Source organism: Myotis nattereri (assembly GCF_964212035.1).
Source record: "Myotis nattereri genome assembly, chromosome: 9".
Lineage (NCBI taxonomy): Eukaryota > Metazoa > Chordata > Mammalia > Chiroptera > Vespertilionidae > Myotis > Myotis nattereri.
Window position 1 is genome coordinate 183,020 of NC_138084.1, and position 66,852 is coordinate 249,871.

Sequence of the window (66,852 nt, forward strand, 5' to 3'; positions counted from 1 at the left end):
CCCCGGTGTGCAGTCGAGATGGAGGCCGTGGAGGAGGCCCCCACACACACCAGGCGCCCCCGCCCCTCGGTCTCCGCTCCCTGATCCCGGCGGGAGGGAGGCTCCCTTAGGTCTGACAAGGCTGCTGGGAGCCTGCCCTGTCCTCACGCCCCACGAGCCTGGCTGGGAGTGGGGGGCCCGGGGGGACAAGGATGCCCCAGCCAGCTCAGTGTGCTTCTGTTAAGACACAGAGTTACACGGCGTCTCCATGTGACCCCAACCCGACTCCCACGAATGTCCCCCAAACAACAGAGAGCAGAGGTTCCAATAGGTCGCTGCTCACCCACATGCACAGCAGCCAAAAGCTGGGAGCAGCCGCGTGTCCACAGGCAAATGGCAACACAGACGTGGCCCCTGCACACGGAGCCTCACTGGGCACCAAGAGGAAGGACATTCTGACACCTGAGCCCAGGGAAGGCCCGGGGACACTCAGCCCAGGGACAGGTGGGTGGAGGACAGGAGCCTGCCTGAGGGTTAGCCACCTGAGCGGCCCTTTCTCCGTGGCCAGGGGCAGGGATGCGGCCGAGGCTGTGAGGGCCTGGCAGGGCCAGGGTGGCCTGGAGGAAGGGCAGGGGACAGCGGCAGCCCAGCCACCAGGCCCTGGGGTGACCGCTCACAGCAGCGAGTGGAAGGGGTGCGAGGGGGCGGGGGACCCATCTCAGAGGGAACAGGGCTCAGGCATTCGGGTCGGCACCCCCGTGGGCAGAGGGGCTGCCTTTGTCCTGAGAACTTTGGGGAGCAGGTGGGGCCTCCCGGGGCCAGAGGATGGACCTGCAGGTCTCACCCCCTGGGAGGGAGCTGCCGGCCCAACCAAGGCCAGAGGGCCGGGCGCTGACCTGCTGCTCAGAGGGGCCTGGGAGCCGACGGGCACGTGGCCTGGGGGCCAGCAGCCTCTGCCCGGACGCTCCCTGGGTGCTGAGGCCCTTCACCAACACCGCTCACAGGGGTCAGGAGGGCTGAGGGTCGGACAAGCCCTGGGGCGTGTGGGGATGTGGCTCCAACAGCGAGTGGGGGCCATGGCCAGAGTCAGAGGACAGGGACCCCAGGATTCATGCTTGTCCACACGGCTCTGGGGACTGAGGACGAGGAGGGACCCGGGCCAGTGGGAGAGCGGGGCCACGGCCCCCCGAACAGCCCCCAGTCCCCACGGCTGGAGCCACGGCCCCACAGCTCCTCCAGGGCCGTCACCGACCCCCACCAGCCCCTGCCCACCCGGGCCCACATGCTCGGTCCCCGTCCAGGGGGCCCTCAGTGCACGGACAGTCCTAGATCCTGGGCCCCTCTCGGGCTCTGCTCCCAGAAACCTCCAGGGGTTCCGGCATCCCCTCCCACAGGCCGGTTTGGGGCAGAGAAGGGCCCTGCCTCCAGCTGAGGTGCTGTCTCGGGCTGAAGGCACCTCTGCCTCCCTCCCAGGGCCCCTCACATCCCCCAGGCACTGCCCACCCAGCTCTGGCTGACCCTGGGGGCCAAGCCTGGGGCCGAGGGGTCCCAGAGGGGGTCGTGGGGAGATGGCGTGACTCGTGGGGAGCCCCCCTCGTCCCGGGGCCCCTGGTGAGCCCTGCAGAGCATTCCTGCCACATGAAGGGGAAGGGGGGTGGGGGGCGGCCTTGGTGTCCGGTAAACACGCTGATTTCTCAACGTAAACCAGATTCCGGCCCAGGACCCAGATACACATCTGCGTCAGCGCCCCCGCCCGGGGGCCCGGGCCTGGTATCGCCGCCTCTGGGGCCTGTCAGAGTGGCCGCTGACACGTTTCCCAGCCAGGCAGGACTGGTCTCGCATTCCTGCCCCAAATCCCCCTGATCTCTGCGATGTCAGGTCTTCTCAGAAACACAAATATTTGGTAACTAAACGACCAAGTGGAAAAGCATAGGATGTTTTCGCAACTGGAAAACGCCAACTAAGGAAGGGAATTCTGCGCTTCGCCCACCTTGGGCTGAGCTGGGAGCTTATCTCTCTGGGAAGAATCTGCTGAGGCCAGGGCCTGGGGCGGGGCGGGCGGGGCGTCCTGAGCCGCCTCTGGGAGCTTGGGAGCTTGGCCTGGGATGGGGGGGGGGGGGGCAGCAGCTAGGGCCTAGAGAGGAGCCCAGCGACCCCGACTCTGGGACCCCAGGTTTGGAGATGGCGGCCCCGAGGTTGTGAGCAGCTGTGGCAGCACCAAGGACAGAGGCCTTGGCTCAATGTCAGTGATGAGCTGAGCCTCCTGCCAGAGGCTGTGTCCCCCCACTCCCTGCTCCCCACTCCCCTGTCCCTCTACTGTGTGTGGGGAGGGAGCAGCTCCCCGGACAGTCAGCCTGGCTTGCCCCCTTTCTGGTCGGGGGCTCCCTGTCGCACCAGCTCAGAATCCGGGCCTGTGGGGGCCTGGCCTGGAGTCTGCGGGGTGGGGAGGTGTCACGGCCTGGGTTGCTAACATGGGTGCCCCTCTGCTCCCAGGGCAGCCCGACCCCTCCTGTGCTAGAGAGGAGTCTGTAGGGAAGAGCCAATCTGCTGGGGGACCTGACCCAGGGTTGGGCCCCAGATGGAGTCCCAGGTGCCCCTTCTCTGCAGCCACGAGCTGAGAATGACTGTACATTTTACCGCTGAACAGAAATCGGAGAATAATACTTTGTGCCACATGAACACCACGGGACGTTCACATTCCAGTGACGGCTTTCCTGGGGTGCAGTCACCCCTCCGTTCACGACGGCAGAGCAGAGCCCTCGCCACAGCGCCGGGGGCGGGAGCATGGCCAGGCCCTGCGCCCACCGTGCACAGCAGCCTCAGGTCCCCACCGCAGGGTCAGCCTCTGGGGTCTCCCCACGCAGCCTCCTCGGCCTCATCCGGGAGCCGAGGGAACAGGGTGGGGAGCCTCCTTTCTGCCAAGGCCACCCGGATGCTCTCAGCATTACTGGGGGGCCACACACAGTTACCCCTTGAGCACCAGCCTGCGCCACTGGGTCACAGGTAACTCACTCCTCCTCGCGCTATGACAGGGCCAGCCAGACCCGAAGACTTCGGTCCGCGGGCCGGACGGCCCCCACCCCTGGCTTAGAAAGCGTCCCCTGCATCCGAGGGGTGATGCCTCTCCAGATCCTGGGTTCCCAGGAACCTGGCCAATCCCCACGTGCATTTCGGAACATTAGCTTCCGGTGGTTCGGGTGCAGGACCCATGGCAGAGGTGGTCCCATCCCTGAGGGGGTCCCAGTCAACCGGGCAGAACACAGAGGGACGCCAGCTGGTGCCCTGGGTACTGGGTACGGCCCAGCCATGGCCTCGGTGCAAGGAGGGCCCACAGCCCCCCAAGGAACCAGAGCACAGGCCCACAGGGGACCCCCCGGCCTGGCTGCCGTGGGAACACACGTCTGGATTGGAAACCCGGGTGCATGTGCTCACTCTGAAGGAGAATGAACCCCACAGTTTGGTTCCCTGGCCTAGGGCACCAGGAGAGCCACAGAGAGTGGGCTCTGCGAGGGCCGAGGGGGGCAGGGGACTGCTTGGTGGGCAGTGAGGAGGCCCCCCTTCGGAAGGGCTGAGCGAGCCTGGTCCTGCCGTGGGAGAGTGATTTCCTAGGCGTCTCCAGGGCAGGGGCTGAAATGGCCTTGTTTACCGTTTGCTGGGAGCCAGAGGCCCTGCTGACTTTCCTGATAAGGCACGTCCTCCTCTCGCCCCGTACATTCCAGGGGGCGGGGGCGAGGGGCCCAGCAGATACCGCCTGGAGCCTGGAGCCGCTGGGATCAGCACTTCCTGCCCTCCTCGGGGCTGTGACCTTGTGCCTGGTGCTCAAGCCCCCGCTGGGGCCCTCACGCTGTCCATTTGGGGAGCAGGAGTGAGGGAGGGGAGAGCAGAAGGGTCCCCCATTACCTGTGTGTGACAGGCAGCCCCCAGACATCTCTGCAAGGCCCGTGTGCCCCCTGCCCCCTGCCACCCGACTCACAATTGAGGAGACTGACGCTCAGAGGGACTGGGAAGCGGGCCAAGGCGACCTGTACTGAGGGCCACGCCGGGGCCCGCACCCCAAAAAGTCTCCGTGGCCTCAGACAGTGTGTACAGACATCAGCCAGAAGTGTGAGCCACAGGACTTCCTTCCCAGCTAAAGTCACTTTCTCCCAGACGCAGGAGAAGAGCCGGGTCCGGGGACCGCGTGGGGGAGCCCCTGCCCAGGCCTCGCTGGCACCGGCCCCTGACGTCAGCAGGCCCGGCACCCCTCGACGGCGCTGGGTTCCTCGGTGCTTTCTGCGGGGGCTGCCTCTCCACATGGGTGCTGTCGGGCGTCACAGTCCCTGGGGGCTGGAGGCCACTTCCCTGTGGGTCCGGTTCCCTGGGACCCTGGGCCTCCAGTCCTGTCAGCGGTTCTCGTGACACAGACCAGCCAGTGTGCGTGTGCGGGTGCCTGTGTGTAAAGGTTCCCCTAAGGATGGGCTCGGGAGATGATGGGGGTGAGCCCAAAATCTGCTGGAGGCCCCAAGAGCAACTGGTGCCCCTGACGTCGGGAGCTGTCTGCGGGACTCCCTCCCCTCAGGGGGCTCAGTCCTTGCTCTGCTCGGGCCTCAACTGATTAGATGAGCCCACCCAGCTCGCAGAAGACCATCTGCTTCACACCCAGTGCAGAAAGGTAAATGTTAGAGGCCCAGCCCCACACCCCCTGAGTGGACACATACAGTTAACCCCCACAGACAACAGAATTCATCTTGCTGTACTCAAACTAGGATTTCCACCCCGGCTGGCATGGCTCCATTGGGTGCAGTGTTGTCTGTCCCGGGCACTGAAGGGTCTTGGGTTCAATTCCCAGTCAGGGCACATGCCCAGGTTGTGGGTTCGATCCCCTATCAGGGTGTGCAGGAGGCAGCTGCTCAATGTTGTTTTTCTCTCTCTATTTCCCTCTCTCTTCTTCTCTCTCTCAAAAAATAGCCCAGGGACACACAGCTCAGGACACAGCTCAGGACACACAGCTCAGGACACACAGCCTGGGACACAGCTCAGGACACACAGCTCAGGACACAGCCTGGGACACACAGCCCAGGACACACAGCTCAGGACACACAGCCTGGGACACACAGCTCAGGACACACAGCTCAGGACACACAGCCTGGGACACACAGCCTGGGACACACAGCCCTGGGACACACAGCTCAGGACACAGCTCAGGACACACAGCTCAGGACACACAGCCTGGGACACACAGCCTGGGACACACAGCCCAGGACACACAGCCTGGGACACAGCTCAGGACACACAACTCAGGACACAGCTCAGGACACACAGCCTGGGACACACAGCTCAGGACACACAGCCTGGGACACACAGCCCAGGACACACAGCCTGGGACACAGCTCAGGACACACAGCCTGGGACACACAGCCCAGGACACACAGCCTGGGACACAGCTCAGGACACACAGCCTGGGACACACAGCCTGGGACACACAGCCTGGGACACACAGCCTGGGACACACAGCCCTGGGACACACAGCCTGGGACACACAGCCTGGGACACAGCTCAGGACACACAGCCTGGGACACACAGCCCAGGACACACAGCCTGGGACACAGCTCAGGACACACAGCCTGGGACACACAGCCTGGGACACACAGCCTGGGACACAGCTCAGGACACACAGCCTGGGACACACAGCCTGGGACACACAGCCTGGGACACACAGCCAGGGGGACAGAGAGCTCACAGGGGTTTGGGGCTGAGTCTAACATTCACTTCTCTGGACTCTGAGTGAAGCAGAGGGTCCTCCGTGAGGGGAGTGGGCCTCATCGAATCAGGTGAAGGCCTGGGGAGCGTGGGCGGCCGGCCTGTCCTTTGTGATCATTAACGTGCACCGGACGGGAAGTGTCTGTGGACGGAGGGGTGTGAGCCGCACTCTGCGCTGCCCTCGTGCTGGGATGGGTGCTCTGTGGTCCCCACAAAATGTGCACCCATGGCGTAAGCCTCCTGAGGTGCAGTTGGGTACAGTTGCCTGCACACGTGTGAGGGGCATCGCTCCATCCCCTTGGACCAGGACCCACCCCGACACCGTCACCCCCCAAGGGAGCACCCCTCGCCCCGTATGCCTCCCACCGGGCTCGCCCTGCGTGCTGCCCCTCCGCGCCCACACGGCCCGCTCTCGGTCGCGGTGCTTTTCAGGGAAGAGCCTCATGGCACAGGTGCCTTCGGGGTCTGGCCTTGTCCCTCAGCACGATGGTTTGGGGACACCCCGTGTCCTTGCTGCGTCCATGGCCTCCTCCTCTGCTGCTGAGCGGGACCCCCTACAGGGAGAGTGTGGGCCATGGGGGCCCTCAGCTCACATCCCCCAGCTCACAGGCCCCACACCGGGCTCTCCCTGCCCCCCCTCCCCCGGGCGCTCGGCTATGCGGCCGGCACCTGTGGAGCGTCCGCTACATGCCAGGCACCGACCGGCCAGAGGGACTCCGGGAAGCCAAGCGGCCTCCGGGCTCAGGTGATCCTGGCACGTCAGCCGGGAGCTGCAGGCTCGCGTGCATCTCGGTGCCAATCCTGAAGGTCACAGCCCAGAGCTGCTGAGAGAAGAGGGGAACCTGAAAAGCTAGCAATGCCGGCCCTCCTGCCAGGCGGCCTGGGGAGCTGGACTTAACCACCTTGTGGGGGGCCAGGGCGACGGCACCGGGTGTGAGTTCACACGGCCGTGGGTGAGGGTGGGGGACGAAAAAAACGTGCGATGAGAAATGTTTTTTAATATATTTTTATTGGTTAAGAGAGGAAGGGACAGGGAGAGAGAGAAGCATCCATGATGAGAGGGAGTCATGGACTGGCTGCCTCCTGCACGCCCCACACTGGGGATCGAGCCCACAACTCGGGCGTGTGCCCTGACCGGGAATGGAGCCCCGACCTCCTGGTTCATAGGTTGACGCTCAGCCACTGAGCCACGCTGCCAGGCGTGATGGGAAATGCTGAGGAGGAAGGTGTAAGCCCACCAGCACCATGACAGCTCCGTGACACAGCGCCCGCGGCCCAGGGTCTGTGCGGGCCGGCACCTCGTGTGGGAACATCCGACCCCTGCAGCAAACCCCTTGGAGAAAATGACTATCAATGAAAGAACGTTTGGTCCACCGGTTCTCAACCTTCCTAATGCCACGACCCTTTAACACAGCTCCTCATGTTGTGGGGACCCCCAACCATAACATTATTTTCGCTGCTACTTCATCACTGTCATGTTGCTACTGTTATGAATCGTCATGTAAATGTCTGATATGCAGGATGTATTTTCTTGGTTACAAATTGAACACAATTAAAGCAAAGTGATGAATCACAAAAACAATATGTCATTATATCTGTGTTTTCCGATGGTCCTAGGCGACCCCTGTGAAAGGGTCGTTTGACCCCCAAAGGGGTCGCGACTCACAGGTTGAGAACCGCTGGTTTAGTAGCAGGAAGAAAGGTCTTAAGACAAGATTTACTGACCAGAGAACAATGCGTGCCCGGTGGGAAGACGTGGTGTTGCCAAGGGAGCCTGCCCACGTCATCGCCCCCGCCTGCAATAGGGGCTGTTTTACCCTCGAGCTCTCTCTGAACGTCGCATCTAAGGGCATACAGGCAGAGCAGCTATTAAAGTTTTTAAAAGCAAGATATGCAGGCAGAGGCCCAGATTTCCCAGCCGATAGCAGAGCGGTGACTCAGCCTGCGGACAGGACTGAGATTAGAGCGGGGACAATGAGGGCCCCGGCACGTCCACCGCCCGGCGGCCACAGGACCTGGGACAGGACAGATGGGCAGGCTGCGGTCAACAGGAAAAGGAGAGACGACACGGCCACCCCTGCCTAACTCAGCCGCGAAAATAAAGAGCGAGAGAAAGCCAAACAGGAAAATAAAATGTAGCGTTTCTGAGGGGACACGCAGGGGATGCTGGTGCTACCTGGGGGGTAGGGTGCGATGGCCACGCCCGCACCGCAGAACTAACACCCGAATGTCTCCGAGTCTCTTTCCCAGTGAAACACCCCAGGGAAAGTCACGGAGGAAATGAAGGAAGGCAGCTTCAGAGAGAACATTTCTAACGAATACAGCACTAAAGGGCCATGTTCAAGCCGCCGCCCCAATCAACAAGCAGAAGGCCAGCCACAGTCGAAAGCCGGCCACACAGGCAGGGGGGTGGGGGGCGGGGGACTCGGAGGGGCTGGGGGCGAGGAAACAGCTCGGGACCCCGTTGTCTAACTGCGTTAATGTAGTTGGTTGTGCTGCTTGCTTCCCGTTTCCACGTCCCCTTCCCTAACCTGATTATGTGGCTTAACACAGTCCCACCAGAGCACCAGACACTGACGCTAAAGCGATCGGAGGCAAAAGCACTGATGTGAGTCCATTTAGAGACACAAAGAGCAGGAGTCACGTGCGAGGAACCAGACCCTTCAGTCCTCAGGCTTCCTGTGAGGCTCTGGTGGCCGGGGTGGGGGCCCTGGGGAGGGACAGAGGGGACCCCACAGGGACCCCACAGGAGGCTCCTTACAGCAGAGTCGCTAGAGGGGCTGCAGCAGTTACTGTTCTGGGGGCCCCTTGACTGAACCTCACACCACTTTATGCAAAAATCAACTCAAACAGGATCATAAGATTTAAACAAGATATAAAACTTTCAAAAGGACACACAGGACAAAACCTTCAGGGCGTCTTAGATGTAACATGAAATACAGGATCCACACAATTTAAAAAAATGAATCAATAAGATTTCAGCCGAATGACGACCTTTGGCCTCGAAGAGGCCCCTGGGGAGAGATGAGGCGGCAAACCCAGCCTGGGAGACAGGTTGCTTGTAGGCAATTCAACAGACTGTCAAAGCTCAGCAGCAAAGAGACCAACGAAAGGGCCACAGACACAAGGGGTCCTGTCCCAGAAGAGGGGGTGCAGGTAGCCAGGCAGCACGGAGCGTCCGACAGGGTCGACCGCCAGGGAAACCAGGGTGGCCACAGGGAGACGCCCGGGAGCCCGCCCTGTGGGACCCGGGAGGGTCACGGCACAGCTGCTGGGCATGGAAAACGTCCGTCCGACCTGGAAAACGGTTTGACAGTTTCTTAAAAGCCTCCCGCCACTTCCCAGATGGCCCGCGGAGCACCCCGAGGCCGAGCCCTCTGACGTGAACACTGATGTTCACACAGGAAAATGGCTCTGTTTGCAGCAGAGAAAAAACCAAAAACAGCTCAAACATCTTTCCCCAGGACACCAGCCATGGGCAAACTATGGCCCGCGGGCCGGATCCGGCCCATTTGAAATGAATAAAACTAAAAAAAAAAAGGCCGTACCCTTTTATGTAATGATGTTTACTTTGAGTTTATATTAGTTCACACAAACACTCCATCCATGCTTTTGTTCCGGCCTCCGGTCCAGTTTAAGAACCCATTGTGGCCCTCGAGTCAAAAAGTTTGCCCACCCCTGGCCTGGACCGACGCTGGTCCATAGACGCGCTGGGGTCTCCTTCCCAAGAAAGAAGCCCACACGGACAGGCGAGACATGGGCCCTGGAGAGCTGCTGGGAAGCCCCTGAGCTACTTTCACAGCTTCCTGTGACCTACACCCATTTCACATAAAGAGCTTGTTCTCATAGAGCGCCACGAGCTCCCCACAAAGCTGTCCTGTGTGGGAAAGACGGAGAAAGAAACCTGCGCGTCCCTGTGGCAGGCAGAGCCCAGGAAACATCCCCCGGGGGCGAGACCCAGGGATGGGGAAGGGGACGGGGACAGGGACGGGGACGTTACAAGCAGCCAGGGTCCCTCTGTGCTCCATCTGGTCACAGACATAAAGAAGGAAAAAAAAAATGAGAAGGAAGGGGAGCAATTGACACGGACCCAGAAATACACCCACATTTTCCATGAACACATGTCTGGACAAGCAGCGGGTCCACATGGCCGAGCTCCACGCAGGAGAGGGACAGGGGAGTGGGGAGCAGGGAGTGGGGGGACACAGCCTCTGGCAGGAGGCTCAGCTCATCACTGACATTGAGCCAAGGCCTCTGTCCTTGGTGCTGCCACAGCTGCTCACAACCTCGGGGCCGCCATCTCCAAACCTGGGGTCCCAGAGTCAGGGTCGCTGGGCTCCTCTCTAGGCCCTAGCTGCTGCCCCCCCCCCATCCCAGGCCAAGCTCCCAAGCTCCCAGAGGCGGCTCAGGACGCCCCGCCCGCCCCGCCCCAGGCCCTGGCCTCAGCAGATTCTTCCCAGAGAGATAAGCTCCCAGCTCAGCCCAAGGTGGGCGAAGCGCAGAATTCCCTTCCTTAGTTGGCGTTTTCCAGTTGCGAAAACATCCTATGCTTTTCCACTTGGTCGTTTAGTTACCAAATATTTGTGTTTCTGAGAAGACCTGACATCGCAGAGATCAGGGGGATTTGGGGCAGGAATGCGAGACCAGTCCTGCCTGGCTGGGAAACGTGTCAGCGGCCACTCTGACAGGCCCCAGAGGCGGCGATACCAGGCCCGGGCCCCCGGGCGGGGGCGCTGACGCAGATGTGTATCTGGGTCCTGGGCCGGAATCTGGTTTACGTTGAGAAATCAGCGTGTTTACCGGACACCAAGGCCGCCCCCCACCCCCCTTCCCCTTCATGTGGCAGGAATGCTCTGCAGGGCTCACCAGGGGCCCCGGGACGAGGGGGGCTCCCCACGAGTCACGCCATCTCCCCACGACCCCCTCTGGGACCCCTCGGCCCCAGGCTTGGCCCCCAGGGTCAGCCAGAGCTGGGTGGGCAGTGCCTGGGGGATGTGAGGGGCCCTGGGAGGGAGGCAGAGGTGCCTTCAGCCCGAGACAGCACCTCAGCTGGAGGCAGGGCCCTTCTCTGCCCCAAACCGGCCTGTGGGAGGGGATGCCGGAACCCCTGGAGGTTTCTGGGAGCAGAGCCCGAGAGGGGCCCAGGATCTAGGACTGTCCGTGCACTGAGGGCCCCCTGGACGGGGACCGAGCGTGCGGGCCCGGGTGGGCAGGGGCTGGTGGGGGTCGGTGACGGCCCTGGAGGAGCTGTGGGGCCGTGGCTCCAGCCGTGGGGACTGGGGGCTGTTCGGGGGGCCGTGGCCCCGCTCTCCCACTGGCCCGGGTCCCTCCTCGTCCTCAGTCCCCAGAGCCGTGTGGACAAGCATGAATCCTGGGGTCCCTGTCCTCTGACTCTGGCCATGGCCCCCACTCGCTGTTGGAGCCACATCCCCACACGCCCCAGGGCTTGTCCGACCCTCAGCCCTCCTGACCCCTGTGAGCGGTGTTGGTGAAGGGCCTCAGCACCCAGGGAGCGTCCGGGCAGAGGCTGCTGGCCCCCAGGCCACGTGCCCGTCGGCTCCCAGGCCCCTCTGAGCAGCAGGTCAGCGCCCGGCCCTCTGGCCTTGGTTGGGCCGGCAGCTCCCTCCCAGGGGGTGAGACCTGCAGGTCCATCCTCTGGCCCCGGGAGGCCCCACCTGCTCCCCAAAGTTCTCAGGACAAAGGCAGCCCCTCCGCCCACGGGGGTGCCGACCCGAATGCCTGAGCCCTGTTCCCTCTGAGATGGGTCCCCTGCCCCCTCGCACCCCTTCCACTCGCTGCTGTGAGCGGTCACCCCAGGGCCTGGTGGCTGGGCTGCCGCTGTCCCCTGCCCTTCCTCCAGGCCACCCTGGCCCTGCCAGGCCCTCACAGCCTCGGCCGCATCCCTGCCCCTGGCCACGGAGAAAGGGCCGCTCAGGTGGCTAACCCTCAGGCAGGCTCCTGTCCTCCACCCACCTGTCCCTGGGCTGAGTGTCCCCGGGCCTTCCCTGGGCTCAGGTGTCAGAATGTCCTTCCTCTTGGTGCCCAGTGAGGCTCCGTGTGCAGGGGCCACGTCTGTGTTGCCATTTGCCTGTGGACACGCGGCTGCTCCCAGCTTTTGGCTGCTGTGCATGTGGGTGAGCAGCGACCTATTGGAACCTCTGCTCTCTGTTGTTTGGGGGACATTCGTGGGAGTCGGGTTGGGGTCACATGGAGACGCCGTGTAACTCTGTGTCTTAACAGAAGCACACTGAGCTGGCTGGGGCATCCTTGTCCCCCCGGGCCCCCCACTCCCAGCCAGGCTCGTGGGGCGTGAGGACAGGGCAGGCTCCCAGCAGCCTTGTCAGACCTAAGGGAGCCTCCCTCCCGCCGGGATCAGGGAGCGGAGACCGAGGGGCGGGGGCGCCTGGTGTGTGTGGGGGCCTCCTCCACGGCCCTCCATCTCGACTGCACACCGGGGATGAGCAGCACGGCTCTGCTGGGTGTGAGCCGTCGCTGCTGGTGGTCTGTGATACACTCGCTTTTCAGAAACAGCTAGTGGGCTTTGAGACATTAGAACACTTTTTGTGGTAAAAAATCCCCATGCACTGAAGTGGACACGGCCCCAGGGCCGGGTCCCCCGCCTCCCTCCTCCTGGGCCTCCTGCGTGGGCTCCAGGCCTGACGTCTCCTGGCAAAGCTGCGGCGATGCCAGCTGCGCAGGACGAGCGTGCGTCTCCAGGATATTCCTGCCCTCCAGGATGGGGAGGTGGGCTGATCCTCGATGCAGTGACTCTGGGGGTTTGGAAACACCTGCCCCTGTTTCTCCCAATGACAAAGGGCCACGTGCTCAGAGTCACCCACACGCAGTGTGTCCGTGTCCGAGTGAGACGGGGAGGTTAACCTCCTGGACGCACTGCCAAGCACCCCTGATGGAGCTCCGTCAGCTGCAGATGGGGCTCCATCAGGGGTGCTGGGCTGCGTCATGGCCCATTTCCAGAACCTTCCATGGTGCTCCTACTCATCATGGGGGCTGGCCCGGGACAGTGTTGATGAGGAGACAGGGATTAGGGGTTTACCTCTCAGATGACGAGCAGATAAAGGTGATGAACGACCTCCTTCCAGCATCCGGGACAAAAGCAGCTCCTTGGGCGGGTCCCTGGGACCCGGCCTGGCCCCACTGCACACACCGGCTTCCTTCCTCCTGTTCTTCCCTGTATCTCCCGTCCTGGCTCTGCATACAGTCGGCACCACATAAATGCTTGTTGCAAGGAGGGGATGAGCAGCAGAGGGACGCAGGTGGACAGGACACCGTTGGTGTTGGAGGCCAGGGATCAGGTGTCCGCCCTGCACGCCGGCACCTCTCCTGCCCCGGCCGAGCCCACGGGCAGTGTCACTGCTGGGGTTCATGTCCCCAGTGGCCCCTCAGCCACTGCCCCAAGTGTGCACATATGCCCCGGCGGGGGGAAGCGTGAGAAGGGGGCTCCTGGAGAGAGGGGACAGCATTCCAACGCCACAGGCCCTCAGCCAGTTCTACTCCCGGGCTGGGCACCCCAAGGCAGGGGCCTGCCGGCCAGCAGCCAGAGCTAGTCTCATCGTGAGCTGAGTGGGGGGTTGCTAGTGACTGGTGACCGCGCCCCACATTCATGTGTTGAAGCCCTAACCACCAGGATGGTGGCCTTTGGAGGGGCGTCTTTAGGAGCTAATTACGTCTGGATGAGATCATGAGGGGGAGCCCAGGGTGGCCCTGTCGCCCACCCGGGGGTCATGAGCTAGTGCGTCTGCCCCAGAGGAGGGGCAGGGTGGGAGCCGTGCTCAGTGAGGGCGACAAGGTATAGCCATGGCCTGGCCGGGTGGCTCAATGGTTGAGCATCAACCTATGAACCTGGAGGTCACGGTTTGATTCCCGGTCAGGGCACAGACCTGGGTTACGGGCTCCATCCCATGTGGGGGTGCAAGGAGGCAGCCAATCAATGATTCTCTCTCATCATTGACGTTTCATTTCTTTTAAAAAATGTTTTTATTGATTTTGAGAGAGAGAGAGGAAGGGGAGAGCAATAGAAACATCCAGGAGAGAGACATCCATTAGCTGCCTCCTGCACACACACCCCTGCCCTCTGGTGGCTGGTCCTCCGCTGGGTGCGCACGCGGCCACCAGGTGGCGCCCTCTCCGTCCTGCCGACTCCCTGTGGCACCTGTGAGCCCAGGTGTGTCTTCCCACTTGATTTTCTCGTTAGTGGGATGGCCCCTGTGACTCCTGGGAGCCTAGAGTCGAGAGAAGGAGGCACAGACATCATGTGACTTGGGGACGGTCATGGGGAGGACCAGTCTCCCTAGGACACAGGCGAGCCCTGAGGGATGGAGACAGGGCTTGAGCCTGGGACCTGGAAGGACACAGGTGCTGGCAGGGGGACAGGGACGGGGCACCTAGCCGGCCAAGGCGGGCACCTTCCTCGCGGCCTGTGGCCCAGTGCCAGGACCCAGGCCCTGAGCGCGGAGGGGACGGGGAGGGCGGCTCAGGCCAGGGGGAGGGCAGGGGAGTGAGACGGAGCTGGTGGCATCTGACCCGAGGGCAGGTCCCTGGTCTCATCAGGCACGCACCCTGGAAGGCTGAGCAGAAGGCAAATGCGCAGAGGGGTGGAGGGCTGGGAAGGTCCCCTCAATGCCCTGGCCCCAGCTGCCCTGAGCCCAGAGGCCCCGTGGGGCCCCCTGATGCCCTCACTGTGGGCCAGCCTGGACATGGTCCCTCGGGGGGCCCAGGGCTGGTTCCAGGCTGCCGGGTGTCCCTGCCTCTGAGCCCTGGGACAGCTGGTGGTGTCCTCAGACTGTCCACGAGCAGAACCCTCACAGACACCAGGGGGCGCCCACGGCCTTCCCAGCAGCGTCCTGCCTGCTCACCAGGTTCCTGTCCTGCACAGAGCGCCTGCTTCCAGGAGGGGTCGCGGGGAGGGTGAGCCGTGCTCTCACGGGGCCTGCGAAGCGAGTTAACATTCCTCCCCGTCACCTTTATTTTTTTAAAAAATATTTTTATTGATTTCAGAGAGTCAGGAAGAGGGAGAGGGAGAGAGAGAGAAACATCAGTAATGAGAGAGAATCATGAATCAGCGGCCCCCTGCACCCCCCACCCTGGAGATCGAGCCTCAGCCGGGCCTGTGCCCTGACCGGCATCGAACCCTGACCTGGTTCACAGGTCGACGCTGAACCGCTGAGCCCCGCACCCGGGCTCTTTAACCAGCCTCCCCCGCGCCCCGTCCCCAGCTCGGGCCACGGCTCTCCTAGGCTCAGGTCCAGCTTGACTTGTTTGTTTGTTGGATCCCCACGTAGGTGATGCCGCCCAGGCTGTCTTCATCGTCTGACGATGTCACTCGCCGTTCCTGTCCGCAGGCACCGCACCCCCTCACCCGTCGACGGCCTGGTGCTCCCTGCGCGGCCCTTACCGGTGGTGCCGCATCGACGTGGGGAGATGAGTCTCTTCGAGATGCAGATTTCACTCCCGTGGGTGGATCTAGACGCAGAAGTGGGGCTGGTGGGTGAGGAGGCCGCTCTCTGCTGCACTGACGACAGGTTCAAGTTCACGTCCAGGGACGTGTCCTGGCCCAGCACGGGCAAGGGGACGACTGGCTGCAATCCTGATGCCAGTGGCTGGTTTTGCCTGTCGACTTGGTGGGGCCACGCGGCCGACACTTGGTCAGACATTCCCCTGGCGTTTCTGTGCGGGTGTTTCTGGGTGAGATGCGACATCGACCAGGACTCTGAGAGACGCAGGTGGTCGTCTGGGTGTGGGGGGGCCTCGCCCACCAGCTGAAGGCTGAGCTCCCTGGGGGCGAGGGAGTCCCCGCAGTCGGCCTCCAGATGCAAACTGCAACTCTTTCCCGCCCCGGCCAGCCTCCCCATCGGATGGCCGAGTCAGTTCCTCAAAATAAGCCCCTTTCTCTCTGCTCACATCCTGTTGGCTCTGCGGCTCTCTCTGCAGAGTCGGATGAGCACCCTGACCCATGGCCATGGGACATGCCCGCCGTGGCCCACACCCGGCGGTGCCAGGCCCCTAGGACACCGAGGCCTCCGCTGGCCAGTTCTGGGGAAGAAGCTCCACACTGACCCGAGGAGGTCCGCACGTGGCCGGGGACCCACGCAGGGACGGGCCGAGCCGGGCCTTGCTGTGCCCATTGCTGTGCCCATTGATGTGCCCGTTGCTGTGCCCGTTGCTGCCAGGGCTGCCAGGAGGCCCCAGATGCGAAACAAGCAACAGCCCACACGAAAGGCCAGCAACTCCAACTTGAGAGATGGGACGGGAGAGGGGGCGGGTCTCTCTGGCCCCAGGAGTCCCGTGTCCCCCTCACCCCAGGCCTCCTTCCTCCTTGCCCAGCCCCTGGGGGGGTCAGGGGTGAAGCCCCGGGGAGAGGCTCCTGCTGACGTCACCTGATTGATGTGGCATTTCCGGAGCTGAGCTGAGTTCTCCAAGGGGGTGGGGGACTTGCTGCCGGTCGCTGATTCCAGCCAGAGTCCCAGGTCTGTGCAGCCTGCCCCCATCACTTCAGTCAGCGCTGCCCTCTCAGCCCACGATGTCACAGAAGGCAAAGGTTTGCATAACTACGGCATTATCGTAAAAAATGTCGATATCAGCATACCGTGAATAATAGGGAGGTGCCTTACTAATAACTTCTGGCTCCAATACCCACAGCAAAGTCACCTGAAATGGCTCAGCCGGCCGGCCCCAGCCAGTTTGGCTCAGTGGATAGAGCGTCGGCCTGTGGACTGGTCCCGGGTTCGATTGCAGGCAGTGCAGGCTCCTCCCCGGCCAGGCCCTGGTCAGAGTGCGTCTAGGAGGCAACTCATTGACGTGTTTCTCTCACATGGATGTTTCTCTCTGTCTCTCCCCCTCTCTTCCACTCTCTCTAAAAATCAATGGAAAAATATCCTCCGGTGAGGATTAAAAAAAAAAAGTAGGATAATCGAGAAATTCTTGAAGGTCAGTGTGAGAGTCGAGTGGATCCTGGGACCTCGTGAAAAGCCACTATAATCCAGACCACGTGGTACTGGCTCAGGGACAGACAGACCCAACCGGGAGCTAGAAACAGCCCTGCAGGGGCAGGGATGCTGGAGAGGTGACAGCGATGGCCTCGCAACGCAACCAAGGACGGCTTTTCAAAAACCAGAGGAAGAGACGAAACTTACCCCTGTCTTTTTAAAAAAATCAGTTTTACAGGGAGGAAGGGGGAGGGATAGGGAGTTAGAAACATCAATGAGAGAGAAGCATTGATCAGCTGCCTCCTGCACGGCCCCTGCTGGGGATTGAGCTGGCAACCCAGGCATGTGCCCTTGACCAGAATTGAACCCGGGACCCTTCAGTCCGAGGGCCAGCACTTTATCCACTGAGCCACACCGATGGGCCTTACCCCTGCCTTTCTGCACACACACACGGGCGAGGTGGCTAAACACGAAAAGCAAAACGATAGAGATTGTGCGGGACAATCAAGGACACTGCGTGTCTGTTCCCTGGGTTGAGCCTGTTCACCAGGTGACCGTGGACAGCGTGGGCGACTGGACGGGAGGACGATCCTGAGGGGGGGCTTGCCGCTGTTGGGGGGCTTCAGCCAGTAGCCCTCGTGGTGGGGGCAGAGCATAAGGGTCCCTCCAGCCCCGTCCAGCGAGGTCCTCGTCTCGTCCCTCCCGTCTGTCACCGGCTCCGGTAGCTTTAGGGTGTTTACCCACTGGACCAGTTCAGCGTTGTCCCCTCCCGTCACCACGGGGCCGGAGGCGCGGACAGGGGACAGCAAGGCGACCGGTCACTCATTCACGAGAAGTTATCGACCGGTTGACAGGGCCGGGCCCTGAGCAAAATCAAGTGAGGATGGGGCGGGGGGCCTGCAGGAGTGCAGCTCCCCCTTGGGTGGGGGGTGAAGGCCCTCCTGCACCCCGTGTGGAGGCTGGTGCCGGGGTCTGGCATGTGCCTGCTGCCAGGAGGGACAGATACGTATGAACTCAGGCGGACTCGCTGGCTGGGAGGCGAACGCGCGCGCCTCTGCGAGAGCCCGAAAGCCCCCGCTGCTGGGCACGTCTCGGGAGCGGCCCGAGCCCTTCATCCGAGGGCATTCCCTCCGGGCACCTGTCAGGGCAGCTGCCAGCTGCTGGCCTCTAAGGGGAAGGAAGATGAGCAAACGCCCTAAATCCTCACGACCCACAACCCGTGTCCCTGGCGCCTGCTCCCCTTGAACCTCCAGGCTGGTCCTGACCCTCCAGACGGCGCCCGCCACCCCCAAAGCTGCAGCAGAGTCTCCCTGCAGGTTCCTGGGCCATGGGTGGGCCCCGCCTTAGGGCGCATGAGGCCTTCCCTCTCCACACCCGGCTGCATGAACCCCCTCGGGTTTCCACTTGGCCGTGGCCCCTCACTGCCAGGGCTCAGGGGCACCTGGGTCCCTTGTCTGCGCCCCGGCTCCTCCTGGGCTGAATCCCGTGCCTTCCTAGAGCCCCAGGAGGCCCCCGCCCCCCGCCACCCCACACCCCGGGCAGAGGGCCGAGCTCATCTCCATGGAGCAGCTCAGCCTGGGGAGCAGGGGGAGCAGACCTGACCCCGGACCAGCGACCTTCAACTGTTACCTCATTTCCCCTCGGCTGACCTTCACGGCAGCTCAGAAAGCAAAGGCCTCGTCCCTCCTTCACAGGTGAGCAAACAGGCCCCCAGGTGGATGGGATCGGCCAGGTGCCAGCCCCTCACCTGCCGGTGTTCTCTGCTCTCACTGTTAGCCCGTGGGCAGCGTGTTCCTGCTGCACCCCTTCCTCCCTCTCCAGGGGGGCGGCCTGGTCCTCCCGGGGCACCTCACCAAAGGCCCCTGGCCGCCATCTGTTTTGTTTGTTTAGAGGAATGGAGAGGGAGATGAGAGAGAAGCATTGATGGGCTGCCCCCTGCACACCCCCCACTGGGGATCGAGCCTGCAACCCAGGCCTGTGCCCTGACCGGGAATCGAACCTCGACCTCCTGGTTCATAGGTCAACACCCCACCACTGAGCAACACCGGCCGCGCTGCTCCCCTGTCTTGCAGAGCAGACAGACCTCCAGGGTTAGGGAGCAAACTTCCCTGGCAGAGTCCGCGGGGATGCGCCCCTGGGACTGGCCCACCAGGCAGCCTCTGAATGCCACCCCCCAAGCCTCAGCTCGTACCCCACCCACCCGCGAGGCAGGGACAGAGGCTGAGCCGGCTGGCGCTGGGCAGGAGTTTTATTGAAAATTCACAGACACGGGAGCGCTGAGCAGGGTCGCGGGGTCACAGCTTGGAGACTGGGTCAGGAGGGTGGAGGGAGCCCCCAGATGCCAGCAGCCCCCACACGGGGAAGCTCCCTCAGAGCCCTTCTTGTTGGGTGTCAGGTCGGAGAGACCCGGGTGGGGGTGCAGCCACTGGAAGCCAGGGTGCGGCAGCCCAGGAGGATCAGGGGCCGGAAGCAGGTGGAGGGCCAGGAGGCGAGGGGCCTGCACGAGCTCGCTGCCACCGGCTGTGGGAACCTCTGCCAGCCGGGCTGCCCGCTCACAGCTCCGGGGCCCAGGGCGGACGGCCCGCTCTGCCGCCACCAGGGCATCCTCCGTCCTGAAAGTGAGCCCTTCCCGCTCCCTCGTCCGCAGGCCGCGGCTTCAGTAGTCGGTGAGCGGGTACCGCAGGAAGATGAAGACCAGGATGATGCAGGAGGCGGCCAGGGCGGAGCTGGTGATGTTGAACAGCCGGGCGGTCTTGGCGTCCTCCACCGCACCGTTCAGGTCGTTGAGCAGCTTCTTGTCCCGGACCTGCGGCCAGAGGAGAGGTGAGCCAGGGTGCGCCTGGGTGGCTGGGCGGGTGGAGAGCAGCGGCCAGGGCAGCGGGGGCCCACTCCGCCCCCTTCCTGCAGCCGGCCTGTGGTCCCGCTGGACGAGTCCTTGCCGTGGGCACTACATTACCAGGGCCTCTCGAGAGGGAGGCGAGGAAAGGGGACACGGTGCAGGGTCCCCCTCGGCGAGGCGTCAGGGAAAGCACACGGGAATGCGTTGTACTTTTTTAGTCTGAAAATGTTTATATAAAACACCTGGTTAGTAATACTGTTCTGTACTCGAAAGTGGCCGAGGGAGGCGATCTGGCGTGCTCTCACCACACACACACACACACACACACACACACACGAGTATTACGTGTGCGGGGAGAAAACAGGGTACATGATGCATGAAATAGAAAGTTGGGCAAATGGGATAAAGGAAGAAAAACTGTGAAGAAGAGAGGGCAGATAAGTGTATTTTCATCAATATGTGGGTTAATAAGCCGACACGCAGTTAAGTGAGCGAGGAAGGAGGAAGCGGAAGGGAGGTGGCTAGAGAGACTCGAAGCTGGGAGAGGGATGGACGTGTGGATGAAGGCGACGGACACGAGTCCTGATGCATGAAGGGATGGGCACATCACACCAGCAGGAGACGGGGCAGAGGCGGTGGAGGTAAGAATGGAGGAGGAGGATGGTGGGCGAAGTAACAGAGAGCGGCAATAAGAGCAATGGCGACGGGCATGGAACTGGGTTAATGGTGTGACCTGGCCTTAGCTCAGTGAATCCTCCCAATAACACTTTGAGGGGGTACGTCCCCCTTTTCACCAGGAGCAGGATTCGCGCGGAGAGATGGAAGGCCCAGGGTTCAACCCCTGCTGTAAACTAGAGGCGCCCGAACAGCGGGGTGCATGGCTGTGCAGTCTATTCAGAAAGTGGGGGAGGTGGACAGAGGAGGGAGAGCAGGGAGAGGAAGAGTAGAGAGGGCAGTCGGATGGATGGGTCCCTGGCCAGAGACATGGGAAGGAGGAAGGAGAGATGCAGGCATAACAAGATTGTGAGGCTGGGGAGATGGAGGGGTGTGTGGGTGGTGGGCTGGGCAGGGATGCAAGACGGGGATGCGACGGACGGTGCTCTGGGATGAACTGAATAAACAAAGGGTCCGGAGGGAGGGTGGGAGGAAAGTGGGTGGATGGATTGAGAGATCGGTATAAAGTTTCATAACAAAAAATGGGTGAGTGTGTGGGCAGGTAGGTGATGGACAAATGGCATCAATGGCTGCAGTGAGCACAGATGAATAGATGAAAGGATGGATGGACAGAAGGATGGGTGGATAGATAGACGAACGGATGGAGGATGGATGGATTGGTAAATTGATGAATTCAGCATGTGGAGTGAAAGGAGAGGAGGAAAAGAAAAAGGCAAGAGAATACACAAACGAGATGAATGGGTACATGACCAGTTGGATACATGGGTGGATGAGAAGGGAGGGAAAACAGACAAAAATGATAGGGGATGGATGGGTGGGGTCAAAGGGTGCAGATGAGTGAAGATGCATGGAAAGGTGAGCGCGATGAGCGGGCACTGGAAAGTGAGGTGCAGCTAGAAGAGCAGCGGAGAGAAGGGATGTAGACGGCTCGAAGGATGAACAGATGTACTGACGTGTGGATGGGGGATGGGATGGGTCTGGTAAGTAAAGGGGAAGAAGTTACCGTGAAAGTGAGGTTAGATGAATAGTTAAGTGAACTGATGTATAAGGAGGGGATGGGATGGAGTGGGAAAGGAAGGAGACGCTTAATGAACATGTAAAAACATATGGATGGATGGATGGATGGATGGATGGATGGATGGAAGGATAGATGGATAATGGATGGGTGGGTGGATGGATGGATGAATGGATGAATGGATGAATGAATGATGGGGGATGGATGATGGGTGGATGAATAAATGAATGGATGGATGGGTGGATGAATGACAAATGGCTGATGGAGGGTGGCTGGATGGAGGATGATGGATGGATGGATGAATGGATAGATGGATAATGGATGGGTGGGTGGATGGATGGATGAATGGATGAATGGATGGATGAATGATGGGGGATGGATGATGGGTGGATGGATGGATGAATGGATGGATGGTGGGTGACAGATGATGGAGGGTGGGTGTGTATGGATGGTGCTGGTGTTCTGAAGGAGGGAATGAGCAAATATGTACATACAAAAGCTGACACAGCATCCTCTCCCCATCTGTCCTTTCTGGCTTTCCTGTCATTGAGAAGTCGCACAGCCTCCTGGGCCCACTGAGCTGCTGTCATGTCCTGGTTACATTGGCTCCTCTCCTGTCACCATCCCTGTGCTGGGTCCAGCCGCATACCCTGTCGCATGGACCCCTGCCCCAGGACCCTACCTCCTCTCTGCCTCTGGGCTTCTCCCACTGCCTTCCTCCTCACTGACAGCTCTGCTCACACCGCGCCCTTCTGCGTTTCACAGGTGATGAACGGCAAACCCTCACCGGTGGTCCCCATCCTTCACTGGGCGCCTCCTGCCTGCCTTTCCTGGACCATCTTCCTCCGCTCCCCACAGAGCACAAGGGCCTGGCTGTTCTCTGACTGCCTCACCCTCGTGTCTTTCTGTTTTCTCCTTCGGGAACACCTGTCCCCTCATCTGTCCTTCAAGGCTAGAAGCATCCCGCACCAGCCCCAACCTCACCCTCATCTTCTTTCTCTGAAACACGGGGCTGCTCATTTCATCCTGTCCTGTCTATGCACCCTTAACCCAGCACCCCTGGACCCTTGGGTGGGGCACTGATGGCAGCAAGAAGGGACGGATCTGGTGGGTGGACAGCCATGGCTGGGATGGGGTGTCTGTGGGGGAGGGGCTCGGCCAGAGGGAGTCAGTGGAGTATTTGCAGAAGAGAGACCTGGTCTTACCTAAGCCCTCGGGCTGGGGGGAGCAGCATGTTGCAAACCAAGGTGTCACAGGACGGCAGGGCTGGGGCGCTTGGCGAGGCCAGGGGAGGGTGAGCATGAATCTCAGGGGGCTTTCAATGCCAAGCCAGGGGGTACTGAGGGGGGCAGTGGTCATGATGGGCAGCTTGTGCAGACGGCATGGACAGAGAACTGATGCCTGGCTGCCTCCCCCGGACACTGGGCTGAGCAAAATCAGGCTGCACCCTCGTGGCAGAACCGGCCTGCAGTGAGCCGAGCTGCCTGGTGATGGGGGAGGGCCGGACGGGTGGCGTGAAGGTGGATAAACAGATGTGTGAGGCAGGGACACCCACAGGACGCCAGCCTCTGCCCGGCCCACGTGGGCTGACGTGAGCCTTGTGATGTTTCTATTTGGTTGTGAACGGTCAAGGGATGGGCTCGGGGAAGCAAGGGGGCGTCTCAAGAGCTCGCTGCTCTGAGGGACCCAGCTGGGCACGCAGCCAAGGCCTCCGGACCCCAAGCCTGTGGGTGCCCTTGGAGGGGCCATGACCGGGGGCACATGCTGTGGGTGCAGCAGGCGGGGAGGTGCAGCTGGTGGACAGATGGATGCACTCGCCAGAGTGAGAGCCCGAGCCGCCAGCTCTGTCCTGCCCGCCCGTGCGGAGGCAGCTCACCTCGTGTGCCCTCCCAGGGGAGCCCCGAGCCTCCCCCTCGCTGCCCACAAGGAAGAAAAGGAAGAACGCAGGGGAGCAGCCCCGGGTGGAGGCGTCGAGCTCCTCCTGCCCCTCAGAAGCACCAGCTCCGACCCGCCCCCCACCCTGCAAAGCCCGCACCACGCAAGTCCTGACCTACCTACAGCCGCGGCAGATGGGCCTGCCCCATGCCAGCCGGCCGCCCACGGCCAGGCCCAGGAAGGAAGGGACGCTTCCGAACAGGAGCCCCTGCTGCTGGCCCATGCCACAGGCTGTGGGCACCAGAGGAGGCCGAGCAGGGGTTGGCCTGGGGGTCTCCACCCGCAGCTCCCAGGGACCCTTCCCTTTGCTGCCTCTGCATCACACACACACACACACACACACACACACACACACACACACACCTCATGCACTCAGTGTACATATGCATGCACACACAGACGAGCACACACCTATACGCATGCCCACACTCAGGCACACACATGCACACTTCCAAGTAGATGCACACGCATGCACTCACATGGTCATGCATGTATAAGTATACAAGGCACACTCACACCTACACCACTCATGCACACATGCTCATACACATGCAATTCCACTCACACATGCATGCACACTCACACCTGCATGTATGCCCACACTCATGCTCACACTCAATGTGCTCACACACACTCACACACACATGCACACGCACACCTGCATGCATGCACGCACTTTGTGCACACATGCACGCTCACGCACATTCACTCACATAACATGGTTCCATGTGGTGGAGCCCAGGACCAGGTACACAGGCCAGAATTTGAGGGATGAATGGCGGTCAGCGATGCTGATGCTGAGGATGAGTCAGGAGGAGGGAAAGCCAGGTGGTCAGATGTGCGGTGCCAGGGCGGGTGGGCTGACAGAGGCACAGCGACAGAACAGTCCACGTCCTTCCACCCCCCCAGCCTCTCTGGCCCAGCCCCTCCCCTCCCTGCAGCCCCCATGGGCCCCTCCCCACCCCCTCTGTCCCCACCTTGCTGGTCAGCTGCAACCAATGGAATGAACCGACCTTGAGCATCATATCTGGGAAAAGGGTGATCCGGCGAGACACAGGGCAAGCCCTTCCTGAGCCACGGGGAGATGGGGGCCGCCTCCTGGAGCAGGGCTGCAGCGGCCCTGGGCTCTCTGTCCTTATACACACGTGTACCGCTCTCTGCACCCCAGGTGTGAGCGGTCACAGTTCCCTCCTGGGATCTGTCTCCCCCTTGCCCGTGGGGGGGGCCTGTCTGCTCCTGGCCAGCTCCTCTCAGAGCAGCGAGGGGCTCCGGGGGCCATGCCCTGGGCAGGCTGTGGGCTCAGAATGGATGGGACAGGACGTGCTCACGGCTCTCCCCCTGGCTCCCGGACACTGGACAGACTGTCTAGAACAGCCGTGGGCAAACTACAGCCCGCAGAGCCGAAAGAGCGGAGGGTTCTCTTGCTCTCCCCTCTGCTCCTTCACCAGCAGCCGTGCTAACATGTATTAGTTCACACAAACACTCCATCCATGCTTTTGTTCCGGCCTCCGGTCCAGCTTAAGAACCCATTGTGGCCCTCGAGTCAAAAAGTTTGCCCACCCCTGGTCTAGAACCATGTGTAGAAGGGGGAGGGGGAGGGCCGTGACTGGTGACCAGTCTGTGTGGCCGCCCTCCGCGTGTCTGCCCTGTGTCAGATTCCCCAGTGAGGGGCTTGGCAAGGTCTCCAGCCACCCTGACATCTCCTCCTCCTGCCAGGGGGGAAGGACTCCAAGGCCCCTCCACATACCCATCCGTCCAGGGCAACTGTCCAGGGCTAATGCCCCCACCCCCACCCACAGGACAGGCCCTGGGCCCTGAGTCCGCCCCCTAAGCTGGCAGCACAGAGACCCTGGCCCTGTGGACCCAGAGCCCAATCAAGACCCCCGGGAGCTTCCCAGCTCAGCATGGGGGGGCGGGGGCCCAGAGCTCCCCACACCCTCCTCGCTGGCCTCCCCGTCCTAGTCCTCAGCCCCCTTGGCTGCACCTGCTGCACCCACGGCTTCTCTGAGGGGGGGCAGAGTGGTGCAGCCAGGGCTCTCCCCCCCTGCCGGCCCCCCGCCCCCACTCACCTTGAGGGAGTAGGCCAGGGCGATGAAGCCCAGGCAGCAGAAGTTGAGGTAGACGAAGTTGAAGATGGACCACAGGTAGTAGTCGTTCACCTCGCTGGTGTCGGGGTAGATCTCGATGACCGTCGTGGGGTTGGTCATGGTCTTCTTCTCCGCCAGGTGCTTGCAGACCTGGGGCGCACCGGCCCCCCGCACGCTGTCGGCCTGGCCGCTCTTGGGCTCCATGGGGAACAGCGTGGGCGCCATGGGGGGAGAGGCCGAGGGCTCAGGGGCCGGGGCTGCGGGCGCCTGCAGGGCGGGGGGCTTGGACACACAGGCGAAGCAGCCCTTGGGGGACCCTGCCGGGGGCCTGGGGATCCAGAAGGCCCCGTCCAGGGGCACGCGGGCTTCCTGGGCGCCGTCCGTGGTGCTGGCCAGGGCTCCCAGCGGGGCTGGGCACGGCGGGGGCCCTGGGCCTGGAGGGAGGGAAGAGGAATTGGAACTGGGTGCACCCTGGCTGCCCACAGCGTCTCCCCTGCAGCCCCAAAGGACATGGACGTCCCTGGGGAGGCGGCCAGCTGCCCGCCCGCCGGCCACCTGCCTCCCCCGTCACACCAAAGCCCTTCAAGCAGCCTTGGCACGGACATTGGGGGCTTTTCATCGCTTTGCCATCTGCGCACAAACACTCACCCACTGACAGGCCAGCACCCACCCCCGCCCCCACAAGGCCCGGCTGACTGGCGTCGCAATACACAGAGGCCAGCACCCAGGCCCGGCCCCCAGGGCGGTGGACCCACAGTGACGGCCTCTGCCGAGCTGGCAGCCAGCGGAGCTGCCTGGGCACCTGCAGCGGAGACGCTGACACATCCTGGCGCCCCAGACCCGGCCCACCCTGTGCGCTCGCTCGGAGATGCGTCAGGCAGACAGCTCCACACCATGACGCGCAGCGTGGACACGCAGCGACACAGGCTGGGACACGTCGCGGAGGGCGAACAGGCGCTGCGGGGGCTCCCACCTGGCGCCACGACGCCCCCGCCCCCCACCCCGGCCCCAGCGGCGCCCGGGACCCCAAGCCGCGCACTCGCACTCGCGGGCGCCACCCACCCTGGACAGACGCGCAATGTCACCGCGAAAGGCGCGCTTCGCCAAAGAGGCGCCGCGCCCTGGCCACCCTGGGGGTCTCCCGCGAGGCCCCGCGACCCAAGCCGGGTCCCAGCGCCGCAGCCAGGACCGAGGTTCTCACTCACGGGCAGCTCCTGCGCTGGCGGCCTGACCCCTGCGCTCGGTCCGCGCGTCCTTCTTCAGTCCCGCGGCCGCTGTCTGTCTGGCCGCTCCGCGTCCCAGTGTCCCGACCTCGGTGCGGGGAGCGCGCGGAGCAGGGGGGGGCGGGGAGCGCGCGGGGCTGGCGGGGCTGGCGCGGATCCCCGGGGCCTGCGCTCCCTCCGCAGCGCCAGCCGGGCAGGCGGCGCGGCTGCAGCCCAAGCTCCACTCACGGCGGTCGCTGGGGCACAGCCACCTCCGCCTCCTCCCGCGCAGGGTGGGGGCAGCGGGGCGCGGACGGAAGCAGGGGGTGCGAGACTAGCCAGGGATGGCCCCCCCACAGCGCCCCCTGTCTGCCCTTACCCCAGCCCGCCCCCTGCCCCTCCCTCTGGCTGAGCCCCTGACCCCTCCCGGCGGTCTCTCCAAAGAGCCCCTTTCCTCCTCTGCACACCCCTGTGCCCAGACTACCCCTGGCAGGCCCATGTCCTCCTGGAATCTGACCCTCGCAAGCCCCCAATTGCAGTCCCTCTGGGGGCAGGATGGACACCCAGTGCTCAGCCTGGCAGGATTCTGTCCTAACCAGAGGCGACCCTCACCGCGCCAGCCCCCTGAGCCCACCAAGCCTCTCCTCTCCCCAAGTCTGACCCCGCACTCCGCCGGCGGAGCCTCTGAACCCACCTTCGCTGATCCAGTTCCCTCACAAACTCGGGTCTCAGAGCCCATGTCCTCTCACCAGTTGGGCTGTCTGCCCATGGGGCCAGATGTCCTTCTCCAAGACCTACTGGCACTTTCTCCTTGGAGCTCAGGCCACTCACCAGCCCTCCCCTCGCCAGGAGCCCAGCCTGTCCCCCTGGGTCCCCTCCCCCTGGGTCCCATCCCACCTGGTCCCATCCCACCTGGTCCCGTCCCACCTGGTCCCGTCCCACCTGGTCCCCTCCCCCTGGGTCCCCTCCCCCTGGGTCCTGTCCCACCTGGTCCCGTCCCACCTGGTCCCCGTCCCACCTGGTCCCATCCCACCTGGTCCACTCCCCCTGGGTCCCCTCCCCCTGGGTCCTGTCCCACCTGGTCCCGTCCCACCTGGTCCCGTCCCACCTGGTCCCATCCCACCTGGTCTCATTCCACTTGCATCCCCTCCCCCTGGGTCCCATCCCACCTGGTCCCATCCCATCTGGGTCCCATCCCACCTGGTCCCCTCCCACTGGGTCCCATCCCACTGGGTCCCATCCCACCTGGTCCCGTCCCACCTGGTCTCATTCCACTTGCATCCCATCCCACTGGGTCCTGCCCACCTGGTCCCATCCCCTGCAGGTGCTGTCCCCACAGGCCACGAGCCCTAAGCAGTGCCCCGGGCACAGCCTGTCTCCATCCACCCACCGCCTCACTGTCTCTCTCACTTGTTCCAGCTGCCCCCCTCCTGCCACAGCACCAGCGAGCCCCTCCATCGTGGGGAAACCCCCAACCACAAAGGTGCCTCTGAGCTGGGTCCTCTTCCCATCCCCTGGCCCCACCCGCCCTGAAGCATGGCGGCCCGTCTGCCTCTCATCCCCTCAAGCCCTGTCACCCAGAGGCTGGCCTGTGCTCGGAGCGTCTCCCCCATGAAACCCCGTCCCCACGACCCTCTCAACCCGCCTCCCCTTCCCCACGACCCTCTCTCCCCTGAGCCTGGGTCCTTCTCAGGGAGCCCTTCTCTGCCTGCCTCTGCCCGGTCCTCTGAACCCCTTCTCTTCAGAACTCCATGCACTCCCCAGCCTGGCACTGGTCCACCCTTCTCCAAGCTCCTCCCCTGTCCTCCTCCTCCCCCTGCCCCCCAGCCCTGGCACAGCCTCCTCTCGGCTTGTCAGGAACCTGGGGCACAAAGTCAGCCGTAAACGCTGGTGACGTGTGTGTGGGAGAGCTTTCCGCACTGCCCCATGCTGGCCTCGCCCTAGGAGCCCAGGCCCAGGGCCCGGGCATGAGGGCACTTGGGTCTGTGAGGACCAGGGTTCAGGTGTCCCTCACCCAACACCCACTGCCCCTTCCAGAGGCCTGGTGTGGGCATCCAGGCCTCTCTCTGGGGCTGAGCCTTCCCCGAAGGTGTCCTCCCAGCCTGAGTGTGGCCTGGGCTTCCCTGGCACCTGCGCGAGGCTCTCCCAGCAAGGCACTGCCCCGCTGCCACAGGCTCGCCGGCCCTCTCTGGGCAGGGCTGCAGGGGTGACCAGCGGGGCCTGGTCTGCACACAGCCCACCTGGTCCCAGGCAGCAGGCAAGGGGCACTGGTCCGCAGGGGTCTGCTCCAGGTCCCATCAGGTCAGACCCGTCCTGCAGACCACCGTGAGGCTGCCTCACCGAGGCCCCCACTGGCCTCCACCTGGGGGGACCTCAAGGCAGGGGTGTGGGCTGGAAAGGCCACCCACCTCCCCTGCCCATGGGCCCGCTGGGCTGGGGCAGCGCAGGTCCGCCGTGAGGAGCTGTTACTACCCACCTTCTGGAGACTCGAGGCTAAGGGTGGGGTCGGGAGGCAGGCGTTGGGCCCAGGGTGGCTGCAGGGCCAGGCTCTGGGCAGGAGCATGAATGACCGCGGGGCCTGGACCAGGGCTGGGGCTGGGCCCGCCGTGCTGGTCCCCAAGTTCCAGAGCAGGACAGGGGTACCCTCCGGAGGCTGGAGACGCCAGCTGGGAGGGTCACGTGCACGGCGAGTCCAAGCCGTGGGCCTGCGACCTTGCCAGCCGGGGCGTGACCTGAGCCAGCAGAGGCTGGCTCACTCCTGGAAGCTCTGCCCTTGGGGCCTCAGCACACACGGCTTGGATGACAGCCTCCCCAGCAGCCCTGCCAGGCGCTGTCTGCCCGCTCCTGCTCGTATTTCAGGTGCAGGGTTGGCCAGCCTCCTGGCCATGCGGGTTGCACTCTTTAGAGGTGCCCACCAAGGCTTGGCCTGGGGCCCCAGACCCGAGGCCAGGCCAATGGCAGCCAAGGCCCTGCAGGCTGCAAAGTCACCAGGCCAGTGACCGACGCCACATGTGCCAAACCCTACACCTGCTGGGGCGGCTGAGTCCCTGAGGGAGTCCTACCCACCACCAGGTGCGCACAAACTCCTAGCCATCCCTCAAAACCTCCTGGAAAATGCTCCTCCTCCCACCCCTCAACAGAAGCCATGAAGGGGTGGGAGGGCGTCCCGGTGGCCTGAACCCTGTGACTCAGTGACCCCGGGTGGGCCTGCTTGGCCAGCACAGGGTGAGGCCACTCCCCGAGAGGGGAACAAGGATGCCCAGACAGGAGGCAGGCTGCCCACTCGCCACCAGCCCTGCGCAGGCTCCCTTCCTAGCCCAAGTGGGGTGTGCAGGGGGAGGCCTGCTGCTAAGGTCCCCTCCAAGGGCAGGAACACGGTCCAGGAAGGCATGGCAGCCACTGAAAACTGTCCCATCGAAGGAAGCCTGCGCTCACCTGCCCGCAGCCCAGGCCGCACCCTGCTGGCTGCTGCTCCCGGCCTCAGCACAAGCCAGCCCCCGCCTCCAGCATCCCAGGTGCAGAGCACCTCCAAACCACCCCTCCGCCCAAACCCCGAAGTCAGCCTCCAAAACGCCAGCTTCCCCAGCCCTCCTCACACCCGGGCGTCCCACCTGGTCCCATCCCACCTGGTCCCGTCCCACCTACCCCACCAGCACAAAGCAGGCCCAACACACAGATCCACAACTTTATTTTCAGGTCTGGCTCCTGGCCACTCAAGAAGGGGCAGCCTCAGAGAAGGTACTCTCCCCTCCCCCCACCCCTCCTCCCCGGGCCAGCCCATGCCCTTCCAGGTGGGGTCAGGCCCCAGGAAGACCCACAGGCCTCACAGGGCTGACTCTTGTCTCCTTCCTGCTGGCCCTCAGGGGGCCCTTCCTCGCTGGGCCTGAGATGAATGGACGGGTGGGGGGCGGCACTGCCCAGCTCCAGGCCCCAGGCTGGGTGGAGAGGGGACCAGGAAGGCAGTCGGGTGCAGAGCAGCGGCTCAGCCAGACGCTCTGCCAGGGCAGCCAGTCCTGAGGCCCAGGCTGGGACGGGACGGGGGGAGGAAGGGGGTCCTGGGATGCACAATCGAGCCGAGCTGGGTCTTCAGGTGAGTGAAAGGGCTCTGAGCACGAATGAGCCTACTGGCTGCCCCAGCCCCGCCCTCCATCAGACGGACGGACAGACAGACAGGCGGCTTCTGCAACCAGGGAAGGGAAAACCACAGAACAGCGCCTGCCACACGGCAGCCTGGAGAGCCGAGCCGCTGCAGGTGAGTGTGAGTGTGAGTGTGAGAGTGTGTGTGTGTGTGTGTGTGTGTGTGTGTGTGGCGGGGCAGCCGGGAGGGCGGGCGCTGCCTCCTCCCACGATTCTCCTCCTCTCCTGCCGGTGGGCAGGTGGCTACAGCTTGGCGGCCTCGGCCAGGCCCACACGGTTCTCCTCGCGGTCAAACACGGTGTAGTAGCGGCCGATGAAGACGTCCCCCAGGATCCAGAGCGGCCCCGCAGGTGGGGGGATGTCCATGCCCATGAAGCCACTGAGGCAGATGGTCTTCCCGCCCTGTGACACCTGGGAAGGCCGGAGCGAGGTTACCACCAGCCCGCCCGCCCGCCCGCCGCCCGCCGCCCAGCTCCCCGCCTCCAGGCCGCCTGCCCCCTGGCGCCCACCTTGAGTGTGTAGTCCTGCGCGCTCAGCTTGTAGTCTTTGCCCCCCAGCTTCAGGATGACCTCGGGCAGGCTGGACACCTTCTCGCAGGGGATCATGTACTGAAGCAGAAGAGGGCAGTGTGTGGGGGACAGTGTGTGGGGGGGACAGCGGCCTGGGGAACAGCCACCTGGGCACCCGTCCTCGACCCCCCGCCGGCCCGGCCCGCCCTGCTCACCTCTCCCTGGATGAGCGGCACGGCCCCGATGGCCTTCTGCAGCTCGCGCACCTCGTCCACGGGGCCCACAATGAGGGAGGTGCCCGTGTCCACGATGGCCTCACAGCCCTCCTTGCACAGGGTTAGGCCGTTGCCCACGTCGACCCTGCAGGGGAAATAGGCGTGTCTTCCAGGGCCACCCGAGCCCCCACCGTGCCCAGCGGCAGCCCTGGCAGGAGGCTTTCTCCTCTCTCAGGCCTTGGCCGTGAGCAGTCAGGCAGCAGGGCCCAGGCCCACCCATTGCCACAGCCCCTCCCGAACCGACCAGGGCTCCAGCTGGTCGCTCCTGGGGGCCTGCTGACCGGCAGCTGGAGGAGGGCCCCCCGCAGTCCTGAACAAGGCTCGGCCAATACTCACTGATCCATGTGGACCTGCCAGTAGGCTTTGCGGGTGACGTTGAGGTAGGCGATGGGGCCTTTGTAGTACTTGGAGTCGGTGCCGCCCAGCATCAGCTCGCCCCCTGGCTGTGCACTTGGGTCCCTGCGAGGAATGGTAGGGGCACTCAGCCCCCTGCCCACGCTATGTCCAGCCTAAGGGCCAGGTGGGAAGGGTACAGGCTGGGCCAGGGCAGAGGCCAGGGGTGGGTGGGGGGGGCAATCTTAGAGAGCTTGCCAGAGGGGGACCCTCCTGAGCCCACAGGGATGGAAGGATCCAGAAGGGGCACAGGAAGGACTGGAACTGCTTGCCCCTTCCCCAGGGAGGGCTTCGATCCCACACCGCGAGTGGACTGCAGGCCCAGTCACTGCCCGTGCTCAGGGCTCCTGGTCTGCCAGCTGAGAACACGGTCAGGCCGGTGGGCAGACGGGGACGGGAATGCTAGGTGCCCAAGGAGGGGAACCAAGGAGGGCTTCCTGGGGGAGGGGGTGCCGGGCAACCCTGAGAGTTGAGCCAGCTTGTTCCTCCCTGGGGCTCATGGCCTTGTACCCTCCGGGCAGCAGCAACCCTGGGCCACATCTGTCCCTCACTGCCCGGCTCTGGTTCTCACAGAGGCGAGGCCCACCAACCAAGACTGGACACATGGCCTGGGCACAGCCTGGGGAGGCACAGCCTGGGGAGGCACAGCCTGGGGAGGCACAGCCTGCTCTGGGGGCTGCCGCTCCCCCTTGGGAGGGCGGCCGTGCTGCCTCCAGCAGACGTCAGGGGCGTGGCCCAGGGCCCACGGGGAGGACACAGGACCCGCAGCTGAACCCGCTCCCCCGCCTCACCCCTGCGTTTCAGCACGGCTGGGCCATGGAGACATGGGCCCGCCCACCTACCTGTTCAGGTAGAAAGAGAAGATGTTCTTCTCCACCAGCTTCTGCTGCATCAGGTTATCGAAGACGGGCACCACGTTGTTGACCGAGATGCGGGGATAGGCCATGCCCAGGATGCCGTCGAACTTGGCCGCGATGAAGGTGATGCCCGGCTGCTTGGTGGCCTCCCCGAAGACCTGCCGTTCCACCTTGACGCCGCCCAGGGATGCCAGACCCGAATTACAGGGCACCTGCAGGCCACGGGGTCAGTGGGCCACATGGAGTGAGCCGGTCCCTGGGCCCCAGGTGGGCCGTCTCCGCCAACCCTGCGTGTGGGCGGCCACAGCTACAAAATCCAGCTGGGTCACTGCCCATCACCTGGCATGTGGGACTGAGGGCAGGGGGCTGGAATGAAGGGCTGGAAACACGAGGGCGTGGTGCGACAAGGGGCAAGGGGGGGCCCCCACTCTGGCAGGAGAGCTTTAACAGGGATTGGGGGGCACAGATGGAGGCCCTGCTCAGCTCTAGCCCCGACCCCTTCCCGCCGGGGCAGCTCCTGCCCTCAGCCCAGCCCAGGGGACTGCCGCCCGCCCCTACCCGGCCGAGGGTGCAGACAGAGCAGGATGTGGGGACCCAGGCTGTGCGGGCGACAGTGGAGGAGGGAGGGAGCGTGTTGGGCCACATCCTGCTTTGGGCCCGGAGAGAAGCTGGGGGAGGGTGCCCAGCAGACTTGGGGTGGGGAGCAGGGTGCCCAGCAGACTTGGGGTGGGGAGCAGGGTGCCCAGCAGGCTTGGGGTGGGGAGCAGGGTGGCCCGCGAGAGGCTGAACCGCCACGGGAAGGGCTGCCGGTCCTCATGGTGGCCCAGGTGCCACCACCGCCGTGGGGCTGCCCGAGCCGCCTGCAGCCGATGAGGGACAGACCAGCAGGAGGCTCGCTGCCTCCCTGTGCCTCAGGGGCCAGGGCTGGGGCTGGGAGGGACCATCTTCTCTTTGCTCCTCATCCCCCCACAACTCCCGGGCCTCAAGCCAGCTCCACACCCATAAACCGCCAACGGCCTGCTGACTTCTCTTGAGGGGGAGCATGCCCTCCCCCCCCCGGAGGCGGGGACAGGAAGCACCCCAGCCCTCTGTTCCCCGTGTCCTCAGAGCCCTGTCAGCTGCCTCAGGGGCTTCCCACACCTCTGCCTCCCCAGCAGCAGGACCCCCAGGACCAGCCCCAAGCACCTGTGGGCACCTCACACCCAAGCATCAGAATGAGCCCAGTCCTCCCACCGGCCCACCTGCCCGTCCACCTGCCGGGAGCCAGGGCGGAGGCCTCCCCGTTAACCACTCCGCGGGCCCTGGTCCCAAACCTGCACCTGTGCACCCCGGCCCCATCGGTGCTGAAACCCTCGCTCTGACCCACTGGCCCTGCGAACCCCCCTGGCGGACCCCGGGGCCTGCACTGGGTCAGGCTGCTCCCGTCCCCACCCCCACGCGCTGTCCTGTGCCAGCACGCAGGCTCTCTCCCTCCCTCCAGGCCTGCACTCAGCTGGGACCCCAGCTCCCGCCCACAGGCAGCTGCTGCCGTCCAAACTCAGCAGCCTCTCCAGGGAGCCACAAGGCCCCGGCCCGGGTGGGTGCGGGGGTCAGCGAGCCTGATTCCACGGTGGTGCCAAGAAGGGAGGAACTCACCGACACGGTGTCCTGGCTCAGGTACCCGGAGAGGCTGCCCGAGCCGTAGTGGATGTCGAAGGTCGTGCCGTTCTCCACGTAGGTGCTGGACTTCCCGCTGTTGTACTTGTGGTGGATCCCTATGCCATCAGGAGCACGTCAGCCTGCCGCCCGCTGTGGCCTCTGACCCTCGACCCCCACACTGAGACCAGGCTCCCCCCGCCAGACCCCCCTCCCACGGGCCCGGGACAGTGGGCTGGCACCAGCCTTGGTCTTGCCCCATCCCGGCCGCCACGGGCCCAGCCCACGAGAAACAAGGCTGGCAGGACAGGTTCACCCGGAAAGCGGAGCCTGGGGCCGGCCTGCCTGGTGTCTAAGAACTGGGAGCAGCATGTTGCCCTCTTGCTGGGGCAGAGCCTCGCTCCCTCCTCCCCGGCTCCAGCCCACAGCCACCTCCCAGGCCTGGCGGCGGCGGGCAGAAGCTGGGCAGCAGCCCCCAGTGCGGTGGGGAGAGCTCGCGCCCCCTCCCCAGGGCCCCGACCTCCCTGCCTCTCCAAGCCTGAGTGCGGGGGGCAGTCAGCGCGGGGCCAGGCCCCTCAGGCGCCCTCCCCACTTGGGAAGCAGCGCTGGGGCCGGACAGACGGCTCGACTCACAGCAGGCGATGTCCAACAGCTTGCAGTGGATCGACGGGACCCACAGGTTGGAGGAGCCGGTGTCGAAGACGACAGTGAAACACTGTGGGGGCGTCCCGATGCCGATCTCCCCGTAGTACTGGGCCTGGGGGAGTGCAGGGTCTGTCAGCCAGGGAGGGGCACCCAGGGTCCAGACCTGCCATAGGCTGTCCACCTCCATCCGCCACCCCCAGACCCCGGGGTGCAGCCCCAGCCCTGCTTGGCCAGGGTGAGAGGAGGGAAGACACACCCCACCCCCATTTGAAACATAAAATCAGGGTCCAGTCAGTCAGGACAGGCTCTGCCATCTACCTGAGCCTTGGGCAGGGCGGACCGCCGCGGTCCAGGGCCCTGAAGGGAGAGACTGACTCTCCAGGATGGGGGCCAAGTCAGGGCCTCAGTTCCTGCCCTGCCCCTGCTCCTGCCCTACAGGGCCAAGCCTGGAGGGCTTCCAGGCAGAGAAGTCGGGTGGCTTAGGAGAGAAGGGACACCCTGGAGGTTCCGAGTCCCACATGGCCCAGCCTCTCTGCCTTCACTGTTCTGGGCCCCAGTTCCCCATCTCACACAGGGAGCAGGGTCTGCTGGGGTGCTCCATGAGCATAAGGGGGCATGTGCCCCTATGAACCTCAATCCTTGGCCCTCTTGTAGGTCAGAGGGTATGGGCCTCCTTGAGCTTGTGGTCACCTGGGCCCTGCCTGCCTGGGCATCCCTCCCCCGGGGAAGGAGCCTGGGACACCCGTCGCCACAGGATTCTGGCACCAGTCCCGCCCCCCCCCCCCCCCCCCCCGGCATCTGTCTCTGGCCGCTTGGCTCCGGGGAGCACCCGAGCTGCTGACTCATGGAGTGCCCGGATGGGGGGATGGAGAATGACTCAGCAAATACCCGAGCGTGTGGGCACTGAGGAAAATCAGGAACTGGTCAGTTGACCCTGGGCAGACGGCCCCCCTCCACCGGCCGGATCACATGCCTGAGGCTCCAGCTTCCTGGCATGGCTGGGGCTCGGGACGGACAGGACAGAGTGCTCAGCCACTGTCCCCACCCCAGGTGGACCCAAGGCCGAGGGCAGGGAGGCCGGCTCCCTAAGACTCGGGTGGGGCACAGTGAGAGGCCCCAGACCTGGGCTAGGCTGGCCCGGCCCCAGCTTGCTGTGTGGCTTCCAGAACGTTCTGACCCTGAGCCTCTGTCCCGCTCAGGCAGCCGGCACAGACTGGGTCACAGGTTGCCCCAGGCCTGCCAGCAGGTGTGCAGGAACACCAGCTCCACGGCAGTTAGTTACACCCCAGCGGGCAGGCCCCGATACCCGCTCTCCAGCCTCCCTCGAGGGCGGGCCTGTGCCTGACTCTGGGCTCCCCCTCACCGGCCAGTGGCCCTGGGCCCAGCTCCTCATCTGGGAGGGCGATGCTGTCCCCTCTCCCCACAGGCTGGCCCTGAGGAGGAGGCACCCCCAGCTCTGAGCCCACGGTCAGTGGCCCGCGTCTCAGGTGCCACGGTCACCCCAACCCTGGCTCTCAGCTGGGCAGGAGAGCCCGCCATCAGGCAGGGGGCGTGGCTGAGTGGAAGCTCCTCCCACACAGGGCAGGTAAGCCCTCAAAGGCTGGTGCTGAAAGCAAGAGCATCCCTCCAAATGCATGCAGCTCACTCGGACCTTTCTTTCCCTCAAGCCATGTTTTGGGTCAGCCCAGCCAACCCCCAGACCCCCCCCCCCCCGCGGCCAAGTGGACACCCCACTCCCACACTCACGTCCATGTAGTTCTTGAGCACCTCGGGGACGGGCCCCCCGGTCACAGCGGGCACCCCCTGGGCATACTTTGAAGTGGAGGCCTTGGCGATCAGTTTTTCCACGGGGCCTCCCACCTCCGACATGGTCCGGCGGATAGACGTAAACTTGTGCAGCGGGATTCTGTCAAGAAGGGGGTAGAGGGCCAGGCTCCTTAGGGCAGGACTGGCCTCTGCCTCCCTCCTGGGCCCTCTGCACCCACATCCAAGCATCCCAGCCGGAGGGAGCTAGCACCTGCTCCACCCCCTCCTCAGCCACCAGGGCCTTCAGAGACCCCCCTTGTCTTCTGTCCCCACCCCGATCTCTTCTGTGATCTCTTCCGGTGGGATCTGTCAGGCATCGGCTGCCACCTGTCACCCCTTTGCTCTGAGCCCCATTCACCTGGCCCTCTGGCCGTGGTTCCACCCAGGCCTTAGGCCCCCATGCTCCCACCTGCCCTGCATGTCCTCCCTGGGGTGGCCGCCTCCTGGCATCAGATTGGACTTCTATGCCACCGCCTCTGAGGAGCCCTCCCTGACCACCCTCTATTGCCCTTCACATCACCCGGTCTCCTTCCATCGCTCTCACCCCACAAGGCAGTGACCTCGGTCACACCCTGCTGACCTGTCACTCTCTCCTCACCACGATGCAGAGGCTAGGGGGGACGAGGACTGCAGTTGGAGAGCAGGGTCTTTGCTTGCAGCCCCGTGGTACCCCACTGGGAGCGCCCTTCACAGGAGCTCCGCCTCCCAGCACAGGTGCCCCTGGTTGTGTTGTGCACGGGCCTCGGCCATCAGAGCAGAAAGGGGTACCTGGGTCCCCTGGGCCTGAGCTTGCGCTCTGTTGCCATGGTGAGGAGGCGGGGCAGGAGAGCGCATTGAGCAAGGTGAACCCCCTGGGACTCAGGAGTTCCAGATAGCGGCTGGCTATTCCAGCAAGGCCAGGGCTGCCCTGGGCCAGTGGGACTCCAGCCTCAGAGGAGGCGGCGGGAAGAGCCCGAGGGTCCTGCCTGGGGGGGAGGCGATGCCCTGCAGCGATCCGGCTGCAGCCTTCAGCCCCACCGCACCTGGGTGGGAGGGGCTCCGGCTCAGGATGGCAGCCCAGAGTCTCAGGCTCCCTCCCCCAAGGCTCTCCATCCCTAGGGAGGTCTGTGGGTGGGGCAGAGGCAGGCTCAGGCCTGCGGGCTGCTCCCCCAACTGCTCCAGTTGGGGCTCCTCACCCCCAGGTCACAGCCCACGCAGGGCAGCCCTCTGGCAAGGCCCAGCCCCGCTCAGCCCACAGCCAACTCCCAGCCCATGACCTCACCCACTTTCCCACGGGCATGAGGCCCACAGCCCGGGAGGACCAGCTCGGGCCCAGGCCTGATACAAAGGCCCCCAGGGCTGGGTGCGCCCAGAGGCATCGCGAGTGGGCAGCGGGGAGAGCAGGAAGCCGGACAAGGGCAGGAGAACGGGGGTGCAGGTCCCCAGGCCTGAGGCCACCCCCCGGGCCTCCTTCGGCTAACACCCTTCCTGTCTTGGGCAGGGGGGACCCCTAGGGCGGCCCCGAGGTCTCCCGGCCCGTGGCCTGTGGTGAGATCCCAGGTGACCACCCCGGGGGGGGGGCAAGCCCCGTCCACAACGGGGGGGCCCCCAGCGGGAAAACGACCCGCCCAGGTTCAGGGGCCCGGAAGCCGACCCGGGGTCTCCCGCCGTCCACACGCGGGCCGGGCACAGGCGCGCACCCCGCCGCCCAGGGGAGGGGGCCGCCCGGCGTCCCGCACCCGCCCTCCACCCGCCGGCAGGGAGGCAGGGCGGCCGCCGGCTGGGGGCGCGGGGCTGGAGCGACCCCCGCAGCTGCAAAGGCCCCCCCACCCCCGGGGCCTGCGGGAGGCCGGGGCGCGGGGCGGGGGAGCGGAGGGCGCGGGGTGCGGCCCGCAGGCCGGGACCGGGGGCCTCACCGGATCAGCGCGGCGCCGGGCGCGGCCAGGAGGCCGAGGAGGAGCAGCAGGCGCGGGGGCTGCATGGCGGCGGCGGTCGGAGCGGGCGGCGGGCACCGGGCGGACTCCGAGGTCGCCGCTTATAGCCGGGATGACGGCGCAGCCGCGGGTCAGCTGACCGGCTTGTTTGCGCCCGGCGGTCACGTGGGCCCGGCGGCGTGCGCGGGGCGGGGCGGGGCGGGGCGGGGCGGGGCTCCCGGGACACCCCGCGGGCCTGCAGCGAGCTCCCCGCCCCCCGCGTCCCCGTGGGGCGCGACCCTCGCTCCCGGATCGCGGGGACCCACCGGCGGGGGCGTGCGTGTCCTGGGCGCACAGACGGCCACGGGCCTGAGCCGAAGGGTCCTGGCCGGATGCCCTGGTCGCCTCCAGCGGGCGGGACCCCAAGTCTCGGCTCCTCCCCCCCGGCCCGCGGGCGGTGCTGCAATGAGGCCCCCCCCCCCGCACCCCCTCCCCAGGGCGCCTGGCCCCCCGCCCGCTGCACCCCCTGCTCCTGCGCCCTCCTCGGGCGCCCTGTCCCCCCTGCACCCCCTTTGCCCTGGGAATCTCCAGGGACCCTCGCGGGGAGCCCCAGCCACCCTCAGCCCCGCCGTGCAAGCGTCCACGACCCGCCCCCACCCGCTCCGCACCTACCGTCTCCCAGAGCAACGCCAGGCCTGGCCCTGGCCCCGACCTGAGCCGCCCTCCTCCGGGACCCCCGCCCGCCCTCCTCCGGGACCCCCACCTGAGCCCCCCTCCTCCGGGCCCCCCTTCTCCGGGACCCCCTCCTCCGGGACCCCCACCTGAGCCCCCCTCCTCCGGGACCCCCGGGCCGCCCTCCCACGGCCTCGCTAGGCCTCAGGTCTAATGAGGACTCAGGTCGCAGGGCCTGGGGGAGCGAGCCCTCCGCTGCGGCCACGTGACCGCTGCCCACAGACCCTCACTGCGCACCCCTCCTGCCCCATTTGGGGTCTGGAACTGGGTTCTCTGCCCGAGGAGGGACCGGCCTTCACCTCGAGGAGGTAAGGAGTTCGGGCAGGACATCTTGGAGGTCATGTCCAGAAGGGAAAGCAGTGGGGGGATGTGCTCGGATATGACCACTGGCCCGGAGGCCGCAAGGCCACTGGAGGGTGTGGGCGGCCAGGCACCTTGGGGGGGAGGGGGTGCAGCCGGTCGTGTCTGGCTGGGGTGTCTGGCTGGGGCTGCTGCCAGCCAGGCTGAGATTCTGGGCTTTCCCTAGGACAGAGCTGAGAAGGGACCTCTGGTGACCCAAAGGCTGGGGAGCCCCCTCCCCCTGACACCTGTCAGTCCCTTCAGGACAGAGCGCCCCTCTCTCCACGCTGTTCCCAGGGTCCCTCAGCACCCAGAGCACAGCCTGGCACGTGGTGGAGGGACAAAGGGGTGCTCGGGGTCCCTCCCTGGTGTGATTGGCCAGAGGGTCCCAGAGGGCCCTCCCCTGGTGCCCTGCCCAGGGTGGAGCAGGCCCAGAAAGAGGCGTCCCTCAGGCCAAAGGCCACGGGCCCAGCAAAGCCCAGGGCCTCTCTGACCCCTGACATGCTCGGCAATACTGGCCCAGGGGCCTGGCGGGCCTGGTGGGGACAAGGCGCCCAGGTCAGCTGGGCAGGTGTGGGGCCTGAAGGTCCTGCAGGGCACCCAGGGCATGACTCTTGGTCTCTGGTTTCTAGTGGGTGCAGGCCAGGGTCTAGGGACTCCAGGGGGGCCTGCTGGGTGAGTCAGGGGACAGAATGGGGTTGGAAGCCATGTCTCTTGACCTCCCCTTGGACCCTGGGTAGCCATCCCTCCCACACTTACTAGTCCAGCACCCACCACGTGCTCTGGGCGCTGGGAAGTCATGGGACCCACATGGGGACTCCCTCCCTCATGGCGGTCACCCTCCAGACCGGCACCAGACACCACGGGGCTCCTGGAAGGAGACAGGGCTTTGCGGGGAGACGGGGCCGGACAGGGCCACGGGCGACAGGAAGGAGGGTGTTGCAATGGAGAAGCCTCATGTGAGCAGCCTGAGGAGGTGATGGGTCAACACTTGAGGCCGGAGATGGGGCCCGCTGGTGGGGAGCAGTCAGCTGAGCAGAGCACAGGCAGAGGGGAAGAGCTGCACGTAGAGGTCAGAGAGGAGCCCGCGCAGGGCCCTGGCTTGTCTCTGAGAGGGAGGGGCCTGGGCAGCATCACTGGACGCTGTGCTGGGTGCAGGAGGGAGCGGGAGCGGGCTGGGGGGCTGGGGGCCTGGCTGAGGCTGGCCGGGCGAGGAGGCTGTGTGGAGCGGTCAGCTTTGGGGCACACTTTGGGGGCAGGGCCAGTAGGGTTTCCGCCAACGGGAGAAATGGAGGGCGATGGAACGGTCCATACTCAGAAGGGGTCTGTCTAGGATAGCCAGACGATGGCTGCCATTGGCTGAGACGGACGTGCGGGAGGAGGGCCTGGGAGGAGGCCCAGCTCAGTTTTGGGGTGTGCCATGGAGACGACGCCCAGGGGACCTGCAGTGGCTGTTGAGGGGCAGCAGCTGTTGGAACTGGGAGAGGAGGGGACAGAGCCAGGCAGAGATGGCAGGACAGGGCCCCTCGATGCCCAGGGCCACCGTCTCTCTGCCTTGGGGACACTAGGCCACGCTCCTCGGTGCCCTGGGGTTTCCACTCCCAGCAGCACGTGGGCTCCAGGGCAGACCCAGCCCTCTTGTCAGGAGGTGCCACTCCATGCACTTTGACCCCGGAGCATGGGGCAAGGGACTGCACCCCCTCAGCACACTGAGGAACCCCAGCCTTCAAGGACCCCCCAGGACTCAAATCTGATGTGCCCTCCTCAACGGTCAGCAGTAGCTCAGTGATGAGACTGGACGCAACCCAGGGCTGGAGCAGAGACTAGAGGAGGCCCAGGGCCTCCCGACCTTAGGAGGTGAAAGATGGTGGGGGACGGAGCGGAGCAGCAAGGACAAGAGGCCAGGAGAGGAGTGCCGGGGCCCCGCGAAGAGCGGCTCAAGGAGGGGTGGCCGCTGGGACATGGGGTGCTGGGAGCAGTCCCTGGAAAAGGGGCTCTGCACTCACCCCGGCGTGTACCGTCTGGCCCTGCGGAGAGCAGCCCGGACCTGGCGGGGTGAAGTCTAGGAGAGCGGCTCCTACGAGGGGCCAGTAGCGTGGACAGTGGGGAGCTGGTGCGCGGACAGATAGCAGACGGGGAGGTGGAGCAGAAGGGTCTCCCCCTAACCTGAGGGGGGTCTCAGTACGTGTGCAGCTGGATGGAAGCGTCTCGTCCTCCCTCCCACACACACACTCTCAGGCCCAGGCGGGTTAGAGAGAGAAGTGCCAACGGTGACTCCTTGAGGGGAAAGGGCCAAGGGGACCCTCTGTGTGGTCTCGCCATCCGCACAGATGTGCTGTTTAAACAGGAAGCCGCCAAGGGCACCCAGGTGCCTGTAAAAACGACAGACAAGCCCCGTGGGGAACGAGGGCCTGATCAGGACTTGTCGGCAACGTGCCAGGCCCTCCTAGAACTCAGCCATGAGGACGTGCACAACTGACCGAAATGGGCAAAGACCTCAGTCCACAGGCCAGGGACGAGGAGGTGCCAGGGACGTGTGCCTATGAAGAGACACCTGTGTCGTGTGGGAGTGAGCCTCGAACAACAGTGAGCCAGCGCTGCACACCCACCAGCAGGCCCGGATCCAAACAGTGAGAACGCGCTGGCGGGCGGAGCGCAGGAATCGCACTCACGGCCGGGGGGTGAGGGGGGGGCAGGGGGGCGCTTTGGAAGGCAGGCTGGTGGTTTCTTACAAAACTAGAGTCTCAGCACAGGATCCAGTAACCACACTCCTTGAAAACTTAGTCCAGCCCAGCCGGCGGGGCTCAGGGGTTGAGCGTCGACCTAGGAACCAGGAGGTCAGGGCACAAGCCCGGGTTGTGGGCCTGATCCCCAGTGTGGGGCTTGCAGGAGGCAGCCGATGGATGGTTCTCTCTCATCATCGATGTTTCCATCTCTCCCTCTCCCTTCCTCTCTGACATCAATAAAAATGTATTTTAAAAAGAAAGAAAACGTAGGTCCCCCTGGAAACCTGCAGGTGCGTGTTCGCAGCAGCTTTAGTCGTCATCGCCGGCACTTGGAGGCAGCCGCGCTGTCCTGCTGCACGTGGTGGGCAAATAGTGGTCCACCCAGCCGTGGGGTCTGTTCAGTGATACGGAGAAATGAGCTCTCAGGTCCCGGAAGGACCGGAGGAAACAGAGATGCAGCTTCATACGCGAAAGAAAGCGCTGCAAAGGCCACCTCGTGTGTGGTTCCACCTGTGACTCCGGAAACGGCAGGTGTGGGGACGTGACAGCGCTGGTCGTGGTGCGGGGGGCAGGGGGCAGGTGGTGCACAGAGCATTTCTGGGGCAGTGAGACAGCTCTGAGTGCGGCCAGAATGAGGGACACGTGATGTTAGAGATTCCCCGAAACCCACAAGATGCACCTGAAGAAAGAACTTCGGGAAACCTGCACTTTGGTTGGTAGCGATGTGGACACTGGCTGGTCGGTTGTAACAAATGGCCCTCAGCCAGGAGATGCTAACAGCAGGAGACCCTGCGTGTGTGCGGGTGGGTCCAGGGGACCGTGCTGTCCGCCAGCTTCTCTGCACGTGTAAACTATGAAGTCTGCCGTCAGGGGAAGCAGCACCCACCTCTTCTGGGGGAAATGAGGAGCTGGACTGTGCTAACACGACTGACTCCTGTCCCTCAGAAAACAGCGCGATCGGAGAGTGAAAGGCGAGCTACGGATGGAGAGCACGCGTCAGGTATCTGACCAGCAACAGTGTGTAAAGTAAAGAACCACAGGCTGATAACAGATAGACAACCCGATAGAAAAAGAAAAACACAAAAAAGCAACGGGCAGGGGAAGCCAGGCGCCCGGCAGCGTGTGGAGGTGGTGTCTGCGTTCGTCCTCAGGAGGGGCAGCCGGGAGCTGCTCGCCCGGCACACCCGCCAGGACGCTGCTGGAGACGCTGGGAAGCCGCGTGGTCGGGACGGAGCGATGGAGCGAGCGGCCGGCTGGACGGCGAATCGGCACAGGCACTTTGGGAGCCGCGTGCCCCGTCCGCGAAAGCTGGTCCCGAGCTGCCCCGGCCGGCGGCACCTCTTCGAGGGACAGACACCCCCAGCGCAGTGTCCCCATCACCGGGGCAGGTACCAGGATGTGCACGCAGCAGCGCTGACCATAGCCCCAGACGGAAGGCGCCGGAGCTTCGCCCCCAGCACGGTAGCGAGGTTAATCATTCGTTAATCATTCATCAGATTCACACAACTGGAGGCGACAGGCTTTGAGAAGGACCAAACCCCAGCACACACGGTGGACGCGGAGCTGGGGCTGCGGCTGCTGGCCCTTCTCTCGCCTCTGTCCCTCAGGGAGGAGGGAAGGGGTCCTAAGTGGTGGCAGTCTCTTCTCTGCCCTGGGCCCCTGTCCTGGGCCTGGTGTCACCCAGAGGCCCTGAGACCCCCAGCAGCCTGGGAGGAGAGTGTGCTGGCCACGCCCTCAGCTGCAGCTCTGAGCCTGTGGTTTCCTGGTTTCCTGGTGCCCCGAGGAGAGGAAAGGTTTGTGGGTGCACAGGGGGCTGGGCTGCAGGGCGGCCTGGGCCGGGGCTGCTCTGGGTGCCGGTGGGAAGTCGTCGTGACAGGTCCTCCCAGGAGGTGGGTGGGGGAACGGCTAAGAAGCTGAGTCATGACTGCTGGGCTGCCCTCCCTGCCCTGCCCTCCAATTGGGCTTGAGTCACCCCACTTAAGCCCTCGGAGCCAGGAGGAAGTGGGGGTGCAGCTCCCTGGGGCCCCAGCCACAGGCCCAGAACATTAGTTCTGCTGTGGAGGAGGCCATTGAGGGAATTAGCTTCGGGTCAGCTGCCTTGGACGGGGCCTGAGTTGGTGGGGGAGGGTGGACTGAGAGTGGCTGGCACTGTTAGGGCAGGGGGAGGGTGACGGGCACAGGGGGGAGCAGGGGGAATGTCAGGCTCAGCTGGTCCAGGAGGGGCGTTCTGGATGCCCTGCCGGGCAGGACCTGGCTTGGCCTCGTGCCCTCCGGTTCTCCCCACAGGGTCAGCCGCCCCCGCCCCCCCCCCCCCCCCCGCTGTCACTCAGGGCTTCCCACCCGGGCTGCTGGCCCTACACCTCAGTGCACTCTCGGCACGGCACGAGGCACAGCGTCCGGGGCCCACGAGGGCTGGAGCCCGGTCCGCGAGTCCTCTCCACTGGGCCTTGGCTTGTCCCCTGAGCCCCAGCCACCAACGTCCCAGTCCTGTGCCCAGTGTGGGGCCGACTCCCGACCCGCAGGGAGCTGCGGTGGGCCTGGTGCTTTTGGGGCATCGAGAGGAGCCCAGGTGCTGCAGGGGCACTTGCTTTCTTCAGTCGGTGGGTGGACCTGCTGAGCCGTGAAGTCACCACCCCCTCAAGCCCCCCCCCCCCCACACACACACAGGCACACGCACACGCACACGCACACACTGGTGGATTGTGCTAAGATAGAGACAAAGCTCAGAGGCTTTGAGAACAGAACCATATCTCAGGGCTCAGTCTAGGCCAGCCGTGGGCAAACTACAGCCCGCGGGCCGGATCCGGCCCGTTTGAAATGAATAAAACTAAAAAAAAAAGAAAAAGACCGTACCCTTTTATGTAATGATGTTTACTTTGAATTTATATTAGTTCACACAGACACTCCATCCATGCTTTTGTTCCGGTTCTCCGGTCCAGTTTAAGAACCCATTGTGGCCCTCGAGTCAGAAAGTTTGCCCACCCCTGGTCTAGATGCTGATGAAAAGGAGACCAGGGTCCTAGTGGCCCACAAGCCCTCTGGAGTAGGCACCCCAGGGCCAAGGACTGAGCTCAGAGCCATGGCCTTCCTCCATCATGGCTGCCCTTGGGAAGTGGTTCGGGGATCTGGCAGCCACATGGGGAACCCCGGTTATGCCTGAGGCAGACGTACACTTGGCCAGGCTGTGGGGGGCCCGGGAGCGCATAGCTGCCTCTACCCCAACTCACTGGGGAGACAAACCGGGCACGCAGGGAACCCCTCTTAGGGGCCCCACGAGGCCTGAAGCGTGGGGGGTGTTGGGGCCCGGGGCACATTGTGGTGTTGGGTTTGAGGTTGGGCGAGCTGCACAGAGCTCTCGAGGTGCAGCCGGGCCCTGCCCTTGGGGCCTGTGTCCTGCATGTCCTGCCACTTGGTGACAGGCTCGGGGGTGCGAGCACAGTGGCCGCCCTGATCTGAGTGGCAGAGGACAGAGGTGCCGAGGCGAGTGCAGATGAGGGGAGGATGGGGCAGCCACGGGGCGTTAACTCGGCCGGTCGTGGTGCCCATCTACTTGGTCAAACGTTCTGGGTGTTTCTGTGAAGGTGACCTTCACATGTGATTGACGGTTCCAGTCAGCAGGCTTGGACTGAAGCAGATCGCCCTCCATCGCGGGGTGGGCCTCAGCCAGTCAGCTGCAGCCTTGAGAAAAGACTGAGATCCGCGAGGGCGAAGGAATTCTACCTCCAGACGCCTTCTGACTGGAGCTGCAACTTCAGCTTCCTGGGGCTCTAGCCAGCAGGACCCACAGTCACGTGAGCCAATCCCTTCAAATTATCTCTCTAGATGATGGATGATGGATGATGGATGGATGGACGGATGGATGGATGGACAGATGGATGGATAGATGAAAGATAGATGGATAGGAGGTGTATAGGTGGTGGGTTGATGGATGGAGAGATGGTGGAAGGATGGATGGAAGGTGTATGTATGTATGAATGGATGGATGATGGATAGAAAGAGGGATAGATGATGGATAGATGGATGGATGGATGTGGATGGATGGGTGGGTGGATGCATAGATGGATGGATGATGGATGAATGGATGGAAAGAGTGATGGATGACGAATGGATGGATGGATGGATGATGGATAGAAAGAGGGATGGATAGAAAGAGGGATGGATAGATGGATGGATGGATGGATGATGGATGGATGGAAAGAGGGATGGATGATGGGTAGATGGATGGGTGGGTGATGGATGGATGAATGGACAGACAGATAAGCACACTGTCTCTCTGGAGAATCCTGACCAATACAGGCAGGTAAGGAAAGGCTTCCCTGAGAGGTGCTGTGGGGGTTGTGAGCCAGGCAGGTGGTGGCCAAACAGAGGGGTGTTGGTGACTGTTCGGGGTACTCAGGGAGGAGTGCTGGGCGAAGGCCTCTGGGGGTGGAGGTGGCTGAGGTTGGTGTGCAGGCCCTGGGTGAGGGCCCAGTTACCGCAGGGACATGGACAGAAAGGAGGACGGGGCCCCAACCCCGAGCAGTCCGTCTCCTCAGTGTGACACGTGGAAGGGGATGGACCTGAACTTGGATCATCCTGAAGAATGGGACGGAGGGCGTGACGACATACTAGGAAGTGGTGGGCACGGGGAGGTGAGGAAGAGGAGTGAGTCACTGGGCAAACAGCACTGCCTGCCAGAGCCCTGTGGCTGCCGTGACGAAGGACCGCAGGTGGAGTGGCTAAAACAACACGGCGTCATCCTCCTGTGGTCTGGAGGCCACATGTCCGCTATCGGCCGCCCAGCCGGAACCAAGGTGCTGCTGGCCGGTCCTTCCGGAGGCTCCAGGGCAGACCCCACCTCCTGCCTTTCCAGCTCCTGGGGGTGCTGCGTCCTGGGCGCATGGCCCTGCCGTGCCTCTGACTCCCCCCCCCCCCACCTGCCTCCTTTTCCCAGGGACCCCTGTGATTCCAGGGGACCCACCGGGTCACCCAGGGTCCTCCTGCCTCTCAGGGTCCACAGCCGGATCTGCAAAACCCCCTTTGCCCTGTGAGGTCACATGGGCACAGGCCTGGGGGTCGGAACGTAATGTTCTCGACACAGAGAACATTAGGGAGAGGACAGGACTTCGGTTGGGGACCCAGGGCGTGGGCGGTGCCGGTGGCTGGACCGCAGAGAGAGCTGTCCCCAAGGACATTGTACATCTGGGCAAAGTCAGGACAGGCCAAAGAGGGAGAGGGATGGAGTCAGCTGCCAGAGCCTGGCCTGGAACCTGCACAAAGGCCAGGGCAGGTGGGCAGGGTGAGAGGCGGGGGAGGGGCAGGCATCCGGAGCCCAGCACCCGAGGGGAACACCCGGTGGGGGGCTATGCGGAGGGGCTGGGGTAGGATGGGTGGGTGCTGGACTTGGGGAGGCTCGCAGGGCTGTGGGAGGGGAGGCCGTGGGGCTGGTTGAGTGAGCTGGGCCCTGGGGATGGGTGAGTTGCCGGGCCAGGCAGCCTGTGGGCTCGGATTGCTCTGCGGACTCACCCGGCCGGTCGCTGGTGGCCTGTTTTGCGAGCGAGCAGGCTCGGTGAGTCCGGGGATTGAGCAATGCTGTGGCCTTGCCTAAGTGCTCCCGGGCCCTGCAAGTGTCCACAGAACAAAGGCACGGCTTGTGCCTTGGCAGCTGGAGGCCCCTGGGGAGAGGGCACCACCCACACCTCTGCACTCACCTCACCCGCTGCGGCCACAGCTGACCTCGCTCCACACAGCACGGGCCGGGCCATCTCGCTCTGTGCCCTGCCTCGACCCAGAGATGTCCTTGCAGAGCCACGGGGAGGGGGTGCCCAGATCGCTGGCCCCCAGAGGGCAGGGCCTGGCGACCCTGTCCCGACCTCTCGGAGGGGGTGCAGAGGTGTGCCCGTGAGCCCAGGGGAGGCCTCCACTCCCGGGAGAACCTGCTCTGCCTCGGCTCCCGGAACTGACCTTATCAGTCTCCCCAGAGCCTCCCCACCCTCCACCCACGGCCACGCGGGCCTGTTCCCAGGGGTGGGCCTGTGGCTGGCCGTCAGTGCCAGCTCTCCCGTGGCACCCAGCCCCTCCCGGGCAGCTGGATAGACGGGTTGGGGGCTCTGACGCCCCCCTCTTTGGAGCAGTGACTCAGGGGCAGGGAGAGGGGCGGGCGGCGCCCACCAGTCTGGTCCTTAGCCGATAAGACCCCTGCCTTCCCCGAGGGGAGGTGATCTCCCCTCAACAGTCCACTTAGCTTCTCAATCTGTAGGCCCCGCTTTGGGCCTGTAAACCTTCATTTATCAAAAAAGATATATATTTTTATTGACTTCAGAGAGGGTGGTAGAAATTTCAGTGATGAAAGAGAACCATCGATCGGCTGCCTCCTGCGCGCCCCACACCGGGCATGGAGCCTGCAACCGGGCCTGTGCCCTGACTGGGAACTGAACCATGACCTCCTGGTCCATAGTCAACCCCTGAGCCACCCGGCTGGGCTGACTTCTCTTATTCATTTTTTGTAGGATCTGCAATGATCACTCCTGCCTCATTCCTGATGTCGATGATTTGTATCTTCTCTCGTTTCTTTCTGAATAAATCTGACTAGTTTCATTGGTTTTCTGTCTTCTGCCTCATAGGTTTCTACTCCTACATCACCCCCCCTCCCTTCCTCCTTCCCTCCCTCCTCCCTCCCTCCCTCCCCCCTCCCTCCCTCCCTCCTTCCCTCCTCTCACTGTAGATTTGATTTGTGTTTCTCTTTTCTGATTTCCTAGGGTGGGAATCGAGGCAGTTGGTTTGAGAACTTCCTCCTGCTCGAATGTAAGCGCCCAACAGCCGCGTTCGTTCTCACCAGCTCTGGGCAGACCCAGAGGGCGAGGCCCCCCCTGTCGAGGTAAGAAGCACCCAAAGCTGCAGGATTTCGGTGTGTTCACTAGAGCCAAACTGACGACCAAACTGCGGCTTGAGAAACGCTCCGGAAAACGGCAGTTTTGCAGTTTATGTTGCAGTTAGGATAAAAGCCGAGGCGCGAGGGGGGTCACCTGCAATCGTGGTGGTAGGTTAAGGGGGCGGAGAAAGCACAGCGGGACAGCTCTGGGCTGGATCACGAGTAAACCTGAGGGCCCTGGCCGGTTGGCTCAGTGGATAGAGTGTCGGCCCGTGGGCTGAATGATCCCGGGTTCGATTCCGGTCAAGGGCACATGCTAGGTGAACCAGTTAATGCGGATTTTTTTTCAATAGATGGAGTTACATATATGTTGATGTATATGCGATTTGATATATATGCTATTTTGTTGTATTGACAACAAGCTTCAAAACCTCATATGTCAAATTTTCTGAAGGTGTTAACATCATAGATATTTTGACGCTTAAAAATGTCGGATTTCTAAATGTCAAAAAAAGAGCATTTGTCTTTTGTCCAGTTGATGTGGCACCCATTTTTCTCCCTTTAAAATCGTTCCCATTGCTTGTAAACGATCGGAAATGGTTTGCTGAGCAACGTTTAATCTTTCTGCGAGTTGTTTCTGAGTTTGACACGCATCCTCATCCAATAATGCTTGTCACTGTCGGTCTTCACACTTTCTCGGTTGACCTGGACGTTCTCTGACTTTCACATCGAAATCACCACCTTTAAAGCGTTTAAACCAGCGCTCACAAGTATCTTGAGATGGAGAATGTTCACCATAAGCTTCCCGAAGTATACGATCACTTTCAGCAACACTTTTCTTCAAAACAAAGGAATGAATCAAAACTTCCCGCAAGTGCTCTTTTTTTGGCATTTAGAAATTTGACATTTTTAAGCATAAAAATATCTGATGGTAACACCTTCAGAAAATTTGACATGAAGTTTTGAAGCTTGCTGTCAATACAACAAAATAGCATGCATATCAAATCGCATATATATCATGACATGTGTAACTCCATCTACTGAAAAAAATTCGCATTATTAACCAGTACACCTAGTACCTCTGTTGCAGGCTCCTCCCCGGCCTGGGGCCTGGTAGGGGCGCTTGCAGGAGGCAACCAATTGATGTGTTTCTCTCACATCGACGTTTCTCTCTGGCTTTCCCTCTCTCTAAAAATCAACGGAAAAATATCCTCGGGTGAGGCTTAACAAAAACAAGAGCAAACCCGAGAAGCACTTCTTTTCCGGGGGTGGGGAGTTACTAACATTTCCTGCACCTGGGGAAGGTGTGCAGGGAGCAAGACACCAACGGGGGGTGAAACCACACCAGCAGGGGTCCGGGCGCTGTCACTACCTGAGGCCAGTCAGGAGCTCATCCGTGAGCCTGGGTTCCAATCCTGCCGGCAGCAGGCCATCCACAAACCGCTGCCCTGCGCCCACCGCAAGCCAGCTGCTTACATGGGGCCGGACGAGGACTCCTGGGGCAGCCGGCAAAGGGAGTAAGGATGGGTGTGATGGTTCCAGGTCACAGGCCATGTGGGCGGGCTCCATCGTGTGGGCAACAAGGGGTTAACCTGCCCATATACTGGGCAGGAAGAGAGAGTCCACATTCTGAGGCTGACTCCCAGGTCCCTGGGTGCACAGCTCCCACCGGGTTAGAATGCGCCTTCTTTAATCAGAACAAGGCCATCGGTGAACAGAGCAGGATTCGGGTCTTAGAACTGTAGCTGGTCCCTGGTGTCCTGTGTCTGCCCCGACCAAGGGGCCCGCGGGCTCTGGCTCTGGAGGGGTCTCTGACATCTCAAAGGCAGGTCACCGTCGAGGCACAGGACAGGAGGGGACTCTCTTAAGGTAGAGGTTGGCTCGTGTGGAGGAGACTGCAGGCCGCGGGGGACTTCCTGCCCTGGCGTGTTTACGTTCACGCCCTCCTGTGTGGTTCCTTCGGTCTCTGAGGTGGGGGGCCTCCCCGGAGCCTGTTGGGGTGCAGCCTGTGGCCCCTTTTTCTTGGCTGGGGCTGAAATGCGGGCAGCGGCGGACTGCCCCCTCCCCTGGCGCTCAGGCTGCTCTCCCAGGGGATTCCTGTGGCCGGAGCCGAGGAGTGAGGTGTGTTTTCCTGGTGCGGTTGGTGCGGTTGCTCTCAGCTTCTTGCTCCAGGGCCCCTCGGTCTCAGTGACCAAGAACCTCTTTTTTTCAGTCTCTGATTTTTTAATATATTTTATTGATTTCAGGGAGGAAGGGAGAGGGAGAGCGAGAGAAACATCAGTGGTGAGAGAGAGTCAAGGATCGGCTGCCTCCTGCACACCCCACACTGCGGATGGAGCCCACCCCCCGAGCCTGTGCCCTGACCGGATCGAACCTGACCTCCGGGTTCACACGCCGGCGGGCTGCCCGCATCTCAGTGGAGGAGCCTTGCTAAGAAGCGGCGCAGCCTTCGCCGGAGCTGATCTTTCCCTCCGAGGAGGCCAGGCCGTCCTGGGGACTCTGCCCAGCCCCTGTGAGCTCCGAGGTTCCCTCCGTTGGGTTGAGCGCCGAGCGTTCCCAGTGCTGGGAGCTCTGAGTTTTGCTCCGTCGGCTCTGTCAGGCGTCTGTCCCCATCTCAGGGTGGCTTTCCCGTGCATTCACCCATCCCAGCAGCTGAAAACTTGCGAGGGATCTTCACGGTGCCTGGGGCTCTCCCAGCGGCTCTGCCCGCCCCGGGACCCACCATGTGACCTCCACGGTGTGGCCCCCAGCGTGTGACCTCCCTGGGGCCCGAGGTCGGCTAAGCTCAGCCGACTGTCAGGCGCCATCTGCGCCTGGAAACCCTCTCCAGGCAGATGGGTGCACCCCCCCACCCCCCGCCCCAGGGACCCCCGCCCTGCTGCCTGATGTCACGCAATGTGTTTTATTCCCCATGTTCCCCGCTGGTTTCGGGATGGAGGGGTGTCGGGGAAGCAGCCGTCTCCCAGATGTTTCTCTTCCTGCTCTCACTTCCTTAGGACGTTTTGAAGTTCTGGCCACAACTCTTCTGAGAACAAAGACCCGGCATCTGCCTGGCTCTGCCTCCGGGCCTCGGAGATTTACGGGGAGCGAGCGCAGGAGATGGGCTCTCACGGAGGAGACGGGGCAGGTGGACGGCACGTGTTGGAGCAGGAGGCACGGATCCCAGCGGGGCCTGGGGCCCACATCCACCTCGATGCATCCTGCGTGGCTCACCCCCCACCCCCGCCCCCCGCACCTCCTCAGCCTAAGGGAAGAGGAGTGTGGCGGCCGTGGGCCTGGGTGAGTCGGCAGCGGCACGGCTTGTGTAGGGGCTCCCAGCGGCGGCCCTAGGAGAGGAGCCAGGAGACCCTGTTGTCTCTGCGACATCACGCAGCACAGACCCGGGCTTCCCAGGGGCCCCGTGACCCCGATCTCGGCCTCAGAGGCCAGTGGTGAGACCCTCTCCCTGGACACCTGGGGGGACTCACGGGGTAGACAGCTCGTCGAGGGAGCCAGCAAACTCTGGACACATTTGCAGGGTTGTTTTTTGGTGTGTTTTTTTTATAAATATATTTTTATTGATTTCAGAGAGGAAGGGAGATAGAAACATCAAGGATGAGAGAGCATCATGGATCGGCTGCCTCCTGCACTCCTCACACTGGGGATGGAGCCCACAACCCGGGCCTGTGCCCTGACCAGGAATCGAACCGTGACCTCCTGGTTCCTAGATCAGCGCTCAACCTCTGAGCCGCGCCGGCCGGCACATTTGTGCTTTGAGTGAGAACCTACCACACAGTCTGCTGGCAGATTCGGTGTGGCTGTGAGGAAAGGGAGGGGCCAGGGCTGCCCCTGGCAGAGCTGGACATCTGAGGGCAGAGGGGCACCTGTGAGGGCAGAGCAGGTCGGGGTGGGGGCGGTCAGGATGTGGGGGCCGCGTATCTGGCATTCAAAGCCACGGGAATAAATCAGTTCCCTGGGAACGGAGCCGGAAGAGCCGGCGGGCTGAGTGCGGGTGGCATTCCCCGGGAGGGGAGTGAGGAGGAAAATGTCAAATTAATTCACAGCCGGGAGATGAGTTATCTCGTACCCCACGTGAAATCGTTCAGAGAGACCCACGATTTAACAACAGAACGTGGGATTTGAACAGAATCCGCTGATGGTGAGGAACAGGGCAGCGGACGGGTGTGAGCGAGGCTCTGGAGCCAGCGGCCTGGCTCACGCCCCCAGTGGTCGCCGGTTGGGATAACTACTGTGCCGGCCTGACACGCCCCGTGGCGAACGCACCCTCAAGTGCCCCCGAGAGTCACCTGGTACCCAACCCGCATCCTCCCCTTGGGTGTGGGTGGCGCCTGTGACTCACTTCTCACTAAGAGACGAGGGCAGCTGGCTGGCGCGGCTCAGTGGTTGAGCGTTGACCTAGGAACCAGGAGGTCACGGTTCGATTCCAGTCAAGGGCGCAGGCCTGGGTTGCAGGCTCGATCCCCAGTGGGGGGCGTGCAGGAGACAGCCGATCCCCGATTCTCTCTCATCACTGATGTTTCTTTCTCTCTCTCCCTCTCCCTTCTTCTCTGACATCAATAAAAATTTTAAAAAGAAAGAAGGAAAAAAAAGAGAGACGGCAAAAATGAAGGTGGTGTGCCGCCCCCTCACCTGTGGATGTTGAGTGAGTCCAGGAGGGCTTCCTGGTAGAGGTGACCTTCAGGCAGGCCCTTCTCTGCAGACATCAGACCAGGACGCTGCAACTGTGTGGAAATGAATTCTGCCAACGCCCTGCCCGGACCCCCTGGGGCGTGGGGCGTCCCGATGAGGACCCTGCCCAAATCCCCTGAGCTCAGCCTGGGTGGCGGGCAGAGGACCGGCTGAGTCACACCGAACGCTGCTGGACGCCAGCAATGCCTTCCAGCCTCTGGTCAGTGCTGCACGGCCGTAGCAAAGGACTACACACAGGAGCTATATTTGGACAAACGTCTGAATTCACAAGTTCTTGGTGAGATACATACGCGTTTGAGTCAGCATTTCCCCTTGTTCCGGATTTGTGCTGTGGGGCGCTGAGGAGGATTCTTAGAAATAAATGCTGCGGAAAGGCCAGATTTGGGAAATTGTCGATTTGTAAGCCCAGGTGAGCTAGCGGCTCCAGGACAGCGGTCTGGGCGTGTGTGTGTGTGTGTGTGTGTGTGTGTGTGTGTGTGTGTGTGAGAGAGAGAGAGAGAGATTCTGTCTCCCAAGGACAGATGGTAATGTCTGGAGACATTGCTTTTTTAAAAATATATTTTTGTTGATTTCAGAGAGGAAGGGAGAGGGAAAGAGAGACAGAAACCTCAATGATGATTCATGCACATTAAACGGAAATTAATTAGAAGAAATATTTTAGAGGCCGGGAGGGACCACAGGAGGGCTCCAGGGCATATCTGGCTGTCTCCCCGTCCCAATCCGCGGGTCCCAGCAACAAGCTAACCTACTGGTTGGAGCGTCTGCCCCCTGGTGGTCAGTGTGAATCATAGCGATTGATAGAACAGTAGAACGAAGGGTCGGACGCTTAGCATTTGGACCTTTATTATATAGGATTTCAGGGAGGAAGGGAGAGGGAGAGACAGAAACTTAAATGAGAGAATCATCGATTGGCTGCCTCCTGCACACCCCACATTAGGGATCGAGCCCACCACCCGGGCGTGTGGCCTGACCGGGAATCAAACCTCCTGGTTCATAGGCTGATGCTCAACCCGAGAGCCACGCCGGCCGGGCAGGACAGGAATGTTCTTTACAAGAGATGCCGTGCCCTCATCAAGGGAGCCCCTGAGTCCCAGCAGCCCTGCAGGTAGCGCTGCCACGACCCAGGGACAGAGGAGGGTGCAGGTGGGGGGACGCTCAGCCAACCTGCTCAGTGCTGCCTGGCTACGGGGCGAAGGGACCCGTGTCTCCACGCACCCAGCTGAGACCCACGGAAACGCAGTGTCCCCTGGTGCCCGGAGCTCAGGTGTGCCCAGCCCCACCTGTCACCTCTCTCCCCATCTCGGCCCCACCCTGCTTCCCCAGGGCATCGGGGAGCTCCTGGCCCTTGGGCCCCCTTGTCCCGGCCTGTCCTGGGCGCCGGGCACTGGGAGGTGTCCTTGTGCCTCCCTCAGGCGCCTTTGCTGCCCTGCGACCAGGACTCAGGTGACCCTCTGGGGTGGGGTCGGGGCAGGTGTGAGGTCAGGAAGCTGTAGCTTTTTCCCAAGGACCCGCCCTCCCTCCTGGACAATGAGGGGGCTGTGCTGACCAGGTGCCAGGAGAGGCCCCGAATCCAGGAAGGGGGTCAGCGTGGTGACTCCACTGAGTGGGGCTTCAGTCAGAAAGGTCTGGAGTCAGGGCTCCCGGGATGGGTCCTCCAGGAGGAGGAGGCCAGGTCGGGGCCGCGGAGGGGCCCAGGGAGAAGCCCATGGGCAGAAGGGGGCGCCCACATGCCTGCCAGGGCCTCCCGCTGGGCTGCACGGGGCTGGGCAGGGCGGGCGGAGCCGGGCGGGCTGGCATGGAGGCAGCGGGTCGGTAGGAGCAGGTCAGCCGCCTCCAGCAGCAGCCAGCGGACAGCAGGGGGAGCTTGGAACCTGGCTGATCTCATCTTCCTCCCGCTCGGTCACCTGGCCACCTGAACCCTGGCCCTGCTGTGCCAGCCTCCGAGGCCGAGATGTGCTGACGGGCTGGTCGAGGGGCCCAGGCCCCTGGCTGCCCTGGGGGTGGCCACCAGGAGTGAGAAAGGCCCACCGAGGGGACATGTCGGGGGCTGGGTCCTGGGCTCCCTGGTGCTCAGCTGTCACCTGCAGACCACCAGCAGCAGAGTGGGGGGCCCAGCCAGGGCCCGGGGGAGCCCCTGAGCGGGGAGAGCTGCAGGCCTGGAACGGGACACCCTCTCCGGAGCTTTGGGGACTCTTTAGGGGGACTGGGGTGGCCCCGGCTCGTTCCTAGTTCTCTGTGGTGAGCTCCCCAGCGCTTGCTCAGGGGCCACACATGGTCCCTTGGGGTCCTTGCAGATGGGAGCTGTCTCGTCACTGTAGGCTCAGGGTGCCCCCGTCCCCACTGGACAGGTTTCACCTGGCATCACGAGCACCAGAGTGACCCCGATGGGCCGTCTGCTGCATGGCTGGTCCCGGAAGTGGCCTCCAGAGCCCCTCCAGGGCCTGTCCACACCCACAGCCCATGGTCCAGCCTGGTGCCGGGGCCCAGTGTCCCTCAGGCCAGATTCAGCGCAGCCCACCCAGCCCACGAGGGGCAGGAAGCCTCGCCGCCCTGCGGCCCTCACGCCTGCTTGAAGGGGCTCCTGGGCGTTCTGCACGCCCTGGGGGCCGGGGAGGGGCCGGCCGGCGGGGGTCAGGCTGGTGCCAGGCCCCGAGCTCCGAGTGTGGAGGAAGCACAGGGCCCAGGAGGTGGGCAGTTCCAGGGCCAACGAGAGCGAGAGAGGGACAGGGATCCTCTCACCTGTGGGGAACACCTGCCCGAGGAGATCCCGTCAGAGGGACAGTCCCTCCAGAGGCTACACACCAGCCCCCCCCCAGAGAGTCCGAGAGCATGGGCCCTTGTGCTGGCTCACAGGGCAGCTTTGGGGAGCTGGGACAACGAATTCCCGGTGCCCCAGGGACCCCGGGCAGGAAGGGGCACAGGGGCACACCACCTCATCCTGGCAGAGGCGGGAGACAGTGCAGGCAGAGTGCGGCCGGCCCCGAAGAGAGCATGCTGGAGCCGGGCCGTCTCCCTGGGCCGAGGCTGGGAGGTGGTCGGCCAGGGTGGCAGCGGGGAGCAGGGTCTGTCTGTGGTCCCCGAGGTAGAAAACCCACCTCCCACCTCTGCCCCCCACCCCTGGCCTGGCCCTGGGCCCTGCCGAGCTGACGGGGACGAGTCTTGCGGCCGGGAGGCCATGGGCGGGCGGAGGGGCTGCCTGGGCGGTGGAGGGGTGGAGGGGTGGAGGGGCGGCGGTGGAGGGTCTGGAATTTGCACGCAGCCGCTCCCTCCCCGCTGGCAGCCCGTCCAGGACACGCTCCGTGTAGGGAAGGCTTTGATCGCATGTCCCACCCGGAGGGTCCCCCTCTCCCCGTCACGGCCTCCCTCCCTGCCCCCTCTCGCTGCTATGCCAGCAAACGGGTTTGCGTTGGCGCTCGGCCAAACCCTGGAATGTGCCTGCTGGCCTGCGGCGGCTGTTCCTGGAACAGGGACGACAAAGCACAGACTGTCTTGGAGGTGGGGGCGGACGGGCCGCAGCCTGCCCGGAGTCACGCAGGAGCCGGTGGCCGCGGGGGAGGGGGGAATGAATGGGCTCACACAGGCCGGACACCCGTGAATGGGCGCCGAGTGTCCAAGCACAAGGCGGGCTTGGAACTGGCCAGCGGGGGCCGCAGACCTGGACATGGGCCGCCGTGAGGGGTGGGTGCAGGCGCTGAGGGGACACACTGCTGATGTCCCCGGTGAGTGGGGCACAGAGCACCCCAAAACGTAGACTTCTGTGTGATTCAGGCCCTCAGGGACGGGGTGCCATGTCCGAATCCCGGTCGTTTCGGGGAGCATCTGCCCGTGGTGGTCACAGGCGTGTTGCCTGGACGTGGGCCCTGGGGTACAGGGTCAGCGTTACACAGTCAGGAGTGGGGTCACGACGCCCCTGCATGAGGGCAGCAAAGCTCCGGGGACTATGGAGCTTCGCCCGATGCTTGAGGTGAGGGTAGCCTGCCTGGCACCATCACGAGTGGGCAGAGACCCGGCTCACGTGGGCAGGCGTGAGAGGCAGGCATGTGGGTGACCCAGGACCCGGAAGGAGTGTGGCCCCAGCAGCGCAGGGCTTTCACCCCCAGAGGCCCTGGGAACTGGGGAGCTGCGTATCCGTCAGGGTGGCGTTCGGAGGAGGGGGTACAGGCTGCCCAGATACTCAGAAGACCATGGCATGCTTTCCCCCAGAGGAGCCCCAGGCCCTGTGCGCAGGGACATTGAGGCCGGAGCCAAGGGCTGGAGGGGGAGCCTGGCGCGAGGAGGCTGGGCTGCCTCGGACCTGGGGGACGGACCGGGTAGTCCAGACCTGCTTCTGCACCCAGGACTTCGGGGTGACAGGGACCCGCCCCGTCTGCTCAGGGGAACCAGGCTACCCGACCCTCTCGGGGTTCAGGTGGTGGCTTCCAGCGGTGCCATGCTGAGTGTCTCAGGCCCTCAGGGCCAGGCACCCAGGCCCTCAGAGTGTGGGCCGTATTGCCCGTACTATTGGGGTACCAGGTCCCCAGTTTTGCAGTCTAACAGAGCACCCATCATCCTGGCTACAGAAAGTCTGAGAGGACGGGTGACATAGAGGTCACCCCAGTTCTGCAGGGAATGGGGTTCAGTCTGTTAGTGCTCGATGCCTCAGGAGCACCTGGCTGTGGACCCCAACTCAGCTCTTCAGCGGAGTGGGGTGCGGTACTCTGACACTCCGACAGCGGGGCTCAGAACCCCACACGCACACTAATGGTTTCAGGACCCCACGTACCCTATGGGGTACAGGACCCCACACTCTGACTCGCGGGGTCCAGGCCAAGACATGTCTGGGTGGGGACGCCCCTCTGGAGACGGGGGCGGGACGTCCCAGACACCTGGGTGGCGGGAGGGCAGGCGCCCAGCACACAGATGAATAGCACACAGAGCTAGACACAGGGATGAATGGGACCCACACAGGCAAAGGGGGCGGATGGAGTGGGGCATCCAAACCGCAGGCGGAGGCCACCGGCCTGGCCTGGCACACGAGCCGAGCGAGACGTGTCAGTTGGGCCTTCAGGCAGCTTGCGGCCAGCGCGTGGTGACAGGCTGTCCAGGGCCCTGGTGACCACAGAGCAGTGTCCCTGTGCCCAGATGGGAGAAGACTGCACGGGGACTCGGGGGGTCAGGCGTGTCCCCAGGCATTCACAGGAGTGGGGGAGCCGCTCGGACGCTGGGGTGCCCTGGGTGAGCTAGACCCCCCAGAGCTGCAGAGGGGCTCATAGGCCCCTGGAGATGCAGTGACAGGGTGGGGTGCAGGCCCTGGGAGGGACCCCAGTCCCTGGGCCACAGGGAACCTCACTTCTATGACATGGGGGTTGGAGCACCAGCATTTGTGGAGTGGGTTACATACTGCAGTGCCATCAGAGGTGGGGTATGTCCCCCTCAATTTCCAGGTGAACTGGTTAAAATTCACCCCCAAACTCCAAAGAATGGGACTCACATCCCCCAGAAATCCAGACTCACAGAGACTGGAAAGATGGTGCGTGAAACCCAGAGCCTAGCACCTCGATGCTGACATCCAGAGAGAGGGGCGCAGGCTCCCCAGAGGCTCAGATGGTGGGGTGCAGGCTCCCCAGAGGCTCAGGTGGTGGGGTGCAGGCTCCCCAGAGGCTCAGATAGTGGGGTGCAGGCCCCCTAGAGCAGCCGTGGGCAAACTACGGCCCGCGGGCCGGATCCGGCCTGTTTGAAATGAATAAAATTAAAAAAAAAAAAAGACCGTACCCTTTTATGTAATGATGTTTACTTTGAATTTATATTAGTTCACACAAACACTCCATCCATGCTTTTGTTCCGGCCCTCCGGTCCAGTTTAAGAACCCATTGTGGCCCTCGAGTCAAAAAGTTTGCCCACCCCTGCCCTAGAGGCTCAGATAGTGGGGTGCAGGCCCCCTAGAGGCTCAGATAGTGGGGTGCAGGCCCCCTAGAGGCTCAGATAGTGGGGTGCAGGCTCCCCAGAGGCTCAGATAGTGGGGTGCTGGCCTCCAGAGGCTCAGATAGTGGGGTGCAGGCTCCCCAGAGGCTCAGATAGTGGGGTGCTGGCCTCCAGAGGCTCAGATAGTGGGGTGCAGGCTCCCCAGGTGAAGGGGCTTAGTCATCAAGGAAGACGGGCACTCACAGGCTGAGACCTAGCAAATGGGCACAGGGCCCTCAGCCCACGAGGACTGTGGCAAGCGGAGCCCCCGTCCTCCGCGGTCCTGGGTGCTGGTGGCCGGGCTCCGCGTGGACAGGGCCTGCGTGCGGCCCCTGCACGTCTCATGGCTCCCTGCCAGCAGCTCCCAACTCCCTGAGCCAGCGTTGGCCCCGAATTCCAACCTCAAACCTCCCCTAGACCACCCAGAGGAAGCCGTCCAGCAGCCCCGCCCGCCAGGGTCTCCGTGAGGCGCTGCCAAGCTGCCCGCTGGGGGCCCCCGGCCCGAGGCCGCCAGCTCTGCTTGGTTTCCCCTCCTGCCCTGGAACCTCAGCCGCCGTCTCGCCACGGGGGCGCCCCTTTCCTGGGAACGGTACAGGGCGGCGGCTGGCTCACGCGGGGCACACGTATGCGGCCGCATTCTAGGGCCCTGCGTACGGGGACTGGCATCGTGCCCGCCCACGCGCCTCCCCCAGAGCAGGGTGCCGGCTCCCGGCGTGCCCCACTGCCCCACAGGCCTCCTCTGAGGACCCAGAGCTGTGCCAGCCACTCCCGGCCCCTCTGCTGTCAGGCGCTTCTTCCAAACCGCATCACGGGGCGGGACTTGGAGGGCGGCCTGGCCCTGCCCAGGGACACCCACGTGCCCCGTGCCCGTGCCCCTGAGCCTCTCGTGACTGGCATGGGCACAGGCATGCACGTGCCACCTGCGGTGCCACAGAGCAGCCTCCGAGCCCAGGCAGAGGGAGCACTGCCCGCCCAGCCCGGCCGGCAGCCTGCAGCGCCCCGGCCCGGGGAGACAGTAGCCAGCCCTCGTCTGGCCACCAGCCCGAAATGGCTGCTGAGAGACACCCTGGCCCGGGAGGTGCCCGGTGCTGGGCCCGGGGAGGGACCTTACCCAGAGTGACTGGACCAGAGAAACTGACCAGAGCCCGAGGTGGAGCTGGGCCCAGCGACGCCCCCTGGAGACCCGGCCAGCCCAGCCAGGGGCGGAGGCTTCTGTGCGAAAGGCCTCGGGAGGCTTCTCTGGGCTCCAGGAGCCTGGGCACCAGGAGGCCCTGCAAGTGGCCCGGGGAGGGTGCCGCCCACAGCCCTGCCCGCTCACCCAGGCGGCCTCAGCAAGCAGTGCCCGCAGCCCACCTGCTGGCACCAGGCTCTGTGTGCGTGGTTCTAGTGGCACCAGAAAGCCATTGTCCTTCCAACACTGACGTCCTCCTGGCTCAGGACCCCCTCCGTCGCCCCTCAGCAAGTCCCATGGGAGGACGGGAGGTGCCCAGCCCCGGGGACCCCTGGAGGTGGGGTGGGCCCAGATGCCTGGTCCTGGGGCTCGGGTGTTGCCCTCCTCCCAAGGGAGTTCTGGCTCCTGAGGACCAGCAGCTCTGGCCTGAGGTGGGGCTCCCCAAAGCCCGGCCTCCACACCCTCTCACCCACCAAGACTCTTATCACTGGAGGCGGAGAGCAAGGGCTCCAGCCGCAGCCTCTGAGCGCTGCCTGTGGTGCCCGGGTTCGGGGGAAGCCTGGAGGCTGGGCGGGCCAGAGTCAGGTGCCAGGTGAGAGCTCACTACCCCTGGGGGGCTGCCACTCCGACATTCGGGGGAACCCCGCTCTTCCCGAGGAAGGCCCGCAGGAGCACACTCCTATCAGAGCAGAGAGTCCCAGCTGGACAGTTAGCGTGGCTTTGACAGGTACGATCCAGGCTGACCAGGGCGTCCATGGGAGGGCACCCCACAGCCCTTTGCCGGGCGCCCGGGAGAGGACCCGGGAGGAATCCAGCACCAATGTCAGGGCAGGCCCAAGCGCAGAGGTGACCAGAGGGGGCTTCCTGCAGGAGGGGGAGCTCATGCAGCCCTTGAGGGTCCCCTGGGGTCGGTGCGGGGGGGGGGGGAGGGTCGGCACGGGGCAGCAGGAGCCGACGGGCCTGCGTGCGGACACACCGCCAGGGTCCGGGAGGAGAGAGCAGGGCGCTGTCTGTGGGGGCTTCAGGGAGCCTCCGGAGCCGGCTGGAAGGAGACCGGAGAGGAGGTGCCGGCCTCCCTCTCCGGGAAAGCCGGCGGGAGCCCCTAGCGAGGGTTCCCCAGCCAGTCCACCGAGATCGCGGCCAGAGTAAGGCCGCAGGGAGGCCTCCTTGCCTCCCAGAAGGGAGGATCCCCCCCACCCCACCCCGAGGCAGCCCAGCATGGAGGGCTGGGGAAGGGGCGACCCCAGCAGACCTCACCAGGCCTGTGAGGGTCACCTCCGGCCCGGGCACCTGCACGCTTTCCCCCAGAGGAGCCCCAGGACCAGAGGCAGGACCTTGGCCGCAAGCTGGGCCCACGGAGCAGACGGCGCCACCTGGTGGCCCTGGTCCCGCCTGAACCTTTACCACCAGGCGGACCCTGCGGTCCTAAGGGACCCTGCGGCTCCCCAGGCCTCCCGGCGCCTCTGGGCTTGTGACCAGGACCCCGAGGGCCCCATGATCCTCTCGGGCCAGCTCCCAGGCACCTCCTGTGGTCCTGAGGGGGCAGCCTTCAGCAGGAATCAGCTCAGGAACCCTCTGGGCCAGCAGCACCAGATCCTGTGCTGTGCTCGCCACGCCCCTGCCCTAACCTCGGGGAGGACGCCCTCAAGACAGGGCAGGGGCGAGGCGTGCACATGCACACACACACGTGCACGCACACCCCCACCCGCACACGCATGCATGTGTGCACACACGGTGTGCTGACCACTGATGCCGAATTCTCCGCCGTAAAAACCTGGACGGCAGCTATTTTGACTCCAGAATCCACATGGGATCTGACAGTTTATAAAGGGAAGACAAACTCCATGGGGGAGCTGGTGCCTCTGCCTGTGGCCTCCACTGTGCGGCTCCAGGGACCCCAAGGGACCCTCCGGCTCTCAGGCCGCCCCAGGCCCACAGGGGCCACCGGGCACTCTGCCTTGGGGAGGGGGTGTGTGTGTGGAAAACATGGAGCCTCTTGTTCAAAGATGGTTAGAATTTCAAGGCAGGCATCGCACTGAGCCCCCTCCATGTCCCTTCTCTGTGCTGTGACCACCGGGACCAGCCCTGAGGGTGACAGAGCCAGGCCCGGGAGGCAGGACACTGGGCCTGGGCACCTCCCCTCTCAGCGTCCAGGGCTTGGGTTGGCTCTGTGAGTGGGGCTGCCTCTGCCCAGCCCATCGGGGACCGAGGCATTGATGAGCGTATGTGGGGGTCTTCGCAGGAGCACGTGGGCCCCTGTCGGTCCCTCAGCAAGCTCAGCGCCAGGCTGGTGGGGCTGCAGCAGGAGGGGATCTGGCCCACATGCCTGGTTATTTCTGGAGGGGGTGGCAAGAGGGGTGCCAGGCTCTTGTGGGCAAAAGGGGGAGAGCCCCAGGTTGGAGGAAGGGTGCCTCTTTGCTGCCAGGGCTCCCCAGAGGAGAGGGGCCTAGGGTCACGGCGCACACTACCGGGGCAAAGGGCCCCCAGCTGGAATGCTGGGTGGGAGGAGCCAGCCTGGCCAGGTGCGCTCCCTCCCCAGGCCCTAGGCAGGTGGCTGCGCTGGCCCGCCCTCCTGCCTACCCCCTCGCCTAAGGGAGGCAGATAGGCAGGTCTGGGCGGGCGAGCTGCTGAGTCAGTTTGCGAGGAATGTTCGGGCCGCTCCCAGACACACCCTGAGCCTGCCGGCCCCACCACACCCTCCCAGGTGCCTTGGCCCCGCGCCCGCCGTGCCAGGAACGCACCTTCAGCCCAAGCTTGCTCAGACCAGCTCCCACCGGCAGCAGTCCCACTGCTCCCCCACCTGCTCCCCCCATGACCCCATTGAGCCCCCTTCACCATGCTCTCGGGTGACCCAGGGCCGGTTCACGTGTGTGAATAAACTCCTCCTGTGTAACATGCAGACTGGGGAAATGGGGGGATTAGAGGGGTCCCCAGGCAACAACCCCTTGGGATCGAGGGGTTCCTGCAGGAGGAGGGTCTGCGGTGAGAGGGGGCTGTAGGGAGGCCCGGGGAGGCCCAGCCTGCTCGGCTAGGGCTGGGGGCGGGGGAGGTGGCCAGGAGGCCAGGCCTGTGGCAGCTAAGCCAGTGCTTTGGCCAAAGCCCAGAGCCTCCCTCCCCTTGGCTCCACTCAACCGTCCCCCCCCGGTCACCCCGGGCTGCCTCCTTGCCCAGGCACACCAGGCTGGCTGCTGGCAGGGGCCGAGGGGCCATTCCCACAGGTGACCCGGCCGCCCTGGCATCTCCTCCAAGCCAGCAGGGTGTGGAGATGGGGCAGCCCCCAGGTCCCCACAGAACCCCGGCCCCCATGGGCACCACGGCTGAATCTGGGCTCATTCCGGACCTCGTTGCCAGGATTCCCTGTGAGTTGTGGGACCCGGGAGGGGCCTGGGGCTGGCCGGGCTGGGTGGGGGGCAGTGCTGTCCACAGGGGCATTTCAGGCCCATCTCTGTGCCCACCCCAGGGCCCCGATGGGCACTGGTGGCCATCGCTGTCGCTGCCTCCATCCTCACTTCTTCCTGCCTCCTCTGTGTCGTCTGCTGCTACTGTCGCCAAGCCCACAGGAGGAAGCCCCGAGACAAAGAGGCCATGGGCCTGGGCAGTGTCCGGGGTGCCACCACCACCCACCGGGTGAGGAGCGGGCACCAGCGCTCCCATGCCCAGCACAAGCTGGGTCAGCCCCAGATCACAGCTGAAGGTCTAGGCTCAGGGCGGTCAGGACGAGCTCAGCCCCCAGCAGCGGATCTGCCCAGGAGAGGAGGCCAGAGGGCCTTCCTGGCAGGGGAGGCGGGGAGCAGAGGTGAGGGGGAGGCCAGGGCCCAGGGCCCAAGGACTGGGAGTGCCACCCCCAGAGTGGGCCTTGCACCAGTGGGGCCACAGCATGTTCTGGGGAGGCAGTGGTGCCAGCAATGGGCTGGGGCAGGGCCACAGTTCTGGCTGGTCAGTTGAGCTGAGGGTGAGCCCTTCTGGTCCCAGGGTGGGCAGTTAGGGTTCTGATGGGGGCTTGGTCCACGCCAGGTGCAGCTGGAGGTGGACGATGTGGAGTCCAGCCCGGGGGGAGCCCAGCAGTGGGGGCGCCTGCAGCTCTCCCTGGAGTACGACTTTGGAAGCCAGGAGGTGAGAGCCCCGCACGGCAGGCCCAGAGGATCTGCGGGCTCGGAGAAGGGCCGGGTGTGGGGCTGACCAGGGGGACCCTGGCTGAGTCACCCTTGGCTCCCAGATCCGGGTGGGCCTCAAGCAGGCAGTGGACCTGAGGGCCAGGGGCCCGGGGCGCACAGCGGACCCCTACGCCCGCATCAGCCTGTCCATCCAGGCCGGGCACACACACGAGACCAAGGTGCACCGCGGCTCGCTCTGCCCCATGTTCGACGAGACCTGCTGCTTCCGCGTGAGCCTGGGCCGAGCGGGCGAGCGGGCGGGCGGGCGGGGCCGGGGCCGGGGCGGCAGGGGCGCGGCTCACACCCCCGCCTGCAGGTGCTGCTGGCGGAGCTGCCCCGGACCACCCTGTGGGTGCAGGTGCTGGACTTCAAGCGCTTCTCCGGGCACGAGCCGCTGGGCACCATGGATCTGCAGCACCTCCTGGAACTCTGGTGCCAGCTGGGCCCCCCGGGCACCGCCGAGGTAAGGGTGCTGACTGCCTGGCATTGGCCCGGGCCTGCCTGAGGTGCCAGCAGGCAGACCGAGCCCCTGTCGTACCCGCAGGCTGAGCAGACGGGGGAGCTGTGCTTCTCGCTGCAGTACGTGCCCGGCTCGGGCCGGCTGACGGTGGTCGTGCTGGAGGCCCGGGGCCTGAGCCTGGAGCTGGCAGGTGAGAGCCCCCCTCCTCGTCCCCTCAGGGGGAGCACAGGGCTCGGCAGTCAGACCCGCGACCCCCGTGACCCTTTTCCATCTGCCCAGAGCCCTACGTGAAGGTCCAGCTCATGCTGAGCCGGAGGAAGTGGAGGACGAGCAGGACGTCTGCCCGGAAGGGCACGGCCGCCCCCTACTTCAACGAGGCTTTCACCTTCCTCGAGCCCTTCAGCCAGATCCAGGTAGGCTGCCTGGAGGAGGGGGCAGGTCCTCCCTGGGGGCCAAACTGACCGCTGTCTTTCTCCCCTCCACCGCACCTCTGCCTATCTCTGCCCAGAGTGTGGACCTGGTGCTGGCCATCTGGGCCCGGGGCCCGCAGCTTTGGGCCGAGCCCGTGGGTAAGGAGGCGCTGGGAGCCCAGGCCTCCGGCCAGCCCCTGCAGCACTGGGCGGACATGTTGGCCCATGCCCGGCGGCCCATCGCCCAGTGGCACCGCCTGCGGCCCGCCGGGGAGGTGGACCAGGCCCTGGGCCTGCAGCCCCACCGGCGCCGGCCCTTGCCTGGCTCCTGACAGCACCCTGTGCCGTGAGCCCCCGCACTGAGCTGTGGGCCTGTCCAGGCCCCGCGGGTCCTGCTGCAATGAACGTCTCCCCCCCCCCACCACCGTGTGTCCTGCCTGTGCCCTCGGGGACAGTGTAGGGTGGGGACACCTGCCAAGGGCCAGGAGGAGAAGGTCCCCTCTCCAGACTCATCCAGGCCCTGGGGCTTCTGCCTGACCCCTGGGGCGGTGAGGAGGTCCCTCCACGCCCAAGGAGGACAACACCGGAGGGGGAAGCCCTCCTGTCTGGGGTTGCAGCGTTAGAGACAGTGTGAGTGAGGGGAGGTGGGCTGGAGGTGGCACCACAGGATGTGGTGGGCAATCGGGAGGCATTTGGGGGGCTCTGCGGGAAGGAAGAGACCCAACCCCAGGGCCCCGCACGGCTCCTCTCGGCCCCCAAACCTTGGGGCGGCGGCTGCAGGGCCGCCCTGAGTGAGCAGCAGGGGGCAGTAGAAGCCT

The 66,852-nt window shown here is 64.1% G+C and overlaps 4 protein-coding genes and 1 long non-coding RNA gene across 8 annotated transcripts in view; 3 read left to right on the forward strand and 2 right to left on the reverse strand.

Moving 5' to 3' along the window:
* Positions 1-18,891: 18,891 nt before the first annotated feature.
* Positions 18,892-26,523, reverse strand: IFITM10 (interferon induced transmembrane protein 10). Its single transcript, XM_081099413.1, has 3 exons — positions 26,418-26,523; positions 25,195-25,646; positions 18,892-19,467 (listed from the first exon to the last, which is right to left on the reverse strand). Exons 2-3 carry the CDS (start codon positions 25,435-25,437, stop codon positions 19,318-19,320), a joined length of 393 nt encoding a protein of 130 aa, XP_080955539.1. The 5' UTR covers positions 25,438-25,646; positions 26,418-26,523; the 3' UTR covers positions 18,892-19,317.
* Positions 26,524-30,087: 3,564 nt separating this feature from the next.
* CTSD (cathepsin D) lies at positions 30,088-38,749 on the reverse strand. The gene is made up of 9 exons (XM_081099360.1): positions 38,567-38,749; positions 36,612-36,771; positions 34,854-34,977; positions 34,221-34,339; positions 32,571-32,797; positions 31,672-31,794; positions 31,276-31,420; positions 31,061-31,159; positions 30,088-30,962 (listed from the first exon to the last, which is right to left on the reverse strand). Exons 1-9 carry the CDS (start codon positions 38,629-38,631, stop codon positions 30,795-30,797), a joined length of 1,230 nt encoding a protein of 409 aa, XP_080955486.1. The 5' UTR covers positions 38,632-38,749; the 3' UTR covers positions 30,088-30,794.
* Positions 38,750-38,794: 45 nt separating this feature from the next.
* LOC308524825 lies at positions 38,795-54,276 on the forward strand. 4 transcript variants are annotated; one of them, XR_013996426.1, is made up of 5 exons: positions 38,795-39,603; positions 45,972-46,151; positions 49,098-49,216; positions 52,207-52,489; positions 53,788-54,276. It is a non-coding gene; the product is annotated as an uncharacterized lncRNA (long non-coding RNA). The 4 variants fall into 4 exon arrangements; XR_013996427.1 differs by having other exon boundaries at positions 38,967-39,603; positions 45,942-46,151; XR_013996428.1 differs by lacking the exon at positions 38,795-39,603 and adding an exon at positions 41,613-44,153.
* A 9,933-nt stretch (positions 54,277-64,209) lies between these two features.
* Positions 64,210-66,366, forward strand: SYT8 (synaptotagmin 8; the record flags this gene model as incomplete). Its single annotated transcript, XM_081099361.1, has 8 exons — positions 64,210-64,369; positions 64,471-64,637; positions 65,025-65,123; positions 65,227-65,394; positions 65,481-65,627; positions 65,709-65,814; positions 65,904-66,037; positions 66,133-66,366. The coding sequence occupies exons 1-8, from the start codon at positions 64,276-64,278 to the stop codon at positions 66,364-66,366; spliced, it is 1,149 nt and encodes a 382-aa protein (XP_080955487.1). The 5' UTR covers positions 64,210-64,275.
* Positions 65,244-66,852, forward strand: part of TNNI2 (troponin I2, fast skeletal type) — a 4,898-nt gene continuing 3,289 nt past the window's right edge. The window contains exons 1-4 of the mRNA XM_081099410.1: positions 65,244-65,394; positions 65,481-65,627; positions 65,709-65,814; positions 65,904-66,037. The gene's annotated coding sequence lies outside the window, so the exon portion shown is untranslated. The remainder of the gene's footprint in view (positions 65,395-65,480; positions 65,628-65,708; positions 65,815-65,903; positions 66,038-66,852) is intronic.

Coding starts and splice junctions, on each gene's coding strand:
- CTSD (XM_081099360.1), bottom strand. CDS start 38,631: ATGCAGCCCCCGCGCCTGCTGCTCCTCCTCGGCCTCCTGGCCGCGCCC. Junction 36,772..38,566: donor CCCGGCGCCGCGCTGATCCG/GTGAGGCCCCCG, acceptor CCTTCTTGACAG/AATCCCGCTGCACAAGTTTA. Junction 30,963..31,060: donor CGCAGGACTACACACTCAAG/GTGGGCGCCAGG, acceptor CGGCCTTCCCAG/GTGTCACAGGGCGGGAAGAC.
- IFITM10 (XM_081099413.1), bottom strand. CDS start 25,437: ATGGCGCCCACGCTGTTCCCCATGGAGCCCAAGAGCGGCCAGGCCGAC. Junction 19,468..25,194: donor CCCTGGCCTACTCCCTCAAG/GTGAGTGGGGGC, acceptor CTCTGGCCGCAG/GTCCGGGACAAGAAGCTGCT.